This window comes from Sorex fumeus, unplaced genomic scaffold, assembly GCF_029834395.1.
Source record: "Sorex fumeus unplaced genomic scaffold, SorFum_2.1 ptg000043l, whole genome shotgun sequence".
Lineage (NCBI taxonomy): Eukaryota > Metazoa > Chordata > Mammalia > Eulipotyphla > Soricidae > Sorex > Sorex fumeus.
Genome location: NW_026606100.1, coordinates 4,467,855 through 4,523,131, shown reverse-complemented (window position 1 = coordinate 4,523,131; position 55,277 = coordinate 4,467,855). Strand labels below are relative to the sequence as shown.

At 53.3% G+C, this 55,277-nt stretch overlaps 4 protein-coding genes across 6 annotated transcripts; 2 read left to right on the top strand and 2 right to left on the bottom strand.

The window, feature by feature from the left end:
* Positions 1–636: 636 nt before the first annotated feature.
* Positions 637–25,446, bottom strand: LOC130029682 (tubulin alpha-3 chain). The gene is made up of 5 exons (XM_056120703.1): positions 25,329–25,446; positions 4,229–4,451; positions 3,513–3,661; positions 2,664–3,344; positions 637–956 (listed from the first exon to the last, which is right to left on the bottom strand). Exons 2-5 carry the CDS (start codon positions 4,347–4,349, stop codon positions 660–662), a joined length of 1,248 nt encoding a protein of 415 aa, XP_055976678.1. The 5' UTR covers positions 4,350–4,451; positions 25,329–25,446; the 3' UTR covers positions 637–659.
* Positions 25,447–25,525: 79 nt separating this feature from the next.
* SLC7A4 (solute carrier family 7 member 4) lies at positions 25,526–29,324 on the top strand. Its single transcript, XM_056120698.1, has 5 exons — positions 25,526–25,642; positions 26,363–27,382; positions 27,839–28,470; positions 28,674–28,782; positions 28,863–29,324. The coding sequence occupies exons 2-5, from the start codon at positions 26,401–26,403 to the stop codon at positions 29,051–29,053; spliced, it is 1,914 nt and encodes a 637-aa protein (XP_055976673.1). The 5' UTR covers positions 25,526–25,642; positions 26,363–26,400; the 3' UTR covers positions 29,054–29,324.
* A 2,341-nt stretch (positions 29,325–31,665) lies between these two features.
* Positions 31,666–39,527, bottom strand: P2RX6 (purinergic receptor P2X 6). Of its 3 annotated transcripts, XM_056120704.1 has the most exons (12): positions 39,201–39,527; positions 38,510–38,660; positions 37,208–37,279; positions 33,794–33,869; positions 33,413–33,509; positions 33,259–33,339; positions 33,038–33,179; positions 32,850–32,959; positions 32,369–32,462; positions 32,230–32,295; positions 32,015–32,092; positions 31,668–31,935 (listed from the first exon to the last, which is right to left on the bottom strand). In XM_056120704.1, exons 1-12 carry the CDS (start codon positions 39,332–39,334, stop codon positions 31,852–31,854), a joined length of 1,185 nt encoding a protein of 394 aa, XP_055976679.1. In that variant the 5' UTR covers positions 39,335–39,527; the 3' UTR covers positions 31,668–31,851. The 3 variants fall into 3 exon arrangements, with proteins under 3 accessions (XP_055976680.1, XP_055976681.1, XP_055976679.1); XM_056120705.1 differs by lacking the exon at positions 32,230–32,295 and having other exon boundaries at positions 31,666–31,935; XM_056120706.1 differs by lacking the exon at positions 37,208–37,279 and having other exon boundaries at positions 31,667–31,935.
* Positions 39,528–40,447: 920 nt separating this feature from the next.
* Positions 40,448–54,169, top strand: LRRC74B (leucine rich repeat containing 74B). The gene is made up of 9 exons (XM_056120809.1): positions 40,448–40,574; positions 41,360–41,502; positions 42,575–42,707; positions 43,560–43,766; positions 47,791–47,900; positions 49,116–49,231; positions 50,817–50,895; positions 52,660–52,755; positions 53,709–54,169. The coding sequence occupies exons 1-9, from the start codon at positions 40,448–40,450 to the stop codon at positions 53,862–53,864; spliced, it is 1,167 nt and encodes a 388-aa protein (XP_055976784.1). The 3' UTR covers positions 53,865–54,169.
* Positions 54,170–55,277: the final 1,108 nt, after the last annotated feature.

The following is a 55,277-nucleotide window of genomic DNA, read 5'->3' as shown; positions in this document are numbered from 1 at the left end:
GAGGTCAAAGATACGGCTCTGGGGCAAAACATTTGCCTTGCATGTGTGAGACCTGGTTTTGATCCCAGGCACTGTAAAAAGAAAGATGTACCATCATAACTTCTCCATCCAGTGTGCTGGGGTGAACCCAGTAAAAACTCCTGCCTGCAGCATGCCCTAACTGGATACATCTGATGAGAGTTTTCAGGACGTCCTGGCTCAGATTTTAAAACCCCAGTGCTGAGCTTTAAGATGGAGCTCTAAGTGGAGGGGCCTCGAAAACAGCCAACTTCATTTTCATTTTTTTGTTTTGTTTTGTTTTTGGGTCACACCCGGCAAGGCACAGGGGTTACTCCTGACTGTGCACTCAGGAATTACTCCTGGCAGTGCTCAGGGGACCATATGGGATGCTGGGAATTGAGCCTAGGTCAGCCGCGTGCAAGGCAAATGCCCTACCCGCTGTGCTACTGCTCTAGCCCCCAGCTTAATTTTCAAAATCAAAGGTGTTCCTGGAACTGGGCACACCTCTGCGACCTGGATCCTTTCTCTGGGGCTGGGTCACAGAAGCGGCCATGCCACTCACGCCCTCCTGGCAGCCCCACAAGAGCACACAGGAGCTTAAGACAGAAACTTTAATGACTGAGAGCAGAGGGAAGGGCCTGCCAGCCCCGTGCTCCCGTTCAGTACTCCTCCCCTTCTTCGGCCTCTGCTTCCACGGAATCCACGCCCACCTCTTCATAATCCTTCTCCAGAGCTGCCAAATCTTCCCGGGCCTCCGAGAACTCCCCTTCCTCCATGCCTTCGCCCACATACCAGTGCACAAAGGCGCGCTTGGCATACATGAGGTCGAACTTGTGGTCCAGGCGGGCCCAGGCCTCGGCGATGGCGGTGGTGTTGCTCAGCATGCACACGGCCCGCTGCACCTTGGCCAGGTCCCCCCCGGGAACAACGGTGGGGGGCTGGTAGTTGATGCCCACCTGGCAGAGAAAGAGAAGGAAACGCTAAGGTTGTCGGCCTTGGGGCTGCTTTCACAGAAATCAAGGCACAGAAGTGTGTGCTGGCGGCTGGCTGAGGCTCCCGTTCCCCTGCAAACAGTCCCTGGGCCACTGTGTGCTGGACAAGGAGGGCAGAGAGCTGGTTGCCAGACAGAGCAGAACCGGGGAGCCAGCCACCCTGGCTCAGATCCAAGTGGCCTGAGGGCAGTGACTGGTCTACACGCAACAGTATACCAGGCAAGAGGCCGATCCACAGTCTGAAAAGGGACACTGCTCACCACTCCAGGTTTTCTTCAAGGAGTCAATAAGCCGGCGCTCCTGTCTGTGCTGCAGCATCTCCCCGCCACCCCAGTACACTTAAGGCAGGCTGACCTGGTCAATCCCGGGCACCCTATATGGTCACCCAAATCCACCAGGAGTGATCCCTAAGCACAGAGCCAGGAATAAGTCCTGAGCACCACCTGCTATGGGTCCCCACCCCTGAGAAGAGGGACGTTTCTTAGGAAAACATAGGGCAGGGTACTCAGAGGAAAATAGACATGCTGCCATATTGTCATAAGAATATTTCTGACGGACTGGAGTGATAGCACAGCAGGTAGGGTGTTTGCCTTGCACGCAGCCGACCCGGGTTCGATTCTCAGCATCCCATATGGTCCCCTGAGCACTGCCAGGAGCAATTCCTGAGTGCATGAGCCAGGAGTAACCCCTGTGCATCGCCGGGTGTGACCCCAAAAAAAATATTTCTGACAGACTTTTTAAAATCAAACACTGCATACAAAATGTGAATTATATTAAATGATTACATACAGATAAAATGAGATGTATTTCAACACTTTATAGTAATGCCAGAACTTTTTGTTTTGTTTTGTTTTCCTATGACCTTTATTATTTGCTTTAGTTTTGGGGCCATACCTTGGGGTGCTTGGGGCTTACTCATAGCTCTGTACTCAGGGATCACTCCTGGAATATTTGGATTATATAGAGAGCCAGGGATTGAACCTGGAGAGACCACATGCGAAGCAAGTGCTCTGTCCACTGTACTATATCTTTGATGATGTAACCTTTTTTTTTAAACAATATTTTTGTTTTGGTGAGCAGATAAACAGTTATAAATTATAACTAATTATAAATAAATTTAAATTATATTAGTTGAAATATTTTTCATTTACTGTGATTTATTATAGTCACATGTTTACATGTTTATGTTTTTACTTCATTTCAAAAATCTACCTGAATTATGGACAGTCCTATATTTCTCTTCTTTTTGTTTTTGGGCCACAATTGGTGGTATTCAGGGCTTACTCCTGGATCAATGCTCAGGGATCATTCCTGGTGGGCTCAGAGGACCATATGGGGAATTGGGGATGGCTGTGTACAAAGCTCAAGCCTTACCTGCTGTGCTATCACTCTGGCTCTACAGTTTCACATTTCTAAGTGGAATCTACATTTCTCATATTAATTCTACAGCCCCCCCCACTCCCCCGCCCCCAAAAGAAATCCTTAACATGAGGCTATTCCTATTAGCCCCCCCAAAAAAAATCAGCAAGATAAAACTCAGGAACAAAGTCAGAAAACAGGGCAGAGTAAAATGATAGCTTGAGATCACTATTACGGCTCAGAGCCCAGCTCACTGAAACAAGCATGTTCTGCAAAGGGGCAGCACGGGGCAGGGGCTTTGGCCAGACCCACCTTAAAGCCCGTGGGGCACCAGTCCACAAACTGGATGGTGCGCTTGGTCTTGATGGTGGCGATGGCGGCGTTGACATCCTTGGGCACCACGTCCCCCCGGTACAGCATGCAGCAGGCCATGTACTTGCCGTGGCGAGGGTCGCACTTGACCATCTGGTTGGCCGGCTCGAAGCAGGCGTTGGTGATCTCGGCCACCGACAGCTGCTCGTGGTAGGCCTTCTCGGCCGAGATGACCGGCGCGTAGGTGGCCAGGGGGAAGTGGATGCGCGGGTAGGGCACCAGGTTGGTCTGGAACTCGGTCAGGTCCACGTTGAGGGCCCCGTCGAAGCGCAGCGAGGCCGTGATGGAGGACACGATCTGGCCGATGAGGCGGTTGAGGTTGGTGTAGGTGGGCCGCTCGATGTCCAGGTTGCGCCGGCAGATGTCGTAGATGGCCTCGTTGTCCACCATGAAGGCGCAGTCCGAGTGCTCCAGGGTGGTGTGCGTGGTCAGGATGGAGTTGTAGGGCTCCACCACGGCCGTGGACACCTGCGGGGCCGGGTAGATGGCAAACTCCAGCTTGGACTTCTTGCCGTAGTCCACCGACAGCCGCTCCATGAGCAGGGAGGCGAAGCCGGAGCCGGTGCCGCCGCCGAAGCTGTGGAAGATGAGGAAGCCCTGGAGGCCCGTGCACAGGTCAGCCTGGGGAGGGGAGCACGGCGGTGAGCAGCGCCCAGTGGGGCGGGCCCCAGGCCCCACACGCGCGCCCGCGGGCTCTCGAGTCACGGCCCAGTCACCCCTAGACTGGCCACTGGCCCGAGTCTCGCCCCGTGCCCCCCGCGCCCAGGACCAGCACGCGGCCCCTTTCACCAGTTTGCGGATCCGGTCCAGGACCAGGTCCACGATCTCCTTGCCAATGGTGTAGTGGCCTCTGGCGTAGTTGTTGGCCGCGTCCTCCTTCCCGGTGATGAGCTGCTCCGGGTGGAAGAGCTGCCGGTAGGTCCCCGTGCGCACCTCATCTGCCGAGAGGGAGCATGCGTGTGCTGGACGCTCCGGGCCCCCAGGAGTCCCCCGCACACAGATCTGGGGACCACCTACACCAAACACGCTCTTCCTCGAGAGTCCCACCTCCCAGGAAACGTGTCTGGCTGACTCGGTGGACACGGGTGCTCCTTGCCTCCAGGCAGGGCCCATGGGCTCTTGGTGCTGGTGCCAGCTCTGCGGGTCCCAGACCAGGGCCCCCTCCACCTGTGTAGGCACCAGGTCCCAGGGCCACGCTCCGAGACCAGGTCAGGCTGCAGGGGGACAGCCTCTCACTGAGTGGGCCAGTGGAGGCCACTCTGGCAGCTGTCCGTGCCCCCACCCACTTCTCACCTGGAGGACGCCAACCACTGTGCTCTCCTGCCTGGCCCTGCGGGCCTAGCACCCAGCACTGAGGGGTGCCCCATGCCAGGGTTCCATAGCAGCTTTCCCCCCTCCAGTTCCCTGAGGTGGGAACGTCAGTTCCACGCTCCTGCCAGCCCGGGCCTTGCTCACATCCCCGGCCGCGGTGTCCCACCCTCCCACGAGGTCGCCCAAGCGCCTACCGACCACAGTGGGCTCCAGGTCCACAAACACTGCCCTGGGCACATGCTTGCCAGCCCCCGTCTCGCTGAAGAACGTGTTGAATGAGTCGTCCCCACCACCGATGGTTTTGTCACTTGGCATCTGCCCGTCGGGCTGAATCCCATGCTCCAGGCAGTACAGCTCCCAGCACGCATTGCCGATCTGGACCCCCGCCTGTCCCACGTGGATAGAGATGCACTCGCGCTGGGGACAGGAACACACTCGTGAGACCCACTTTCACTCACCGCAGTTAATATTGTAGCATTGAAATACGAACTGCTGACCTAACTTAATTTTTTGGGGGGGATACCACCTGGAGCTCAGGGGTTACTCCTGGCTCTGCACTCAGCAATTACTCCTGGTGGTACTTGGGGGACCATATGGAATGCCTGGAATCGAATCCGAGTCGGCCACATGCAAGGCAAACACCCTACTCGCTGTATTATCACTCCAGCTCCCTCAGTATTTGTAAAACTTTTTGGGGGGGATGTTTTTCAAATCATTCTGGCCCCAACTTTTTCTTTTTTCTTTTTGTTGGGGGGCACACCCAGGGATGTTTAGATGTTTCTCCTGGCTTTTCCCTTAGGAATCACTCCTGGTGAGCACAGGGAATCAAACCTGACTGGCCATGTTCAACGCAAGTGCCCTACCCAGCATTTTGTTTCATGGTGTCTTCTAAGACAATCCATCTCATCAACCTTCAACAATCACTTTATATCAGAATACTGTTATCCAATATGGATCAAAACAGTATTGAACTAGAATAGACCTAGTCATAAACTTACATCCCAAGCAATTTGTAAAAACTGTTAACCTATAGGGGCTGGAGAGATAGCACAGTGGGTAGGGCATTTGCTTTGCAAGCAACTGACCCGGGTTCGATTCCCAGCATCCCATATGGTCCCCCGAGCACTGCCAGGAGTAACTCCTGAGTGCAGAGTCAGGAGTAACCCCTGTGCATCGCCAGGTTTGACCCAAAAAGAAAAAAAAAACCTGTTAACCTGTAACACATGCCATTAGGGGCCAGGGAGATCGCAAAGGCTGGCTGGCACAGGACCCCATGGCCAATGCCTGGCATCACATATCCCCACCAACCTCCATCACTGCTGGGTAAGACCCTCAGCATCAGTTAGCCTGAGGACTGTCAGACCTGCTCACTGGACCTGCATGGCTGGGAGCAGTCCTGGGGCACTGAGTACTGCGGGGGAGCTGTACTACACAAAAGCATACACAGTGCAGAGATATTCCTTCTACCGAGAGATGATCTTCCTGCCTGTCTGGCCAAGGCCTGAAGAATCCCAGAGCAGCTGTCAGCCACCAGATGAAGTCGTGATTCCTCACAGTCCTCCAATTGCCCCCAAAACTGTGTGGGAGTTTCCAGGCCATGGCAGCGGGAGGAAAGTCACCCCTGCCCCATGGCCCCAGCTCAGGGGGGCCTGTGCCAAGAGGAGGCTTCCACATCAGGGAAGCTGAGGAGGTGGAAGCTAGGAAGAGAGTGACCCAGGACGCGGGGGCAGCTATCAGCAGAGAATGCCACCAGTCCACTGCCAAGACAAGCCCCTGAGTGGTGCTGCCAGGAAAGATTGCCAACCCCCCCCCCCCCCACCACCAAATCTAGCACCCAATAACTTAGTATCAATGTCTGGTACGCAGTTTCAAAACACACAAACACATGTTTTTAAGGGCCCTGAAATAAGACCATGTTAAGAGAAAAATCAATCAGTCCACAGTGACACTACAGGAGTTAAGGTGCTTGGTTTGAATCCCCTGCACCACATATGGTCTCCCAAGCACCGCCGGGGCCACTCCTGAGCAGAGTAGTGCTGTGTGTACCTAATCTCCACCCCACAGCAAAGCAACTGGACTGGGAGAGTCCAGAGAGTTGGCTGGGAAGGCCGGAGGGCTGGGCTTACACGCAGAGACCCCAAGTCAACCCTCAGCACTGGGTCCCTGAGCACTGCTGGGTGTGGCCTCCAGCATCACTGGGCCTGAGTGCACATCACCAGGTCCCAGCCCTGAATATTTGGGTTGAGTGTCCCCAAGAGTGGCCCTTAGTCCTTATGAGCACTTCTTGGGAGGCACCCACACACAAAAACAGACTTCAGAAATGACAGATGCAGAATTATTAAACAAGAACATTAAAATATGTTCATATGGGTAAAAGGGGGAAAATAACAAGATCAGGAGGGACACTGTGCTGTGAAAAAGGTCTAAATCAAACTGTTAATATTTTTTTAAAAAATCTGTACCTGATATTTTAAAAACCACACAAAGTGGGACTAACAGCAGGTGATATATTACAGAGGAAGGAGTAGAGTGTGATTTTTAAAGGTTCTGGACATAGTGATGATGTATATAACAAGCGAATATACAGTCTACTGTATATATGAACAGACCACTTGAACTTGGACACTAAGCCATAGTCCAGAGGGTGCTTGCCTTGTATACAGTCAACCTCGGTTTGACCCACCCAGACTGACCCCTGAGCACATAGCTGGGTATAAGCACTGAGGACCGCAGGGTGTGACCCAAACACACACACACACACAAAAAAACAAGAAACACTACTTAAAAGTGGTTAAATGGGGGCTGGAGCAATACAATAGTACAGCGTGCAGGAGGCAGGGTGCTTAACTTGCACATGGGTGGTCGACCCTGGTTTAATCCCTGGCATCCCATATGGTCCCCAGAACCCTGCCAGGAATGATCCCTACACAGAGCCAGAAGTAAGGCCTGAGCATCTCCAGGTGTGGCTCAAGTACAAAAATCAAAACCAAAGAAGTGTTAAAAGTGAATTTTGGGTCATCTAAATTTTACTAAAGGGGAAAAGGTGATCTTCAATAAAAAAAGAAGTCATATTGACACACGCAAGAAAAGGAATAAATCTCAAAATAATTACAATGAAGAGGCAACAAAAACTCAATTCTGTCATGCATGTTCAACTCCAGAAAATGGAGAAAAGCAAACTAATGGCAGGGCAGGCAGGAGGCTTTACAAAGCGGTACAAGGAAACTGGGGGTGACTATAGGTACGTTCCTAACATGAGATGAACGGTTTTCTTGAATAAATCAATGTTAAATCTTGTCAAAGCATATACTTCAATTTTGTCAATAAAACTGGGAAAAAAGGGGCTGAAGCAATGGTACAGTGGGTAGGGCGTTTGCCTTGCATGCGCCGACCGTGGTTCAATTCCCAGCATCCCATATGGTCCCCTGAGCACTGCCAGGAGTAAAAAAAGAAAAACTGGGAAAAAAAGTAAAGGACTTTCAGACATTTGCAAACTGGATGAATTAGATCATATGACAAGAAATATTAAAGGAATTTCCTTTGGAGAGAAGAAAAACAATGCTAGAAAGAAAATTAGAACTATACAAAGCAAGGAAGAACCCCCAAAATTGCTAAATACATGGGAAAGCAAGACTTTTTAATCATATCTCAAGTTTTTTAATGAATGTTAAAGAAAAAATGATTTATTGCAGTCTTAGGATTCATATAAAAATCAAAAATGACAACAGCACAGAGACTGAAAAAGGGAAATGAAAATGTTATATATTATGAAGTAGGATACTATCACTTCATTGTAGCACTGTAGCACTGTCCTTCCATTGTTCATCGATTTGCTCGAGCAGGCACCACTAACGTCTCCATTGTGAGACTTGTTGTTACTGTTTTTGGCAAATCAAGTATGTCACAGGGAGCTTGCCAGGCTCTGCCATGTGGGCAGGATACATTTCAATGTAGACTGGTACAAATCGAAAGTTATAGCCCCAAAGAATCACAAAAAATAAATACAGATGATGAAGTGGTATAACTAAAAAGTGAATAAAGGAGATAAAAAGTAATCACGAGTGTTCTGGGGCCTGGGGATGGCTCAGTGGCTAAATGCCTGCTCGGAGACAAAAGGCGGCAGGTCTCACCCCACACAGCCAAGACCACACGTGAGCAGGGTCAGGCTCCAGAGCACTGCAAGCGAGTGCACACTCCATGACCTAGTGTGCAAGCCTGTGATCCCCATCAAGGAACTGCTGGACATCACAAGGCCTACTCCAACCAGGAAGAAAGGAACAATTCTAAGAAAGGATCAGATTTCCAAATTATGCAAAAGGAGAAAGAAAAAGAACAGAAATACATATGAAACAGGAGGAAAACAATTAAGCCTTAATTCAGCTGAACAAATTGGTGATTCTCCTGCCAATGGATGCAGTAAAAGAGAAAACACAAATGACTAATTTCAACCACAAGTGACTATGACTGCCAAGACAAAGGTACCATGAACAACCCATGGCAATACATTTTTTTAAAAGAAGAGGTGGTTTTATGTATTTTTTCCTCCTCCACTGAACAGATTTTTATTGTCTCACTTTGGTTCTTTCCTTTTTTTTTTTAATTTATTTTTACATCTGACCATGTTAAACAAACTACCATTAAACACACTACCGAAGCTCACTCAAAACAGTCAGAAAGGGCCAGAGTTAGGAACATATCTATAGTCACTCCTAGTTTTCTTGTACCCCTTTGTAAGGCCTCCTACCTGCCCTGCCCTTAATTTGCTTTTCTCTATTTTCTGGAGTTGCACATGTGTAACAGCATTGTTTTTCGTTGCCTCTTTCTCTCATAACAAGAGACCAGTCCACATAATTGAGATGGGAGGGGTGCTGGGTTCTTGGGGGAGGGAGGTGGGTACACCGGTGATGGGTGTGGTGCTGGAATTAAGTGGACGAGAAACCATCATTAACAATGTCAGAATCTCAATCAATTAAAATCAACCAAACCACAGAATCCCAATAAAGAAAAAAAAGGTCAGGGGCTGGAGCAATAGTACAATAGTTAGGGTACTAGTTTTGCACGCACCAGACTGGGATTTGATCCATGATACCCGCAAGGGCTCACCAGAGCGATTCTTAAGCACAGAGGCCTGAGCACTGCCAGGAGGGGCCCAGAAACAAATTTTAAAAGTGTATTTTATTTGAGAGCTTGTTTGGAGGTTCTAGCAGGGAGTGCAACTACTCATATACCCTCGACCAAAGATGGGTCTGTCTCTATTCGGGGAAGGCTCCTCTTCGACCGAGCACGCAGCTTCGGGAGGGACGCACATGGAGCCGTGAGAAAGGGGACACCCGCCTAGCCAGCGAGATCAGCTGAATCAACCCTGGTGATCGATGGGGCGACAGAGGTCGCAGCCAGATCGCCCTCACAGCACAGCGGTAGTGCATTTGCCTTGCGCGCAGCCAGCCCTGCCAAGCCGGGTTCGATTCCTCCACCCCTCTCGGAGAGCCTGGCAAGCTACCAAGAGTATTCAATATGCCAAACACAGTAACGAGAAGTCTCACAATGGAGACGTTACTGGGCTTGCTCGAGCAAATTGATGAACAACGGGAGGACAGTGTTTTTGTTTTATTTCAGCTGAACAAATTAATAATTCTCCTACCAATGGATGCAGAAAAAGAGAAGACACAAATTACTAATCTTAACATGCACAGCAGATGCCCCAGCACTGAGCCCAAGGCCAAGGCTGCAGTTCAGCTGTGGGGCCTCTGCTCTGCATGTCAGAGGCCCTAGGTTTGATCCTTGGCACAAAAAAACAAAACCTGCAATCAAGAGGACCACATCCTTACCCAGATTTTAAGCACACATGGGTTACTTTCCCATCATATAATTATGATTGCACTACAGTTTAGGGCTGGAGCGATAGCACAGCAGTAGGGCGTTTGCCCTGCACGCAGCCAACATGGCCGACCCGAGTTCGATTCCTCCGCCCCTCTCGGAGAGCCCGGCAAGCTACCAAGAGTATCTCGCCCGCACGGCAGAGCCTCCAAGCTCCCCGTGACGTGTTCGATATGCCAGACACAGTAACAACAAAGTCTCCAATGGAGACGTTACTGGGCCCGCTCGAGCAAATTGATGATCAACGGGAGGGCCTTTACCTTTATCTTACAGTTTAGAAATCTCAACTGACTTCAAGTAATCTAATTTCCTAATCACCACTGTGATCTCCTAGTCCTATGACCGACCATCTGGGAAGCCCAGTAATTCTTGTTTGGGACACATCCGGCAATGCTCAGGGGTTACTGCTGCCTCTGCACTCAGGAATTATTCCTGGCAGTGCTCGGGGGACCATATGGGATGCCAGAAATCGAACCCGGGTTGGCCATATGCAAGGCAAATGCCCTTCCCATTGTACTATTGCTGCGGCCCGAAGCCTAGTAATTCTGCTTCTGCCCTCATCCTTGGTATCATCATTTCATCATGTAATCCTATTTTTTTGTTTTGTTTTTCCAGTAATATCTGCATAATTTTTAAGTTTTTGTGCTACATGTGGCAGTGCACCAGGCTTACTTGCGGCTCTGTGTTTGGGGATCACTCCTGGCAGAGCTCAGAGTCCTTGTGTAGCATCAGGGATCAAATCCAGGTCCCCTGCACACAAGACAAGTGCCTTAACCTTATACAATTTTTTGGTTATTTTTGTTGCTTTTGTGCTTAGGGTAATTTCTGGCTCAGTGCTGGGCAGCCAGCACCGTTCTGTTTTGTTTTTCTTTTTGAATGGGGTGGACTGGGGCTCCACCCAGCACTGCTAAGGGGTTACTCCTGGCTCTGTGGTCAGGAGTGACTCCTGGTGTGGCTCTGGAGACCATACATGGTGTCCAGGATTTAAAATTGGGTCAACCAAATGCAAGGCAAATGCCCTACTCCCTGAAATATCTCTCTAGAACAACATCTTTTTTCCCCTAAAAAAGCTTCACATAAGGGGTTGGAGCCATAGCAGAGTGGGTAGGGTGTTTGCCTTGCTTGAAACTGACCCAGGTTCAGTCCCTGGCATCCCATCTGGTTCCCTGAGCACCAGCAGGAGAAATTCCTGAGTGTAGAGCCAGGAATAACCTCTGAGCATTGCTGGGTGTGACCCAAAAAGCCAGGAAAATAAAAAAAATTTTACATGATGGCCAACCCCACATTTTTGCAAATAAAGCACAATATCTGTGACAGTCATATGGTAAAGTGGTAAGCAAGAGACTAACAGCATAGTCATCATTCAATCTAGTTCTGATTTCAAAATACATATTGAGCTGGGGGGTGGAAATCTTTGTTTTTACCAGAGACTGAGCCCAGGGACAAATATCTGAGAAAGTAAAAAACTCTTAGATGCATATCATAGCACTGTAGCACTGTCTTCCCGCTGTTCATTGATTTGCTTGAGCAGGCACCAGTAACAACTCCATTGTGAGACTTCTTGTTACTGTTTTTGGCATATCAAATATGCCACAGGGAGCTTGCCAGGCTCTGCCATGTGGGCAGAATATTCTCGGTAGCTTGCTGGGCTCTCTGAGAGGGACAGAGGAATCGAACCCGGATCAGTCACATGCAAGACGAACACCCTACCCACTGTGCTATCGCTCCAGCCCAGATGCATATCATAGAATTAAAAATGAAACTTACTTCTGGAGTTTCCATTCAATTTATCTCAAGTCACAATCCCTTCTGAGATACAGGAAGGGGCTAGAGAGACAGAGATTAAGGCACTTGCCTTACACTTGACAGACTCTGGGTTGGATCCTCTGTATCACACACTGTATGTATGAGTAGGAAGGAAGAGCCCACCAACACCACAGAATGTGCCCCCCCCCCAGAAGAAATGCAGGAGAGGTGTTTGGGTGTTCACTGATAAACTGTACATGATATCAACCTTAACCTAGGTCACCTATGAGCTGAGGCTATAAAAGCAAACAATTTTATTCATTCTTGGGAGGACCATGCCTAGCAGTGCTCAGGGGTTGCTCCCTGCAACTGTGGGGGGAGGACATTTATTACTCCCTAAAGGCTCAGAGGACCATATGGGATGACAAGGATAGAACCCTGGTCGGCCACGTGCAAGGCAAGTATACTACCCGCTGAACTATTGCTCCAACCCTAAAACAATATAAAGGCAAAAGCCTACCCTGCTTTGGAGTATTGATGATAGAAGAAAATCTGGCACCATTTACAAAAACTGTTGTTTTTATTCCCACCAAGTTGCTCCTTACAGCGTTTTGTGCAATGCACTGGGAGCCATCCCCAGCACAGCAGAGGCTGCACTGCTGCCTCCATAGTGAAAACAGTATACTCTGAATAACAATGCGGATCCGGGGACCAGATGGGGATCAAACCTGGTTCGTCCACGTGCAAGGCAAGAGCACTGCCCGCTGCACTACCGCTTCCGGTCCTTATTCTGTTTACTTGGTTTTGCTTTTAATCTCATTGGAGAGGGGGCTGGGGCACACCTGGTGGGTCTGGGGGAGGGGATGCTCCCTGCGGTGCTGGGACAACCGTTTGGTGCCGGAAACCTGGCTCGGCGGCATGCAATGCAAGTACAATGCATTGTACTATCTCTCCAGGCCTGGTCTTGAATTTTTTTTTTTTAATTTTTTTTTGCTTTTTGGGTCACAGGGCTTACTCCTGGTTCACGCACTCAGGAATTACACCTGGCCGTGCTCTGGGGACCAGATGGGGTGCTAGGAATCGGCCACGTGCAAGGCAAACGCCCTACCGGCTGTGCTATCACTCCAGCCCCTGGTTTTGACTTTTTTAAGTAGAAACGAAGAACCAATAAACAAACAAAACCCCACGTTCTATGGAGGAAGTAGGATTCTCAGCATACACGTTTTTCTAGCATTCCTATTTCAAAACTCGTCAGTAATGTCTGCGCGAGATGCTCACAGGAACCAACAGAAGAGCTGGTACCACTTAGGGAAAAAAGAGTTTGCAGGGCAGGGACCCAGGCGGCTGCAGCAGCGGCGAGTGCCCGCATGCTACTGGCGTTGCCTGGCCAAGCATACGCCCTAATGCTACCATGGGCCCGTGCCCCACACCCCACCTCCCGCGACGGCCACCCTCACCCTGTCGCCCGAAGTACCATGGTGGTCGCTACTGGGTTGCACGCTGCACTCCACCTCCGCTCAGTCCAACGCCAAGAGCTCAACTGCCGGCCCCACCACGCCAAGCAGCACGTCCTGATTGGCTCCTCGCCCTCACAACTGTCATTGGCTCTGACCACCCGAGCGGGGGCGGAGCCAAGGCCTGAAGCCCAATCAGAATCGGCTGTTCTCACAGGTGACTGAAACAGCCCCGCGGATTGGTCATGTCTTTGAGCGGGAAGTGGCGCCTTTTCATTGCTTTCTCGTGCAGAGTTGGCGGGAATCGGCGTGATTGATGCCTGGGGAGGAGCTGCTGTTGAGACTAGGAAGCAATCGGTGGTCGGGGGTGGAGGCCGGGCCTCTTTGCTTCTCTTGCTAACACCCGTTGCACCCAACATTATAATCCTCCTAGAAACGTACTTCAGAGTGGTCTTTACAGGATGTCAGAAGTGACAGGGACTGCAGACTTCAACTCATGCAAATACATGAAGCAACTATAAGGCTAGCAACCTTTTTTTTTTATAAGGTTGTCTGAGATGGAACTCTGCAAGTATCTTATCACCGAGCTACATCTCCAGCCTCCTGTTAGCAACCTTTTACTGATGCTGATGTAAATATCCTAAGTCAATAAGAACTTTTAAGTCCCAAATCTGTCTGTCGGAGGCATGCATGTGACCTGACTTCTTAAGAACATGCGATTCAGGGGCTGGAGTAATAGCACAGCGGGTAGGGCATTTGCCTTGCACGCGGCAAACCCGGGTTCGATTCTCAGCATCCCATATGGTCCCCTGAGCAACGCCAGGGATAATTCCTGAGTGCAGAGCCAGGAGTAACCCCTGTGCATTGCCGGGTGTGACCCAAAAAGCCAAAAAAATTTAAAAAAGTAAGAACATGCGATTCAGATCATGTGATACTTTCTCAGAAGGAGGAGCCTAGGGCCTTGGCTTTATTTATTTTTTTTTTAGGAAGTTAACTTCATTTATTTATGCTTTGTGGGTCACACCCAGCGATGCACAGGGGTTACTTCTGGCTCTGCACTCAGGAGTTACTCCTGGCGGTGCTCAGGGGACCCTATGGGATGCTGGGAATCGAACCCAGGTCCGCCACGTGCAAGGCAAATGCCCTACCCGCTGTGCTATCTCTCCAGCCCCGCCTGGGGCCTTGGGTAGGACGCAAATGGGGATTGATGGTGGAGGTCATTGCCCACCCACACACTTTGTTTCAACAAGCACACCTCAAACCTCAAAGTCCTGGAAGCAACCCAAGTCCTTCCTTCACTCTTTGTCCCCAAGATTCTCCCCATGGGGAAGAATTCTCCACGCCAGCGGGAGAATCAGTGCTTATCCCCAAAGAAGAACCCCATCTCTTACCTCTAAACACACCCAGAGTGCATTGGAATTTTCATATGAAAGACTGGACTAACAGGAGTTAAATAGAATATTAAAAAATAGCTAAAGTAGGGGGGCAGAAAATAATATGGCTACTGCCCAGGCTATCTGAAGGTGCCCAGAAGCCTCCAGGGCCACCTTTGGTGATGCTTGGGGAATCATGCAGTATTTGGGGTGGACTAGAGTTAGCCTTATCCCCTATATCATCTTTGCCCTTCCCCCAGCCCATTTTTAAATTGGATTGCTTATCTCTTTATTGTTGAATTATAAGTGTTCTTTATTTTTATTTAAAGTTATTCATAATGATTTCACGGTCACAGTCCTCCCGTTATTCATCGATTTGCTCGAGCGGGCCCAGTAACATCTCCATCGTGAGACTTGTTGTTACTGTGTTTATCATATTGAATACGTAGCTTGCCAGGCTTTGCCGTGCGGGCAAGATACTCTTGGTAGCTTGCCAGGCTCTCTGAAAGGGGCGGAGGAATTGAACCCGGCTCGGCCCGGCCGGCTGCACGCAAGGTGAATGCCCTACTGCTGTGCTATCGCTCCTTATTCAATATTCCAACACCAATCCCACCACCATTACACCTTCCCACCAATATTATTTCCAATTTTCCCAACTACCCCTCAAGTTTGCCCTTATGGCAGTCCCTCAGAAATTTATTTTATATTGCTTGTTATAAATAATTTGCTAAAAATGTTTTCTTAGAAGAAAGTTAGTGAAGATTGTTGTATATCACCATGGAGCCATTAAGTCCCTGATAAGATTACTAACATGTTATTACAAGTTAAGTTTTGGGTGTTTATATTTTGTTAATTGAGGTTCATTGCCTTCCACTTTACATCCCATCCAAAGTGGTGTGCTACTCTTGGTTGATCAGTGATGTACAGTTTGAACTGTCATGTGACCATAAATGTGGCTATGCACTCCAGGAATTTCAAAAGATTGAGGTGATACAGCTAGAGTTAAATTTTTAACTGGATGGTGACTTTGGGTGCCCCTGAAGACTTAGTCTCTTGCGGGATCCAGGAGCATCTCGCAATCTGTTGATCTCTTTCGAGGTTTATTTTTGAGTCTCTGGATCATGGCTGGTTAATGAGATTACTTGGTCACAGAGGTGGTTCATGGGCGTGACTGCCAAGGCTTCAAGAAGTACAGGGAGTATGGGGGAGGTAGGCCATCCTCAGCTTAATAAAAGCCTGGAGATTTCAGTCACAAAACCAGCATTCCTGAGTTTTTCAACAGATTAATTTCTCCGATGAGGCTTGATGAGGCTCGTCCCCAGTAGTGGAGTCCGGCTGTGAGCATGGCAATGGCTGTGAAGTGTGAAGGTTTTTAGCTACTAGGGCTCTGATTGGGTGATGCTTGGGTGCTCCTGACAACTCAACCTCGAGCAGGGTCCAGAGTCATCTCTGCGTAAGTATTCTTTATATATTCCGGATATAATGCCTTTCACAGATCACAGATCATCCTGTTATTCGTCGATTGCCTCGAGCAGGCCCTAGTAACGTCTCCTTCCTGAGATTATATTCAAGGCTCTTTAGGAGAATGAGACCCATCATTGTTACTGGTATTTGGCATATTGGGTACGCCATGGGGAGTTTGCCAGACTCTGCCGTGTGGGCAGGCTACATTCGGTAGCCTGCCAGTTTGTCAAAGTAGGAATGAGATGTCATAATAAGATGTTCCGGGAGCTGGTTTTTATAGTCTCTGAGTCTTGGCCGCTGATGGGATTACACGGCGCCAGGGGGCCAGTTGGTGGGTGTGACCCCCGCCTACTGGAATTTGGAGGATCTGGGTGGAGGATGCTCGACTCTAATCCGAGTAGGCTTGGAGATCTCGGCCCCGGAACCCACGTGGCTTTATCAGATATAATTTACAAGTATTTTTTTCCCATTCTACAAGTTACCTTTCCACTTTGTTTGTGGGGATTATCTTCTCACTTTGTTTTTGTTTGTGGGCTAAATCTGGCGTTGTCCAGGGCTTATTTTTAGCTCTGTACCCAGGGATCATTTCTAGCAGGGCTAAGAGGACCATATGTGGTGCTATGGATCAAACTTATATTAGCCACAAAAAAAGCAAGTGCTCTACCAGCCATATTATCTCTCCTGACCCTCTTTTCACTTTCTTGATGGTGTCCTATGAAGCATAAAAACTGATAATTTGTGGCTGGAGCGATAGCACAGAGGGTAGGGCGTTTGCCTTGCACTCAGCCGACCTGGGTTCGATTCCCAGCATCCCATATGGTCCCCTGAGCACTGCCAGGAGTGATTCCTGAGTGTAGAGCCAGGAGTAACCCCTATGCATGGCCAAGTGTGATCCAAAAAGTAAAAACAAACAAACAAAAAAACTGATAATGTGGGGGGCAACAGTACAGTGGGTCAGGCATTTGCCTTGCACATGGATAACCCAGATTCTATCCCTGACATTCCATATGATCCCCTGAGCACCAGCAAGGTAATTTATTTTTTTCTTTTTTTTTCTTCTTTTGCTTTTTGGGTCATACCTGGCAATACTCAGGGATTACTCCTGTCTCTGCATTCAGGAATTACTCCTGGCAGTGCTTGGGGGACCATATGGGATGCTGGGGATTGAACCCGAGTCAGCCATATACAAGGCAAATGCCCTACCACTGTACTTTTGCTCCAGCCTCCAGCAAGGGTAATTTCTGAGTACAGAGCCAAGAGTAATCCCTGAGCATTTCCAAGTGTTACCAGAAGGAAAGGAAAAAAATGCTGATAATTCTGATGAATGATCTACAATTTTATTAGGCTGTTTCAAATTTTGGTATCTTATTTAAGAAATTGGCAGGAGCTGGAGCGATAGCACAGCGGTAGGGCGTTTGCCTTGCACGCAGCCAACATGGTCGACCCGAGTTCGATTCCTCCGCCCCTCTCGGAGAGCCTGGCAAGCTACCGAGAGTATCTCGCCCGCATGGCAGAACCTGGCAAGCTCCCCATGACGTATTCGATATGCCAGACACAGTAACAACAAAGTCTCCAATGGAGACGTTACTGGGCCTGCTCGAGCAAATCGATGATCAACGGGAGGGCCTTTACCTTTTTTACCTTTATTTAAGAAATTGTTACTTAGGGGCTGGAGCGATAGTACAGCAGGTAGGGCATTTGCCTTGCACACGGCTGACCCGGGTTTGATTCCCAGCATCTCATATGGTACCCCGAGCACCGCCAGGAGTAATTCCTGAGTTCAAAGCCAGGAGTAACTCCTAGACACCGCCAGGTGTGACCCAAAAAGAAAAAAATTGTTGCTTAGGAGTTGGGGAAAGAGCTCAAAGGCATAGCACATTGCTTGCATGTATGTGGTCCTGAGTATGATCTGGGCGCTACGTACCTTCCCCAGTACCACCAGGTAGAGCCCTGGTGACCCCCAAGCACCTAGCCAGGTGTGACCCCTGTTCAAGAAAGAAATGGGAGCTGGAAAGATAATGCAGGGTCACATTGCATGTAAATGATCTTCGTCCAATTGATCCCTGGCACCACATGGGCCACCACACATCCCCAGGTGCAGCCCTGGAGACCCCTGAGCCCCGCCAGGGTGGCGCATTCTTGGGTACTCACATTAAGCCATCAGCCAGGTTGGCCAAGAATCCCCAGGCGTGGCCCCAGGTATCCTGAGCACTATTTGTCCTCCCAGCAACAAGAAAGCATAACTTAATCCAAGGACATAAAGACTTTACTTCTATGTTTTCTTCTAAGAGTTCTTAAGAGTTTAAGCTGTTCTAGTATCTTGCTACCTCGGCAGGCATTTTGTGAAGTCTGTGGCCTATAAGGAACTTAAGCTGATAATAGTCCCTCTGGAGGGTGCATGCTCTAGATAACAGCCAGAAGAGTCACAAGTAAATGTGAGTTTCTGATAGGACTCCCCAAACAGCCCTTATGATAAGCATTCATTCCCCCCCACCAAACCCCCCATCCTGCCTATCAGGTCCTTTCCCCTGTGTGCCGTTAGATAAAACCCCCACGAGACTTATCAAACTCTGCTCCTTGTTTGTCTCCACCTATCCTGTCCTAGACCAGAGCACTCAGCCTGCAAGCCCTAATAAAGGCATGTGTCCTGGGTCCTGGCACACTGTCCCTGAACCCTGCCTTACCCTCTGGCATGGCCCTTAGAGTGCACTGTGTACCGCCTCCAGGACCCAGTAATTAACTTCTCTGTGCCCATTCCATTGTGTTTTTTGTTGTTGTTAACCCAAGGCATACCCTCTAACCACTCTGCAGTGAGTTTATGGTTTCAGCTTTAACATGAGGTCTTCTATCCGGTAATTATTTAATTTTTGTGATGTGGGACACAGTTTCCACATATTAATTCATATGTACATGTATATCCAGTCGCCCCAGCACAGTTCATTGAAAAGATTATTTAGTGAGGTGGGAACCCATACCCAGAGATGCTCGGGGTTACTCCGAGATCTGCACTCAGAAATTACTCCTGGTGATGCTTGGGAGACTATAAGGAATGTTGGGGATTGAACATAGGTCAGCTACATGCAAGGCAAATGCCCTACTCTCTGTCCTTACAGCCCCAAAAGACTACTCTTTTCCCTATTGAACTGTTTTGGCATTTTTGTTAAAAATCAACTGTGGTGATGGGGCTAAAAAGATGGTATAGTGGTTAGGGCATTTACTTTGCACACGGCTAACCTAGGTTCAATCCCTAGTATCCCATATGGTTCCCGAGCACCACCAGGAGTAATTCCTGAGAGCAGAGCCAGGAGTAACCCCTGTGCATTGCTGTGTGTGTGGCTCAAACCCACCCCACCCCCCAAAAAATTAATTAATGGTCCAGGGAGATGACTCAAAGGGCTAGAGCACATACTTCGCTTGTGAGGGGTCTGGGTTTGATCCCTAGCAGCACATAGCCCCTGCTCAATGCAGCCCTGCAGGCCCCCTAAGTACCATCAGTGCAGAGGTCTCTGAGCACCATTAAGCAATCCTTGTGATTCCCAGCATGCAGGCTCCATGCACCGGATGACTGGCCCTGTTGGTCCTGAATTGCTGGCGGGGAGAGGGGGAGTAAAAATGAATCTGAAAAGATCACATACTATGATTCCAACTCTGTGAGAAAGAAAATGTAAATGGTTGCTACGAGTTTATGGGGCTAGAAGGATGACTAGGAGGAGCACAGAGAAATTTTAGGACTGTGAAACAGTTCTCTGTGAATCTAGAATGATGGGTCTATGCCACTACACGTGTGGCAGACACCAAACCTGCGCCCTCACGGAAATCTGGGACTTTAGCTGGTGGTGGTATGTTCAGACAGTTTCCTTGATCATAACAAGTATACCCGACATGCGAGATGTGATAATGGGGGAGGCTGCAAGGGGCGGGGGCAGACAGAACTCTCAATACCTTCTCCTTAATTTTTCTGTGAACCTAAAACTACTCTTAAAAATAAAGTCAGGGGGGCTGGAGTGATAGCACAGCGGTAGGGCGTTTGCCTTATAAGCGGCCAACATGGCCAGCCCGAGTCGCCCGCATGGCAGAGCCTGGCAAGCTCCCCGTGATGTATTCGATATGTCAAACGCAGTAACAGCAAGTCTCATGATGGAGACGTTACTGGGACCTCTCGAATAAATCAATAAACAACGGGAGGACCGTGAGGACCGGCCTTGATTCCTGCCATCCGTGATTAGAACCCTGAACACCACTAGGGGCCATTCCTGAGCAGAGCTAGGAACAGTCCCTAAATACATTCAAGTGTGACCCACATTCCTCTCCAAATAAAATCCATTTTAAATGATTGACCATACATTTAAAGTGGCCATAGTTGAAAAATATGGGCATTATTTTTTGGGTCTTAATTGTATTCCACTGATCTATATGTCTATTCTTATTTCAATAAGGTGATGACTTGATTACTAGTTTTGTCGTGAGGTTGGAAATCATGAAGTATGAATCCTCTGACTTTCTTTTCCTTTCTTCTTTTTATCTTCTTGTTTTGTTTTGGGAGGAGGCACACTTGGCTGCGCTCAATGCTTCCTCCTGGCTCTGGTCTCAGGGATCACTCCGGCAGTGCTCAGGGGATCTTATGTGGTGCAGAGGATGGAACCTAGATCAGCTGCGTGTAAGGCAAAGGTTCTGCTTACTGTACGATTGCTCCAGGCCTGACAGTTCTTTTTTCAAAATGGTATTGACAACTCTGGGTTTCTTGTATTTCTATGTGACTATTACGATCAGGTTGACATTTCTGCAAAAAAGATTCTTCAGCTCAGGGGTTGCTCCCGGAGGTGCTCAGGGCAATATGTGATACTAGAGACCAATGTTGGGTCTCCTGTGTGCATAACCCCCTGACCTCGATAAATTGATCCTTTTTGGTGTTTTGTAAGCCAAATTTTTTCCTTTAATTTTATTCTGTATATTTTTTTCCTCACAAGTAGAAATGGGCTGGAGCGATAGCACAGCGGTAGGGGGCGTTTGCCTTACAAGCGGCCAACATGGCCGACGCGAGTTCGACTCCTCCACCCCTCTTGGAGAGCCCAGCAAGCTGCCGAGAGTATCTCGCTCACATGGCAAAGCCTGGCAAGCCCCCATGACGTATTCGATATGCCAGACACAGTAACAACAAAGTCTCATGATGGAGACGTTACTGGGCCCGCTCGAGCAAATCGATGAACAACGGAAGGACCGTGACCGTGACAAGTAGAAATATGTTAAATACATTCTTAACAGTTTCAGTAATGTATAATTGATAAATAAAATTATAAGATAATTGATAATTATGGAATAGGATGATAGCTCAGAAGACTGCGGCACATGTTTTAGTTTTTTTTAAATTTTTATTAGTGAAACACCATTAGGTACAGTTGTAGACTTACAAATTTTTGTGCTTGGGTTTCAGTTATACAATGATCGAATACCCATCCCTCCACCAGCACCCATTCTCCACCACCACTGATCCCAGTATCCCTCCCACCCCCCATTCCCCCATCCCACCCTACCTCTGTAGCAGGGCATTCCCTTTTGTTCTCTCTCTCCTTTTGAGCTGCAGCACGTTTTGCATGTGGGAAGCCCAAGTTCGATTCCTGGGACCGCATAGTTCCCTGAGCAAGCACAGCAGGAATGGCCCCTGAGCCCCTAGAGTAGCTCCCTAGCACCACCAGGTGTGTCCCCAAACAAATTACCTTATTTGTTGAATTTCACATGTTAATCAATCGATAGCACAGCGGTAGGGCGTTTGCCTTGCACACAGCCAGCATGGCCGATTCAAGTTCGATTCCTCCGCCCCTCTCGGAGAGCCCGGCAAGCTACCAAGAGTATCTCGCCCGCACGGCAGAGCCTGGCAAGCTCCCCGTGACGTATTCGATATGCCAGACACAGTAACAACAAAGTCTCCAATGGAGACGTTACCGGGCCCGCTCGAGCTCGAGCAATCAATCTTGCATTCCTGGGATAAATTCCACTTTCACCTTTTTCTGTTACTGGATTCAAACTGCTACTATTCTATTAAGAAAGTCTATTGATATTTAAAAGATATTTCTTTGGTTTTTGTGGGAAGAGGGTTACTAGCAATGCTCAGGGGTTACTCCTGGCTCTGCACCCAGGAATTACCGCTGGCAGTGGTCAGGGAACCATAGGTGATGCCAGGGATTGAACCTGGGTCAGCCGCATGCAAGACAAGCACCCTACAGCTTCCTACAAACAAACAAACACTGTCCTCCCATTGTTCATCGATTTGCTGGAGCGGGCCCAGTAACGTCTCCATTTTGAGACTTCTTGTTACTGTGTTTGGCATATTGAATATGTCACAGGTATCTTGCCAGGCTTTGCCGTGTGGTTGCTGGCCAAGCTCTCCAAGAGGAATGGAGGAATCGAACCCAGCTCGGCTGGGCTGGCTGCGCGCAAGGCAAACACCCTACCGCTATTCTATTGCTCCAGCCCCAGCTGGAGCTCCAGTTTCCTACATACTGTATAATTTCTTTGTCCTCTCTCCTCCCTCCCTCCCTCCCTCCCTCCCTCCCTCCCTCCCTCCCTCCCTCCCTCCTTCCTTCCTTTCTTCCTTCCTTCCTTCCTTCCATCTGGTCCAGGGAGAGAACCCAGAGTCTTTCCCCACAAGGCAAATACTCTATCACGGAGTGACTCTCAGCCTCATTGGTAGTTTCCTTTTCCTGTCACTTATTCATGAGGTTTGGTGTGCTGGCCTCCTAGAACAAGAAGAGTTTCTCCTGCTTTTGTGCTTTACCACCACTGCCTCTTCATGGAGCTGTGCTGTGTAATTGCCCTGCTCAGAGATGGCCAGTTCTCAACCAGTCACAGCCCCAGGCATTTACCACTCTCCTTCAGCTAGGCTTGGCCCAAAGTATCCATTGCCTGCTGGTGCCTGTGAAAAGAATAAATAAAAGTCTGGGCCCTAAGGGCTGGAGTGATAGCACAGCAGGTAGGGCATTTGCCTTGCACGCAGCCAACCCAGGTTTGATTCCCAGCATCCCATATGGTCCCCCACCCCCCAACACTGCCAAGAGTAATTCCTGAGTGTATGAGCCAAGAATAACCCCTGTACATTGCCGGGTGTGAACCAAAAAGCAAAATAAAAGTCTGGACCCTGAAACTCAGTACCAGTTCTCAGCTGGTGGTTGTTCAGACCCTGCAGTGCTCCTGTTACAAAATAGGTCCGAGTCTCTTGGTTTGAAATGCATTTTTCTAGACAATAGATTGTAGACAAGACCGTCACATGTCAGGACGGACTAAAGAGTTTGACAAAATCAGAATTCTTTTTTTTTCTTTTTGGGTCACACCCGGCGATGCACAGGGGTTACTCCTGGCTCTGCACTCAGGAATTACTCCTGGCAGTGCTCGGGGGACCATATGGAATGCTGGGAATCGAACCCGGATCAGCTGCCAGCAAGGCAAACGCCCTACCCGCTGTGCTATGGCTCCAGCCCCATAAATCAGGATTCTAAGAGGACCATCTTGTCTAGGCAGCCACCACCTTTTACCAGCACACTGAGCCAGCCAGGCTGCAGCAGGTGCCCCTAAAACCCATTCCACCAACCAAACCTGAAAACAGGGCCGGGGACTTGACTCAAAGGGCTAGTACTTATGCTTTGCATGTGGGAGGCCCAGGCTTGACACCACATGGTTCCTTGAGTTCCACTGGGAGTGATTCCCCTAGCACTGTATCAGGAATAGCCCCTGAGCACCACCAAGTGTGGTCCCTCCCCCAAAGCAGGGCTGGTAAGATAGCTAAAGTGGTAGAATTTAATCCTTGGCATTACCTGCCCCCACCCCCAGCACTGCCAAGTGTAGTCCCGATGCTCCCACCTACCCCCACCCAGAATCATCCTGGTGACCCCTGAGCCCTGCTGGACAGAGCAACAGTCACAGGGGGCAGGCAAGGAAAAAAATTACAAAGGTGTACTAAGTTCTGCAGGCAGTGAGCATCTATTTTGGCTTTGTCTCATTTCACTTACTGTCATTTTACTATGACTGTGTTACTGTGAATGGGATATACTGATATCCTGTCATCACAGCTTACTCACTTTAAAAGGGTCTGGGGCCTGGGGCATTGAATCTGGGACTCACTCATGGTGCTTATGGTTGCCCTCTACTACATTAAGAAAGATATGTTTATTCCTAGCATGCTAAGGAACTTTATAAATCTCCAATAATGACTCAACATCTATCTCATTTATAAAATTAAAAAGGGTGGGAGGGGGCGGCACAGAGACAGTATAGCATGTTGGGCGCTTGCCTTGCACGTGGTCAAATTCAGATATACAGATCCGGGGGCTGGAGCGATAGCACAGCGGGTAGGGCGTTTGCCTTGCACGCAACCGACCCGGATTCGATTCCCAGCATCCCAAATGGTCCCCTTAGCACTGCCAAGTGTAATTCCTGAGTGAAGAGCCAGGAGTAACCCCTGTGCATTGCCCAGTGTGACCCAAAAAAGGCAAAAAATATATATATACAGATCCCTGGCACTGCGTATGGTCCTTCAAGCACCACCATCCCTGAACACAGAGTCAGGAGTAAGCCCTAAAGACCTTTGGGTGTGGCACAAGACAAGAAAATATGTTTCTTTTCTTTTATTCTTTGGGGGGGGGGCAGCAGCCACACCCAACGATGCTCAGGAGTTACTCCTGGCTCTGCATTTAGGAATTACTCCTGCTGGTGCTCGGGGGATCAAACCTGGGTTGGCTGCATGCGAGGCAAACGCCCTACCTGCTGTACTATGGCTCCAGTCTAACAAAATCTGTTTCTTTTAGTTTTTTGCCACACTCAGTGATGCTGAGGGGCTACTTCTGTCTGCGTGCTCTGGTGAGCCTAGGGAACTATATGGGGTGCTGGAGATAGAACCCGAGTCGGCCGTGTGCAAGGCAAGCACCCTACCCACTATGCTATCACTCTAGCCCCAACGAAACTGGGGCTGTTATAGAAATGAGGGATGTTATAGAAGGACAAATACCCCAGTCAAGAGTGAACAATCTTTTTCTTTTGTTTCTGAACCACACCCAGTGGATCTCAGGGGTTACTCCTGACTCTGCATTCAGGAATCACTCCTGGCACAACTCTCGGGACCATATGGGATGCTGGGGATTCCCCCGGGGTCTGCAGTGTGCAATGCAAGTGCCCAACACTGTACTGTCCCCCAGCCCAGGAGTGAATAACCTTGATGGGGAGTTTGATAGCATGGACGTGGGCATGACTGGACACTCAGAGCCATGAACAGGAGGTGCTGGGGTCCCCCAGGGTCTTTAGGCCTGACATGTGCACCTCACTTAGAAAGGGGTGTCACTGGGGTTCAAGAGGCCTCCTAGCAAGGGGGCTATGGAGCCCAGGAAACTGCTTACCTCCTTAAGACCTTTCGCACTGTCTGCAGCACCAGGCTCAGAGGAAGCAGCTTAGACCTGGGAAGGCTGGCCCTGAAGGAGGGTGGCACGCTGCCACCCATTGTCCAGGACAGGACGGCCCCAGGCCCTCCCAGGGCTTGTCGGCAGCTCCCGCACGCCGGCACTCAGGCAGCGAGTCGGGCGCTGGAAGCAGCAGCGGCAGCAGCTGCAGCAGCAGCAGCTACCTGGACGCAGTTTTCTCCACCTCGGGCAAGTTCCCTGAGACCCAGCGGGTGTCCGGCCGGTGCCCTTCCTGGCCCCCTCCCTCGAAGCAGGTGAGCCCCGGCGCCCCCGCGGGAGCGGCGGCCCTGGGTGGGGCTCCCCGGGACGCAGTGAGCCCCGCAGTCTGGCCCCGGGTGGGGCGGGCGCTGCGCCGGCGGCGGGCGGGGCGGGCGCGACGCTGCGCGGCGCCGAGCGGCGGCGGCGGCAGCGGCGGCGGTGACAGCAGGTGGGTCGCACGCAGCAAGTCCCGCGGTGTGGACCTGCCCCGAGAACCGGCCGAGGCGCGGTCCCCGGGGAAGGGGACGGGGACGGGGGGCGGGGAGGGGTCCGGGGCGTGCGGTCTGGGCTGGGCTGGGGAAGCAGTGGGTGTTTGGTTTGTTGCTCAGGGTCTGGGACAACAGCCCCCCCCCCCCCCCCCCCCGCCCCGCGCGTCGCCGCCCCCTTCCCCCTCACCCCCCTTCTCCGGGCGACCGGGGCGGGGAGGAGGCAGGTGTCCGCCTGGACCACGCCCAGGGCTGCAGAACCGCCCCAGTTCCGGCTCCTGGAGGCCCAGCCTGCCGGCGGCAGGGAATCCCACTCCGGATCCCGCAGCTCAGGGCGCCTCCCAGACGCTCCCTGGGACTGCTGATCCTCCCCGCCTTGTGCCGGGAGTAGGGGTTCAAAGCAAAACACCAAACCATCTCTAGCTCTCTGGTCTCCAGCGCATGGACAGGGGCCACCCAGGCTGGCCAGAACCCCCTGACGCCCCCTGTCACTCCCCTCTGGCTCTGTAGGTGCTACCCGTGGCCTGGTGCTCTCCCAGCTGCCCACCATGGCCAGCTGGCTGCCCAGCACCGCCGGGCTGGCCCGGCTCTGCCACAGGCTGAACCGGCTGAAGCCCCTGGAGGAGTCCACCATGGAGACATCCTTGAGGCGCTGCCTGTCCACTCTGGACCTCACCCTGCTGGGCGTGGGCGGCATGGTGGGCTCTGGCCTCTACGTGCTCACGGGCACCGTGGCCAAGGAGATGGCAGGTCCTGCCGTCCTGGTGTCCTTTGGGGTGGCCGCAGTGGCCTCCTTGCTGGCCGCCCTGTGCTATGCCGAGTTCGGGGCGCGTGTGCCCCGCACAGGCTCTGCCTACCTGTTCACCTACGTTTCCATGGGTGAGCTGTGGGCCTTCCTCATTGGCTGGAATGTGCTCCTGGAGTATCTCATCGGTGGTGCTGCGGTGGCCCGGGCATGGAGTGGCTACCTGGATGCCATCTTTAGCCACCGCCTGCGCAACTTCACCGAGGTCCACGTGGGCGTGTGGCAGGTGCCCTTCCTGGCCCGCTACCCAGACTTCCTGGCCGCTGGCATTCTGCTCGTAGCCTCTGCCTTTGTCTCCTGCGGAGCCCGTGTCTCTTCCTGGCTCAACCACACCTTCTCAGCCATCAGCCTGGTTGTCATCCTCTTCATCATCATCCTGGGATTCATCCTGGCCCGCCCACACAACTGGAGCACTGCGGAAGGTGGCTTTGCACCCTTCGGCTTTTCGGGCATCATGGCGGGCACCGCCACCTGCTTCTACGCCTTCGTGGGCTTTGATGTCATTGCCGCCTCCAGTGAGGAAGCTCGGAACCCTCAGCGGGCTGTGCCTCTGGCCATTGCCATCTCCCTGGGCCTGGCAGCAGGGGCCTACATCCTCGTGTCCACTGTGCTGACCCTCATGGTGCCCTGGCACAGCCTGGACCCTGATTCTGCGCTCGCCGATGCCTTCTACCGGCGGGGCTACAGCTGGGCTGGCTTCATAGTGGCAGCGGGCTCCATCTGCGGTAAGAGGCTTGTCTGGGCAGGGTGGAAGGCCATGGGCAGGGAGGTCCTGCTCACATTCCCATCTGGACGTCAGTTTTGCCAGTTGCAAACAGGCCCGGGAAGGTACTAGTCCTTAGGTTGCCCACTCAGACCTGTTGCGGAGGCTCTGCTCACCCACTGCCGCCGCCCCCTTCCCAGCGGTGTGCACCACTGTTGATTCAGCCCACGCTCCTAGGCCCTTTCCCCTGCAGAGCAGCTCCTGGGAAGCAAACCCTCCCCAGCTTCTCCAGTGTCTGCCGCCTATTGCAGGAGGCCCTGTTCTGGGGTGGGAGGGTAACAACCAGCACCCCACAGCTCTCACCCTGAGAGCTCCTCCTGCGGGTGTTCCTACGGGACCACCCACTGGTCCCCAGCACCGGCTTTTGGAAGGGGGTTGTCCACCACCACACTGACCTTCTGTTCACCCTCTGCCCCAGCCATGAACACCGTCCTGCTCAGCAACCTCTTCTCCCTGCCACGCATCGTCTATGCCATGGCTGCCGATGGGCTCTTCTTCCAGGTGTTTGCCCAGGTGCACCCCCGGACACAGGTGCCCGTGGTGGGCATCCTGGTGTTTGGGGTTCTCATGGCCCTGCTGGCGCTGCTGCTGGACCTAGAGGCACTGGTGCAGTTCCTGTCCATCGGCACACTCCTGGCCTACACTTTTGTGGCCTCCAGCATTATTGTGCTCCGCTTCCAGAAGGCGCCTCCATCCAGTTCTCCGGGCCTGGCCAGCCCCGGCCCCATGGCCAAGGAGTACAACTCTTTCTCCGACCACATCCAGCTGGTAGATTCGGAGGTGCCTGAGCCCGGGCAGCTCCGGCCAGCTCTGAGGCCCTACCTGAGCTTCCTAGGCGCGTGTGGGCCTGGTGTGGTTGTGGCCTGGGCACTTGGCATCCTGGTGGCCTCTGCCATCACCCTGGGCTGTGTCCTGGTCTTCGGCAAGTCCGCTCTGCACCTCCCGTACTGGGCCTACACCCTGCTGCTCCTGCTCAGCGTGGTCGTGTTTGTGTTCAGTCTCCTTGTCCTCGGGGCCCACCAGCAACAGCGTCAAGAGGACACCTTTCAGGTACCCCTCCTCCTAGCCAACACCCCCTGGCTGTCAGCGCAGTCAACCCCTTGCTTGCATGAGAGCTAGGGAGGCGAGTCCCACTGCTCCCCACTTTCTGCATGACCTGGTTGAGTGGGCAGTGATCTCTAGAACCTCTGGGAAGCCAGGCCAGGCGGACAGTTGGTCCTGCCACCCAGCCCTTCCTGCCCCGGCCCCCTCAGATCCCCTTTGTGCCGCTGCTTCCGGCCCTCAGTATCCTCCTCAACATCTGCCTCATGCTGAAGTTGAGCTACCTGACCTGGCTGCGCTTCTCCATCTGGCTGCTGATTGGTGAGTGAGGGGCGGGGGCGGGGCTGGGAGTGGAGGCAGGCGGCGCTGGGCCCTGGTTCTGACTCCTGTCGCCCCTGCAGGACTCGTGGTCTATTTTGGCTATGGCATCAGGCACAGCAAGGAGAACCAGAGGGAGTGGCCGGGGCTCACTGACTCCCGCTATGTGGTTTTCCCCGACGGAAGCCTGGACGAGAGCGTGCAAGCCGTGCAGCCGCCCAGTCAGGCGGCAGCCCAGGAGCCCGACATCGTGGAGCAGCCTCCCTGTCCGTGAGGATGTCCAGGAGCCCCTCATCCCTGGCGGCTCAGGTCTGCTCCCCTTTCCCGGTGCGGGAGTCTCAGCACCTTATGACCTTAGTGCTGGGGCTGGAGCAGTCCCCCCCACACCCCCCAGTGCTGGTGGCATGGTCTCACTGCTCAGCACCTGGCAATGGATGACCAATTCCAGAAACTTGGACGGGTGGAAAGGGCATGAGGGGAGAGCCCCCAGTCCCGGAGTTCCACAATAATAACCACTTGGCTGGCCCTGCGGTCCGCCTGCTGTGTCCACTGTGGTGTTCTTGGTGGCATTGAGTCCTCACTTGCCTCCTTCCTCCCGAAACAAATGATGGCCCCTAGCAAAGACTCTGCAAGGGGGCAGAGCAGTGCTGAGTGCAGGACCCCGCCCAGCCCACAGTCTGGTGCCCCCTGCCCAACTCCAGGGTCCTGCAGGCACAGCAGATAAAGAAGGGGGCACAGAGGGGTGGGGCCAGGCTCCTCCCCACAGGCTCCCTACCCATGTCTCCTGCGAGTGGATCCCCCCCAAAGCAGAGTCTTGACCCCACACCCTGCCCCCGCTAGGAGGCTGTCTAGACAGGGAAGTGGAGTTTCAGGGTCCCCTTTGGTTTTTTAGGGGCTGTGCCAGTGGCTGACGCCTGCCCTGGGATGTGCAGATGCTCCCACAGGGCGCTTCCACCATCAGGCCCAAGCCAGGGAGAGTGGGGGTATTCACCTGGATACCCCAGAAAGTGCACAAAATGTGGGGCTCCCTCCCTGCGCCCATCCAGATTTAGAGCAGGAACTTTGTTGTCTAAGCTCCTGGGTCCGTTCCACTTACCTACAAATACCCCCTGCATAAAGAAGGGGAAGCGGGCAGAGGACGGGGGTGAAGGGGCCTGCCTGGTATGTGGCTAGCCCTGGTTCCTCCCAGCGCCATAGGGTCCCCCGAGCATCTCCAGGTGCATCCCTAGAGGCCCTCAGAGCCCCTCCAGGGTGTCCCAGCACTGCAGGACCTGAGCTGCACGGCTTCCTCGGGCCCTTACCTTGAGGCACTAGCAAGGTGCCCCGACCCCCCTAAAATATAAGACACAACTGGCAGTTGACCTCCCAAAAAATAAAACCCCCAAAACAAAAAAAAAAACAGAAGCAGAGGAATGGGCGAATTCTTATATCACCCTGAGCTGTGTAGCCCAGTTCTTGACTTCCAGCCTCAGGTCCACCCTATACACCTCATAACCTTCCCGAGACCAGAGTCCTTTCACCATCGACACCACCCCTGCATCCTGCCTGTAAGAACAATGCGAAAAGTTGCTGGCTCGGGCAGATTTTACTCTGGCATTTTCAACACTGGTGACATGGGACCCCCTTTGGGGGTGTCGAGGACCACCAGGTACTTGTAAGCCCACTAACTAGGCCTCAGGACCAGACACACCCCTGAAGACCTTCTGAACCCACCTCACCTCCCAATGGATGCTGCTCTGAGGGCAACAGGGACCCCTCCTCCCAAGTCTTAGCTGAGGCTTCGGGTGCCAGATGAAGCCAAATGCAGGCTCAGATGATGCCAGCTGTGGGCCCAGATGATGCCAGATGCAGGCCCAACCTGAGCCCCAGCCTGGCCCGTGTTGATCCCGCTGCCAACATCCTGGCCACCAGGCACCCTGGAGACAGCAGTCCTTGCTCCCTGCGTAAGGTGGGGGCTCCCATCCCTGCCCCCCATCTAAGAATCCAGAGGCTTGTGGCTCCTGTAACGCCGTCCCTCTGCGCCTGTCAGCCTGGCTGGAGAAACTCCCAGCCGGGGTGTGCAGGCTTCTGCAGAGAGTCTCCCAGGGGAGCTGGGCCGGCCTGAGGACCTTCCTGTGCTTTGCTGAGGACGTTCCTGCCAGTCTGGGCTCTCCCCTCGGTCGTGATTAAGATCTCCCATTGCCTTAGGCTGGCACAAGCAGATGCCCAGATGGGTTCTCAGGGACGTTGACGTGTATACCCTCCCACCACAACAGTGCCCAGGAGTGGCTCCTAGGGGTCAAGCTGGGGTCACCAAGAAGGCCCCCAAGTCAAGCCCTCCTCTCACTCCCCCCTACTTCAACCCTCCCTGAGCCCAAGTGCAGCCACAGGAAGTGGAGGATGCGCCTGAGCTGAGAAGCTCTGAGCCAGGTTGGTGCTTGTCCCTTCTGGGACTCAGTCGTCTGCTCAGGGGCATCTGTCCAGGCACCCAGCACCAGAGCAGCTGAGACACCCTCCGGGGTGTCAGGTCTGACTCTCCCTGCCTGGGCTTCTGGGGTACAGGCCTCAGTGCCAGAGCTCCTCATGACAGGTGCTGGCGGAGGAGGAGGCTGGAACCAGGCAGAGTGGGCGGAAGCCGGTGCAGACAGCTGGTGAGAGGGCGCCCCCGGGAACACTGCAGCCTTGGAGGTGCTTCTCCAGACACAGAGGCTGTGGCACCCGCCTGGATCAGCACCTGCAATGTGGTGGGCTCCGACTCCCCCTTGTTCAAGGCACCTGCTGCACTACGGGTCCCTACACAAAGCTGGCTCTGTCACTACCCGGGCAGCACCCCAGAAAAGTCAGCAGCCGCCAGGGACTGGACAGAGCATATCTGGGAGTTAAGGTGGACCCCGCAGCACGCTCCCCCTATTGGGGCTTTGTCTGTCAGATCCCAAAAGGTGGGGTTCCCTCACCTCATCCTTCCCAGGACTGTCCCCCAACAGTGGCCACAGAGGAGCCCCAGAGCCCGGGCAGGCCCATCTACACTCGTGCATCAGTGCTCAACTACCAGCAGCAGCAGCAGCAGCAATGGGGGCCAGTTCTAGGCCCCCTCTAAGGCACCTGGGCATCTGGAGATGGGGGTGCAGACTCCAGATCCGTCTGCTCACTGGGGATGCTCATCTCCGGGGCCTTTGCCTGCAGATGGGGTCGGTAGGTCAGAGCTCAGATCGCTGCTGTCCCCCATGCAGCAGAGCCCAGGCCGGCTGCCGCGTACCTCCTCATACTTGGCGTTCCGGTAGACGGGGGCTTCTGTGTCCACATACAACAGCACCACGTCACAGAAGACATTGATCTGGACGGGCAGGGAAGACTCACATTGCAGCCCCCTCCCGGCCTTCCTCCCACTTCCCCACCCCTCGTCCCCAAAACTCAACAGCTGTGCCAGGCCCCATCTGCTCCCACTGAGGGCGCCCCATGGGTCAGACTCACCAGGCCCAGCCACGCCATTCCCGTGCCCAGCGTGATGGTCGTCGGGATGAGCCCAAACTTCCCTGCCTGAGAGAGCCCCAGACTGAGCCTCCAGGCCATGCTATGGCCCCCTCCTCACTCCCCCCGAGGCCCCTCCTACCTGCCCAGAGACGAGGATGGTGAAGCGGATCCCATAGAGCTTGAAGAGGCTCCGGACCTCCACACCAGAAGCTGCCCACCAGTGAGTGGCTGTCCTGGAGGCAGGAGGGGTGCTCTGGGGCCTGCTCTGCCCACTCTGCGTCCTCCACTGAGTCCGTCCCCCCAGCCCCAGACATAGCTCAGCGGGGAAGGCTTTTGCCTTGCAGGATCCCCTGATCTCCACCAGCCCCAACAGGAGTGATCCCAGTGTGATCCCAAGGCACAGAGCCAGGAGCACTACGGGGTGTGGCCCCCTATTAAAATAAAAATGTTTTAAAATATACAAGCCCCTGAGTGGCGGAAGGGGCTGGGTGAGGCTGGTGGTGGGAGGACTCGAGAGAGGATGGGGAGTGTGTGCTGGGGGCTCCTGCTGCTCGCCCCCTTGCACACGGTGGGGCAGGGCAGGGCGGGTGTTGCGGCCGTCCCAGGACCCGGGGCCACACCTGAAGTTGTAGCTTCTCTCCAGCAGCTGGAAGGAGTAGTGAGGCCGGCAGTCAGGGTCCCAAGCATCCAGGTGACAGTCCCAGGAGATGTAGACATTTACGGCGCCACCCTGCACACAGTATGTCTCTGCTCCCCAGCCCGGGCCTGCTCCCCGACCCTCCCAGAACCCTGATGCCCAGACACCCACCCGCAGTGCCAGGTCCTCAAAATTCCCTCCAGCCTGGGTCACGAGGTCCCGGATCGCAAAGACGGGACAGTAGGGACTGTGGTGCGGGTCGTAGCGGCAGCGCTTGAAATAGTTGCTGTCCCAGGTCTTTAAGACATTGGACCTGGGGGTAGGGATGAGGCCAGAGATGATGCCAGGCTGGGAACAGCGTCGTCGGGCCCTCTGGGACCTACCCTGCTTACTTGAAGAAGTTGAACCTGCTGAAGGTGACCGTGTTTTTGATGAAAAGTGTGAAGTTCTGGGCCTCGGTCAGCAAAGGTCTCCTGAGAGGGGGAGGGAAGTAAGGGGGTTGCTCGGGCCACCCCGGCCCCTGCCCTGGGCTGCGGAGGGACTCACATGGGCATGGGCCTTCTGTTCTCCACGGGGCACCAGCCCCAGATCTCGCAGGTCCTATAGGTTCCGTTGAACTGCACACACCGTCCAGTTTTCATGCCTGGGAAACACAAGACAAGCCCGAGGCCCACAGAGCTGCACAGGGCAGAGTCAGATGGAAGGAGAGCCGGGTGAGGCCAAGGAGAAGGCTCAGAGGCACGGAGCACGGCTGTGGGTGCAAGAGGCCCAGCGTCCATTGTGACACTACACAGTCCCACCAGCACCACCTGGTGTGACCCCAAACAAACTAGCAAGGAGGGACAGAGCTGGGGGCCATGCGGGATCTCAGCACACACCCAGAACCCTTTCCGGAAGGAGGCCCCAGAAGACAGAGCCCACAGTTACCGTGGCTGTAAGTGCCCATCTCCCCTTCAGAACAATCGGCATCAGTCCAGCAGTGAGCCAGGGGGACAGAGGGGTGCTGAGGGGGCAGAGAGCAGAGTGACCCCAAGGCGCCTCCTGCCCACCACCCTGCTCTGCAGTGTATAGCAACACGCCCTCCCCAGCCTTCGCCTCATACACTGCCCTGAGATTGGGGGTTCATGGGAAATCTGGAAGAGGCAAATGGGAGAGAGGGTCAGGACCCAGGATTTGACTCATGGGGTGGAGGAAAGGTCTGGCATGTTCAAGGCCCAATCCCTGCCACCACCTGCCCTTTGAGCACTGCCAGCTATGGCCCTAGTGGCCCCCAGCACCACTGGGCACCAAGCACTGAATTGCCAGACCCATGATCCAGGCTTAGTATTACGGAAAGTGACCCCTGGGGGAAAAAATGGGGCCGGAGCAAGAGCACAGCAGGTAGGGCACTTGCCTGGGTTCAATCCCCAACATACTATATGGTTCCCTGAGCCCTACCAAGAGTGATCCCTGAGCACAGAGCCAGGGGGAACCCTGAGCATCACCAGGTATGGTCTCAAAACAAAAACAAGCAAACAAAACCTCATCAGGGACAAGGAGATGGTACAGGGATAGCATAGTGACCTGGATTTGATTCCCAGGGTCACATAGTCCCCTAAGCTTTGCTGAGTGCGGTTGTGGAAGCCCCTACCTCATAACTGGGGTGGCCTGGGTATCCCCAGCACCACAGGGTCTGAGCAGCATAACATCCTTAGACCTTTGCACTCAACCACAAGCCCAGCTGGCCAAGAATCACAGGTGAGTGCCTCCCTCAAAAGAAAATAAAATCTAAATAAAAGGTGTTCAGAGGTGGGAGCAGCCCCCAAGTCTGTTGGGGGGCTATGGATGCTTTTTTTCCCAGGCAGAGACTCTCCTCCTGATGCCCTTCCTTGGTGGGGCAGATGATTCACAGAGACCCAACTCCACCGGCCTGATGCAGCACTCGGAAGTGCACTCCAGGAAGAAACGTGCATGAGAGACAGATGTGCTGGTGCACAGGCTCAGGGGGGCCTAGTCAAAGGAGCCTATGCAGGAGAGGCTCCCCAACTTGCTTAGAGAACCACAGTGTCTTCTCGCCCCTGTTTATTCTCCTGCAGCATGGGGACATCATGCCAGTACATGGCCCCAGAGGGCAAGAATCAGCTAGGAGGGGCCAGAAAGATAGTACAGTGGATAGGGTGCTTGCCTTGCAGGCGGTTGACCCAGATTTGATCCTTGGAACCCCATATGGTCTCCTGAGCCTGCCAGGATTGCTCCTTAAGCACAGAACCAGGAGTAAGCTCTGGGCATCGCTGGGTGTGGCCCAAAAACAAAACACGATAATAAGTTAGGAGGCAAGCAGCAAACTTCCTGGAGGAAGGTGGTTTCACAGACATCTGCCTGGGTGAGTGGACACTGCTGCCCAGGGTCACCCAACATGGGGGCAGGCAGGTGCCACAGGACTCAGATTCCGAATGCGATAGGGGTGTCTGTGATTCCTGGGCAGAGGAGAGCGAGGCCCCACCTGTTCTTCTTGACTGTGTCATGAGTATGCCCTTCCACTCTGCCTCCTCTGAAGGGACCCTCCTCATCCAGCAACTAGCATGGAACCCCCCACATTACACCTCCAGCAGCCTGAGTACTTTATCCTAATGCAAAGAGATACAAGCGTCCCTCCACTGAGCCATCAGTGAACCCCAGCCAATGAGCAGTCAAATCCAGCTCCTTAGCAGGGTGCCAGGGCCCAATAGCTTAGGTGAGTCTCATCCCTCCTCTGTCCCAGTAGAGGCTGATGTCCACCCAGTCTCAGTTTACACATTGCGGGCCTCAGCTCAGGCAGTCTCTGTTGCTTGCTCTCCTTAACTCCCCACTTAAGAGTGGGTTTCCTGGGAGCTTTCCTGGGGCCCTGAGCTGGCCCTAGCTCTCCCACAGACGTCACCTCCTGGCCAACCTGGCTTAATCTGTATGTATAGGCAGTCCCTGGGCTGGAGTGAAAGCATTCAGGTCAGGCGCTTGCTTGCAAGTGGCTGACCCAGGTTTGATCCTCGGTGGACTGTTGTCCACCGAGCCTTCAGGAGTGATTCCTGAGTACTGAGTGCAGAGTGAGTAAGCACTGAGCACTGATGGGTGTGGCCCCCAAACCAAAAATAAATAAGAATGATGTCATTGTAGAGGTCAGTCTCCAGGGCCATGCCCCGATTGTCCAAACAAAACCTACAGCTGGAGAACTGTACACTTACAAATGGTTAATAATAAATGCCACACTATATATTTCTATATATAAATGTGCACATATATTTTGGTTTGGAAGCCACACACTGCTGCGTTCAGGGCTTATTCCTGGCGCTGTAGTCACTCTTGTAATGCTCCAGAGACCATATGCAGTGGCAGGAATTAAACGGAATCAGTCACATACAAGGCAAATGCCTTAAGCTTTGTACTATCTCTCCAGCCCCATTATGTATATTTTATCACACTAAAAAAGCCAAGGGGGAAAAAATCCTCAACTCTGGAGGAAAACCAGAGTGTTTAGATTCCGAATCTCTGGTCTATATTATCTGCCACCAAGGAGGAAAGGAAAATTAAAATTTCCTTTACTCCTCAAAAGATTTCAGCGGAAATCTCTTTTGTTTCCGGATGAGAAATGGGGAAAAATAGGGTGAGGAACTATGGCTTGACCCCAGTTGTGGTGAAACCCAATTGTGGTGAAAAATACCCAGCGATCAATGAGCTTGCACTCAGCATAAGCAGGAAGTGTTGTATTTGCTCTCCAGTATGGAAGGACCCTTTCACAGAGCCGGGCTTAGAGAATGGTAGATGTTCTAGCCGGATATAGCTCTGAGAGCCCACCTGAGCATGTGTCTAGCCAAAGATTACTCTGATAACCTGAAGAGATTCAGAAGTAGGGCCAGGATGGGGAGGCTCCGGATACTTCTCAGGGATTACGGGTATAACGGAGAGCATTTGTCACCTGTGGGCTGGGGTAATTTAGCAGGTGACTTGTTCTCTCTACACCTCTGTCCTTGGGGGTGGGGGTGTCACACCCCACAGTGCTCAGTGACTATTCCCAGCCTGTACTCCTGGGATCATATGAAGTACCAGGGATCAAACCAGGGTTGGCCACCAGCAAGGCAAGTGCCTTAAACCCTGTACTCTGTCTGTCCCACGAGCCTTTTAAATGGGAAGCACAGAAATTTCTAGCAGGCAGAAATTTAAGGCGAAAATTAAAGGAAATGAATCACAGAAAAGTTTTAGCCCAGGGACTGGAATACAGAGATATATGCTGAACCCTCTGTCTCCTGGGAAGGAAAAGGTAAGACACAGTGACCCAGTGCCAGCGGCAGAAGAATTAGGGGGTGCTGGGAGGCTCCCTGGTGGCCTTACCTCTGGGCATCTGCCCTGGACTTGATGTGGTGTCACAAGGAAATTGGTCACCAAGAAGAACACATTCGCTCCCTAGAAGGCAAGTACCAGGGTCGGCCCCACTATCCCTCCTTCAAGGGGTGAGGCTGCAGTTTGCTAGTGGGAAGGGGTGGGTTTGACCCCACTAGTCATCAGCACTCTGTCCCGAAGAATCACCTCCAGCAAGGCCAACTGGGGCTGGACTGGGAGGTTGCCTGGGTTTCGCCCTTTCCGGAGCCCCTGTCTGTTCTTTTTTCCATTTCTCATGTTCTCATTTACCCACCAGAGTTTTCCCAGGACCACAGAAGAGCCAGGGCTGAGCTGAGCTGGATGGTGACCTGGGCTTTTAGGAAGGTGAACCCACATATAGCTGGGCCGGGGAGCAGGGGCTGGGTGTTGCACATCAGGAAGGGGTGCTGGAGCGGGGCCATGGCACAGCAGTTAGGATATGAAGAAATGTGGTGGCCACAACCTGGACTTCCAAGAGTGGGATGCAAGATGGCCCACCTCAAGATTGCCCCTGGGGTTTTCTGAGAAATCCCAACCTGGCCACGTAGAGGACCCACTGAAACCTCGGCCTCATCCAAGGGGCAGAAAGGAGATAGGCTGGACCTGAGGGAGGGACAGGGCACTGGGGACTGGGCCGTTGTTGCCTGCCCAAAGACTGCAGTGGGAGGCAGAGCTGTTTCCTGTGTGGTTGCAGTGCGCCTGCATGCAACTGCAGCAGGGCTCAGGGCCAGTAGCTGCGGTGGCTGCAGTTTGGACATCAGTCGCACAGGGATGAAAACTACAAGTATGGACCATGCGGATAAAGGGGGAAGGGGTCTGGGTGGCCGCAGAAGGGGCTCAGCAGCAGAGCACCCGCTTTGCCTGTGCGAGGTCCCGGGTTTGATCCCCAGTACTGCAAAAACACAACAAAGGAGAAGGGGCCAGGACAGGAGTATTTGACTAGGGAGGGGAAGAGCGTTCCAAGAGCTTCAGGCCAGGCACCTCAAGACCCTCTACCCCACCCTCAACTTCAAGTTTGAGGCCCCAGACATGGCAGTCTTTCCTGGGGGGGGGTGCCTTTGTAGTTGCAGCACCTCTGGCCCAGCTTCCTGAACTGTCCCCAGGCCACGCCAAAACCTCTTCATAGCTCCCCCAAGCCATTTCTCCTAGGACGCTCTTCCCAGTGACAATGCTTGCCCACCCTCCTCCCCCGCCATCCATAGGCCTCTGGGGCCACCTCTATGTGAAAGCAGGTCTGGGGGTGTTTGTGTCCTGCAGCAACATAGGGCCACCCACCTGTGATGGCTTCACAAAGTCAGCCACGTCCCACAGTCGGTTCCCCAAATCCTCCAGCTGGATCACAGAAACCCCCTTGAGTTTGGTGATGACAGAAACCTGGGGGTCCAGGTCCTGCTCCTCGTAGCCTTTCTTGGCTATGAGTGCCCACCTGGGGAAGTGGGCAGTGAGTGCGGGCAGAGCTGAACCTTCCCCAAGCACCCTACAAGCTCCCAGACATCATCTCCTGCCCCAAATGCCCAGCCCAGGCCAGAATTCAGCTGAGTATCAGGGCCCCGATACTCTCAAACCAAGATGCTACCTTCTTCAGCCTGTCCCCGGCTCTACCTGCCTGTCTCCTGAAAAAGTCCTTTGACTCCCAACTCCAAGGGGTGTCCCCCACCATCACCAGCTGCCACGATTGTTAGGTACCACCCCCTGCTCTACCCAGAAGAAGCTCAGAGCCTGACAAGGAGCCAGGGATAAGGATAGGGACCAGCAGAGGAATCGTGTGGGTCCCGGGGGGCGGGGAGGAACCAGCATGCAGCCTGCCCTCTGTGCCCATGGTGTTCCTTCCTTCTTCCTACCCCCACCCCCTGCCTGGCCCTACTCTGTCCCTCCACTCCCTTGAACCCAAAAAGTCAGGCACTTTCCCCTCAGCCCAGCAGGTTCAGCCTGAAGCCCCAGCCAGCGTGGCCAGGACCACTCTTACCCCACCACGTAGATCAGGAGCCCCAGTTGCAGCAGCCTCTGCAGGGCACCCACCCGCCAGTTCTTGGTCATCACATACTTCTCAGTTTTGTATTCCAGGAACCCCCAGCAGGCCTCGGCCCCGGGAGAGCCCATGCCCTCAGCTCCTGCTCCTGCCCCTGCTCTTGCTGGCGTGTGGCGTATGAGTCAGCACACAGCCAGAGCCGCTGCCACAGTTGAACTGGACACAGTGAGCCAGGGCCAAGGCAGCAGCTATTAAAGGGACACTTCCATTTACGGCAGGGACCAGCCTCCTCCCCGCCCCCTCTTGGGGCTCCACTGGCCTGGGCCTTCCATCCTTTCCTGCACCCTCTTCCCAGCTCGAAGCAAGTGGAGGGGAGCAGCCCCTGCCCCCCAACCTGATGGTAGGGTGGATGACAGTTATAGATTACTATGATAGGCTGACTTGGGGACAGCAGGAACCCAGAAGAGGAGTCAAGAGAGGAAATCAGTTGGTGAGACAGTACAGTGTGTAGGATGCTGGCCTTGTGTGCAGACCGCCCCGTGCTCCATCCCTGAGACTCCACATGGTCCTCTGAGGCCCTCCTCCTCCAGTGATCCCTGGCTCTTACTCAGAGCCAGGAGTAAGCCCTGAGTACAGCCATGTGTGGCCCCCCAAATCAAACCAAAAGAAAGGAACTAATTTCTAAGTGGGTGCTTGCAGATCCTGACGTTCAAGAGCCAAGAGGGGAGAATGTTCTGGTGGAGGCAGAGGGCTGAGATCCAAAGAGCCGCAGTGTGACTCCAGAGGGGAAGACTGCAAGGCTCTCAACTTCCCCAGGCCCTCCTGAGGGACGCCCTGCAGAGCCGCCTCTCCGCAGGCGCAAAGCTCAAGTACAGCTCTGGAGGCGGGCAGGGTGATGCTGCAACCTCTGGGGGCGGCAGGGAGAACGAATGCTTTCCGGGCATCCATCCCTACGCTCAGCCCTGGCAAGTGCTCTTACTGCACAGCCTGGGACGCTTGCTGAAGGTCAGCATGCACCAGCGATGTTTTCTGCAGCAAGCAACAACACAGGGTTGCCCGGGCAACGGTGGGGGTGTTTGAGAGCCTATTGGCTGAGCGGGGTGCCTGTTTGCAAAAACCCATGTGCCATTGGTCCCTGCAGCCAGGGTATCCGCCCCCCACCCTGGGGCTGCGCTCTAGGCTCGGCTCGGCACTGAGGCTCCAGCTTATGTGGCAGACTGCGACACGACACAGGCAGTGTCATCATGAAGCCACGGTCCCGGGAGGACGAGGAGGCCGCGCCACGTCCTGCGGGCTTCCCAGGGGCGGAGGAAGCGGAGAAAGCCCAGGAGTCTTTCGATGCGGATTCGGACTCCGACCTGGAGACCGAAGGTGCCCCTGGGTGGAGTGGCAGCTGGAGCATCGTGGGTGCTACTCCCGCAGTGGTAGGAGGGGCAAGCTGGGACAGAGTGGGCGCGGGACCAGAAGTCCTGTGCAGCCAGGAACGCACTGTGGAACCCCACGGGACCTACGTGGAACCCCACAGGACCCCAGCCCCCCTGCTAGCCACCTGACTCCTCAAGGCATCTGGAATTTTTCCTTCACAGTCCCTTTCCAGAGCCATGTTAATGTACAAAAAGATCCCATCAATGGGGCCCGAGATAGAACAGAGGGTGAAGTGCTTGCTTTGCACCCAGCCAACGTGGGGTTCAATCCTCCCCTGAGCACTGTCAGGAGTGACTCCTGAGCACCCTTGGCTGTGACCCCAAAAACAGACAGACAAAAAAGAGATTCCACTCAGCAGCTTAGGAAGGTGAATCTGGTCCTGATAGATTTGGGGCTATTTTCCCAAAGGGTAGGATCCTCTAAACTTACAGATAAATAGACGGCATAGACCTTCCAAGGGGTTCTGGTGTTTTCCCCTCAAAGCTCACACAGTTGATATGAGATGTGAGAGAAATGTCACAGCCGGCACTTTGGTACCAGCAGATTGGCAGGACCCCGTCTGGCCTTGGATTAGCTACTGTAAGATGTGGGAGTTGGTTGGGGGGACGAATTTGCTTTCTCTGGACCTCTATCCCTGACAAGGAAGGAAAGACCTTTGGAGGGGTCACACAGGCCGGGTGGAATTGGTGGGTACTTGGGGAGGACCCACATTCACTTCCATCTCCTCTCAGGCACCCACGGTATTGGAGAACTGGTGAAGGACACCCTCTACTTGAGCTCTTGCAGGGCTCGTGGAGTTGTGCCCGCTTCCCGCTTTTTGCGCCAAGGGAAGTCCCCAGAGCTGAATCTGCGGCACCGTGGCCTGGGGCCTCAGGTACCCCTGGAAGGGATCCTGGGGCCAGGTTTGGAGAGAAAGGACCCTGGAGGCAGCATCCTTCCCACACCCGGCTTCTTCTGTCCCTGGCATGGCTCATTCCCCACACCTGTGCCCCAGATGGGCTCCTATCTATGACAGAGCAATACAAGGACTGGGGAAGACCAGAGAGAGAGTACAGATGCTTTCTTGGCATGTTTGCTATCCTGGTTCAACCCCTGGCATCGTGTATGGTCCCCCAAGCATGGCCAGGAGTCACCCTCAAGCACCTCAATAGCCCCCAAGTACAGCTGGGTGACCCAAACCTCCTCAATAAAAACAGGTTGTGCTCACTTTAGCAGCACATGTATTAAAACTGGAACAATACAATATTGAAAATACCAGCCTGACCCCTGCATAGGAATGATATACAAGTTTTTTTTGTTGTTGTTGTTGGAGGGGGCACACCTGGCAGTGCTCAGGGCTTACTCCTGGCTCTGTGCTCAAGGATCACTCCTGATGGGCTCAGGGGATCATAAGTGGTGCCAGGGATAGAACCCGCAGTCGACCATGTGCAAGACAAGTGCCCTATCCATTGTACTATCCCATTAGCCCAAAATGCAAATTTGTGAAGTGATTCGTATTTAAAAAACAATCTTGGGGCTGGAGCAATAGCACAGCGGGTAGGGCTTGCACGCGGCCGACCCGGGTTCAATTCCCAGCATCCCATATGGTCCACCAGCACCGCCAGGAGTAATTCCTCAGTGAAGAGCCAGGAGTAACCCCTGTGCATCGCCGGGTGTGACCCAAAAAGAAAAAAAAACAACTTAAACCCTTTTAAAAAAAATGGGGACTAAGAAGCCTGGTGGGGGCCCCGGTCTCTGGGAGAGCTCCTGGGAAGGGTGTCAGGGAAGATCCCTGGAGGGGAGGGCAGGGAGAAGCCTAGAAAAGTTCGGGTCCTCTGGGCATGTGGGGTACCTCCCTCTGGGGAGCACTGAGCTGGGGGAGCCTGGGACACCAGCCAGGCCAGCGGCTGGCAACATCAGGCACTCCAGCCCGGGAAGCACCGCTCAGGCCTTTTTCCATGACCCAGGGGGCCCAGGCTCTGGCTTCTGCCTTGGCCGTTGATGTTTATATCCAGCGGCTGGATCTTCGGGACAACGAACTCCGCGAGGCTGGTGCCCGGGCGCTGGCCGCAGTCCTGAGCGGGAGCAGCACGCTCTGTGGTATGTGTTCAGCAGGTCTGAGTCCTCTGGCTGTTCTGGAGGAAGCTGCACTGCTGGGGACCGAACCTGAGGCTGCACATAGAACTCAGATGCTCTAAATCTTGGAGCCCTCTGCCCAGCCCCTAAATCCTCCCTGTCCTTAGATATTCAAGCCCCCGATGGCTGGGTCTCCTCATCCTGGTGTTTGGGGGTGCATTTTGGGTGCCTCTCTTTTCCTGGTTGGCTCCACCCCAGTCCCTCCTTTTCTCCGCAGGCCAGCATCTTCCAGCTTAGGGTGACCTCAACAGCTGAAGGCAGGCTGTGAGTGTCCTTAATCCAACAGGGTAGGGTCTCAGCACTCCGAGAGGAGGGAGGATCAGCTGAGGGTGTGGACCTGGGGACAAATACTGTCTCTGCCACCTAAGGGCTGAGTGTTCCTGAACCAGACGCTCACCCTCACTCGGCCTCAGTTTCCAATTTTAACACTCCCCTCCCCACCCATCCCACTAGCCCCTGGGTTGTGGTATCCAATAGAGTCTTTGGGCCCTGCCAGTCTCTGAAAGTGAGGCTTCGAGGGCACTGTGGGTGGATCCTGGGTGGACACCTAAATCTACAGCAGGGTGACTGCACTGTCCCCTCGGTGCCTTCACACATGGAGTAGGTAGTTTTAGCCCTTGACAGAGAAACTTGTGGACACACAGGGTCGGGCTGAATGGAGGATGATCAGAGAAGCAAAGGGGAGCTGTGTGGCCACTCAGCCGCAGGACGGTCCCATTAGGAGCTCCATCTTCCACTTTAGGCCTGGCAGCAGTAGGGGGGTGGGGAGACAGGAAGTGGAGGGTCGCTCTGCCTGAGGGGGGTGCTGGCCCCCAGATGTGGACCTGTCAGAGAACCAGCTGGGAGCAGCAGGAGCCCATGCCATCTGTGCCGCGCTGGCAGCCAGCCCCAGCATCTGGAAGGCACAGCTGGCAGGGAACGGGCTGGAGGAGCAAGCTGCCAGGTCCCTCGCTGACCTCCTGCTCACCCACACCCGCCTGAAGTGCCTGGACCTGAGCTATAACCAGCTGAACGACCGAGCAGGTAACACCCAGCCGGCAAGATGTGGAGCCTATCAGCCTGGGCAGGGCTGGGGGAGGGGGCGGGAGTACTCTGAGCACCCTTGCTTTGGTCGCTCCCGCCTCTCCCTTGGGCCTGTTTTTACTTACAGGCAAAATCCTTGAGCCGCCTCCTGTTGGCTGCTTCCCAGCCTCAGAATTAGCCCCTGGAGCACTGGTGCTGAACAAAAGATAGACTCTGACTTAAGGAATAAGAGAGGTCTCTGTAATTCCTTATGCTACGAAAGAAACCCGAGGTGTGACTCCAGAGAAGAATGGGTGCTCCTTATTTAGAGGGGTGTTGGAGAGGCTCCCATGAGGAGGTGACACTTAAGCTGAAGTGTGCAGAATGGGAAAGGACCAGCCATGCAAGACAGAGGGCGAGCACTTCCAGCCAAACAGTGAGCAGGCAGATGTATTCCCAGCCCGACAGACTGTGTGATGAGCCAGGGATCCAGCGGGGAACAGCCAGGCTGAGCAGTGGAGAGGCAGCAGGGCCTTCGGGGCTGCAGGTCTCAACAAAAGGCATGAAGATTTTACTCCAAGAACCGTGGAAGACATCAGAGGGATTCCTGGATCTTCCACCCTGTCTCTCACCCCAGGACCTTTGCATGAGATCTAGTTTAACTAGACGCATGATCAGTGACTGTGGTTTAAAAATTTCACAGGTGGTGCCGAGTGATAGTACAACATGTAGGGCATTTACTTTGCACACAGCCAACCCAGGTTCAATCCCTGGTACCCTATATAGTCCCCCGAACTCTGCCAGGAGTGATTCCTGAGTGCAGAGCCAGGAGTAAACTTTGAGCATCGCTGAGTGTGGGGGAAAAAAAAATCTAAAACCAATTTTAATTAATTATTTTTAAGAAAATCTCACAGGTTCCTGGGACTGGTCTGTCTGAACCAGACTCAGAGGAGGTGCCCCTGTGCCCATACTTTAACAGGTGCCCCAGGACATGTGTCTGATTTAGAATGTTTAAGAGTCACAACTTTGTGGTTTAGAGTAAGCAAGGTGGGAGCCCTGGATAATCAACCCTAGAATTTAATGGCCAGAGACATATTTTTGCCCTCTAAGAAAATTATTGCAAGAACACGGAAAAGTTTAGGGCTGGATAGCACAGCAGGTAGGGCGTTTGCCTTGCATGCAGCCGACCCAGTTTGATTCCCAGCATCCCATATGGTCCCCCGAGCACTGCCAGGAGTAATTCCTGAGTGCATGAGCCAGGAGTGATCCCTGTGCAATGCCGGGTGTGACCCAAAAAGCCCCTCCCGTTGATCGTCGATTTGCTCGAGCGGGCCCAGTAACGTCTCCATTGGAGACTTTGTTGTTACTGTGTCTGGCATATCGAATACTCTCGGTAGCTTGCCGGGCTCTCCGAGAGGGGCGGAGGAATCGAACTCGGGTCGGCCATGTTGGCCGCTTGTAAGGCGAACGCCCTACCTGCTGTGCTATCGCTCCAGCCCCGACCCAAAAAGCAAAAAATAAAAAAAAAAATATTAAAAGAACACGGAAAAGTTTAAAGAGGAGCTCCTTCCAGACTTTCATCAATCTGTGTATAGTTGTGCTTGTGATGCTGCATGCCAGAGAGACAGCCAGCCTGGGAGGGGCAGAAAGCTACACACGTTTCTGTTGGGAAGGATACTAAAAGGACAGGCTTGGGGCTGGAGCCATAGCACAGCGGGTAGGGTGTTTGCCTTCCACGCAGCCAACCTGGCTTCGATTCCCAGAATCCCATATGGCCCCCTGAGCACCGCCAGGAGTAATTTCTGAGTGCAGAGCCAGGAGTAATCCAAAAAGAAAAAAAAAACAGACAAGCTTTTGTTTCCCCGAGAGTCTGTAAGTGGGACCAGTTCCCACAAGGGACTGAAGAAACTTGGATCTGGTCCCACCTGGCCCAAGGGTAATGGTAGCACCCAGCTCAGGCCGTGGGTCAAGAAGGCCAAGTGGAGGCCGGAGAGATAGTACAGTAGGTAGGGTACTTGCCTTCATGTAGCCGACCTGGATTTGAATCCCAGCATCCTATATGGCTCCCTGAGCAACACCAGGAGTGATTCCTGCGCGCAGAGCCAGGAGTCAACCCTGAGCATCTCTGGATGTGACCTAAATCCTCTCCCCCCAGAAAAATAAAAAATCAAGCACTGACATTATGGGAGGTGGATATGTGTTGTAGAAGAACCTTTTTGCCAGATAGCTGTTTAGAAGAGAAGGGGCTTCCCTCCACCTTGGGGGACACTTTCCTCTTCCTTCCCAACCCAGCAAATACTTGATCCTCTCCAGAGCTGGCTGGTTTACAGCACTTGAGTTCTCAGGTGTCCCCCCCCCCCCACGTACACATACTCGGGTGGCTCTCTATGGTGCTAAGTGAGGCTGGCTACTCAGTTTATTTCGGCCATTCCCTCTGCCGGGCACAGCAGGGTGGTGCTAGGTGCTGTGGAGAGGTGTCAAATTCAGGTCCTGGAGGGGCAGCCAGGCTGGTGGGAGAGAGCAGTGGAGTGCAGGGCCTGGAAGGGCGGAATCACAGTGCTCTGCAGCGAGCCTGGCTGATGGCAGAAACCTAGTTTCGAAGGAGGAGGAGCTATTAGCCAGGTGAAGAAGGGGGTCAGAGTTCCCACAGAGCAGCCCCTGGGCATGTTTGTGCTGGTGCTTTTGAGAACTAAGCAGGTGACACTGCTTAGGGCTAACAGGGGTGGTGTGGGGGGCTCTGTCCATTTCATAAATGAAATACTGCGACCTTCCTTCCTTCCCTTCTTTCTTTACTTCCTTTCTTCTCTTCTTTCCAACCTTTCCTCCCTCCCTCCCTCCCTTTCTCCTTCCCTCCCTCTCTCTCTCCGTCCATTCCTTCTCCCAAAGAACTATATGGGTTCCCAGTGATAGAGCCTAGATCTGTGCAAGACAAGTGCCCTATCCATTGTACTATCTCTCCGCTTCCCCCATCCCCACCCCCCAGGTTTTACACCCAGAGATACTCCTGGCTCTGCACCCTGGAATTGCTCCTGCCAGTGTTTAGGGAACCATATGGGTAGCCAGGAATTGAACCCAGACTGGCTATGCTCAAGGCAAGCACCTTATCCGCTGTACTACCTCTCCGGTCCCTCTGCTCTCTTATCCCACACTCCACCCTCCCTTTCCTTGCTCTGCCACCACTTCCTGATTCTCCTCACTGCAGTAGCTTGTCCCCTCCTGCCTATTATGTCCTTACCGTTCCCTAGTCTCTTACGGCCACTACTGCTTACCCAGTCCATCCCCTCTACCATGAAGGAATCCCACCTTTCTTAAAGCCCCCTATCCACTGGGCAGGACCTAGGCTTTAGGCCCAGGTACCTGAGCCCTCCAAGCATGTCTGGTGCCCATCACCGCCCTTCCCCAGTCCTGTGTCTGCAGGCTGTCCCACCTTTCCTTCACCTGCTCCCTCGGGGGATACCTCCTTGCTCCTGCTCACCATGGTGTGTAGTGTTTGTGTGTGTGTGTGGCGGGGGTGTGCGTGTGGGTGTGTGTGTGTGTGCACGCGCATGTGTTTACGCGTGCATGTGTTTGCATGAATGTGTGTGTGTGTGCGTTTGTGTGTGCATGTAGGCGTGTGCACAAGCGGCTCCTTTGTCTCCAGCATTTGGTCTGTTTTCTCACTCCTCCCCCGCACCCCGCCTGCTCCCGGGCCTTTTTGTCTGTAGTCTCTCATCACTTATGCTCCGTAGATTTATTTATTGCTTTTGAGGTCACACCCGGCAATGCACAGGGGTTACTCCTGGCTCTGCACTCAGGAATGACTCCTGGCGGTGCTCAGGGGACCATATGGGATGCTGGGAATCAAACCCGGGTCGGCCGTGTACAGGGCAAATTGCCCTACCACTGTGCTATCGCTCCAGCCCCATGCTCCATAGATTTAGGGTCATAGCCCCTCCGTGCCATGTGAAGTCCCTGCACAGGCTCCTGTTGGGCTCTGCTCTGTGATCTTCAATCCCAGCAGAGTGCCCCGCATCCTACGAAGCTCTCTCTCTTGCCGTTTCTGAAGGGGAGACGCTTGGACCAGCCCTAGCAGAAAACACAGGACTCACAGAGCTTAACATAAGCTGGAATCATCTTCGAGGCCCAGGAGCTGTGGCTTTCGCCAGGGGACTGGAGGTATAGACTCCCCACACTGTAGGACTGTTCCTGGGGGCCTCGATCTCTATCTTTGCCACTCTTTGGACATGAACCCTGAAACAAAGAATTTCTTTGGAGGGGGTGATGGTTGGTGGGGCCACACTAGGCAGTGCTCAAGGGGCTGTTCCTGGCTCTGTGCTCAGAACTAACCCCTGGAGATGCTCGAGGGATTGAACCCGGGTGGGCCATAGTAGCTGCAGGCAAGGCCACCTCCAGCCCCAGGAGTGGTTTTCTTAGGTGACTTCCAGCCCCACTTCATGACAACAGCGCCCTGTTCCCAGTCTCACAAGGATCCGCTGCTGCATGTCACATGCCCTCCTGACATCACAGTTGGCTGGTGGTGGGGGGGCTTTCCACAGATAGGTCATAGACTGGCACCCTCTGCAGCTGCTCCTCTGAGAAGACCCTTTATGCCTTTGGGAGTCAGCACACATGGTCTAGGATGCCAGCTCCCTGAGTATCAGTGCTGCGGGGGGCCTCCAGTCTTGCCAGGGGAGCAGTGAAGGGGCCTGCAATGATCCCTGTGCCAGCTACTTTTTGTCTTTTTTGGGGGGGTCATCTTCAAGGAGCAGATTCTATTGCCTTGCTCATCAGGAGTGACCCAAGGTCCTGGAAAGGCCAGGTTATCTTCCCCATCACAGCTCCATGAAAAGTTCCAGCCCTCAGCCTTCCCTGCAGTCTCCTGAGTCCCCAAGCCACTCTGTGTCAGGGGTCCCTGCCTTAAGGGGCCCCTAAGTGCATATGGACTCTGAGTCCTAGGTAGGTGGGACCTGCTGACACCCTTGGCAGATCCCACCTAGGCCCATTCAGACTCCCACCCTCCTTCAACACACACGAAGCTGATGGGCCTCGACCTCAAAGGTCACTATCACCAAGTCACAAGGCTGCCCACAGCCTGCCTACTCTGCCCCACTTGGGCCCTGCACTTTGTTTTAGTTCCTGGATCACACCACACCAGGTAGTGCTTAGAGTTTACTTTTGTCACTGTGCTCAAGGATCGTGTTTTGCAGGACTTGGAAGACCATGTGTGGTGCTAGGCACCAAACCCGGGTCATCCGTATGCAAAGCAAGCACACTGGGCTCTCCAGCCCATCGGGCTGTGTTCTTTGTACTTTCAGCCTTCAGGTCCCTGAAGCTGTGTCCCAGGCCTTTCCTATGTGACCTGCCCCATGCTGTTGCTATTCTGTGTTCTAGGCCAACATCTTCCTGAAAGTTCTGGACATCTCCTACAATGGCTTTGGGGACCCTGGAGCTGCTGCAGTGGGTGAAGCCCTTAAGACCAACAATGTGTTAGAGGAGCTCTACATGAGGTGAAGAGCATGGGGTGTCCCCAGCTCCCAGGCCGCACCCACCCTGGGGACCACCCTTTATGATCCTACTTCTTCTTCACCTTTTCAGTTGTGGGGGGGTGCAGTCAGTGGTGCTCAGAGATCACTCCCAGTGAGGTTTGGGAGACCATATGCAGTGGCAGGGATTGAACTGGGTTAGTTAAGTGCAAGGCAAGCTCCCTGCCCACTGTATTACCTCTCTGGTCCCTCCCTCACTATTTTAATTCCTAAAATTCCTGCCATAGACTCAGGACAGTCTGAAAAGTCCAGCACTGTCCTACTTAACTTCATTTGTGCTCTGGGCCTTGTAGCTCCTGCTGCATGGGGAGGGGCCTGGGCCTCACAGCTGAGTGTGTGAAGCATGTTCAGCAGAGCCCAGGGTTTGGGGGGGGGGGGGGAGATATGAGAGTGTGTGTAGGTGTGTGTGTGTGTGTGTGTGTGTGTGTGGATATGAGAATATGGGGAGTGACTGTGTGTAGGTATGTGAGTGTGTGTGTAGGTGTGAGAATGTGTGTGGGTGAGTGTGTGTAGGTGTGTGTGAAGATTTAGAGATTTGTGAGTGGTATGCGGGTATCTGGGTGTGTGAGTGTAGGTGTGAGGGTTTACTGGGAGTGTGTGAGAGTGTGGTGTGTGTGTGTAAGTATGTGTAGGGGGTGTGTGTGTGAGAGTTTGCATGTGCGTGGGTGTGAGGGTATAGATGTGTGTGCTTGTGTAGTATATATGTGTCTGCATGTGTGTGTGTCTATATGGGCTTATGTGTGGTTGTGTGTGGAAGGGATATGGGATATGTGGGGGTGTCTGTGTATGTGGGGGTGTGCCCTGAGAGAACTTTCCTTCTTTAGATGCTGAGTCTGAATAATGGGGTTGAACCTTGAGTCATAGGTCTATATTCTTGCTCTGCTTGGCATGTGTGGTAGAGGCAATGGGGATTGGTGTGTGGGAACTGTTCCTCCATTCCAGGTGTGGTACCAGCCTAGGACACAACCAGAGGCCTCAAGGCCTGGTCAGGAACCAGGCAGAGGCCCTCTTAGTCACACTGTGGCTGTGGCTGTGGCTGAGCCCTCCTAGGGCTCTTGAAGGGCAGAGTCAGCCTGTGGCCATCCCACTGCCCTCAGCCTGCGGCCATCCTGCTGGAAAGGGCAAAGGTCAAAGATGGCACCAAGAGAAGCTGGTTTGGAGGCCAGAGCTGGGATCTGCATAGTCGGAGAGATGGGGGGCCACTGGAGACAGAGACTAGAGGAGAATGGAGACTGGGAGTTTGGGCTCAGCAGCGGGAGGTGAGAAGGGGCTTAGCGAGAACAGGTGGTGGGAACTGGAGACAGCAGGAGGCCTGCCACGGGCCTCAGCAGGGGCCATGCAGGAGACCGGGTTGCGGGAAGCCTGAAGCCACGCAGCTCTCCTTGTCAGCAGCCACGGCCACGCAGGGTCAGTAAGTCTCAACCTGCCTGGGGTCCCGGGAGTGGGGAATACTGGGATGTGCGGTAGGACCTACTGGGCTCTTCAGCAGTCCTGCTGGGACCCCCTGGTCCTTTGAGGACTGTCCTGAGCACGTGTATTTCTGTTACAGCAACAACCGCATCTCGGCGGAGGGAGCTGTGAACCTGGGCCTGGGCCTCAGGGTCAATCAGACACTCAGGAAACTCTCAGTGAGTGCGGCTTTGGGAGGCCTTGGGCACACACACTCTCCCCCCCACCTCCCTGCTCCCGGGGCAGCGGCTGGAGCCCAATGGGAGTCTCAGAGAGAGGACTCCTGGCTCCTCCTATGACCACTCCTGGCTGCCCAGGCCCTGGCGGGTGTCACCCTCCCCCACAGAATCCTACCCCTTCGCTCCCAGCAGAGTCAGTACCTGCTCTGTGCTCCCTCCCACTCAGCCCCTTGGGCTCGGTTCTGCTGATGCCCCCTGCCCTGCCCCCAGCACCCTTGCTTCTCCTCCTCATCTCCTGCACTCTTCCTGGCCTTCCTGGCACCCAGGGTCAGCTGCATCCTGTTGGCCTCCACTCAGACCTTCCTGAGACTTTGCATACACAGCCCGGTGCCCTGTATCCAGGGTTGCTAATGGGGACCCTTGAGCAGGACTGAGAGCAGGACTCGGTGGGGAGGAGGGGTGGCGGAGGTGATCTATGACTCTATCCATAGATGGTGGAGCAGATCCATCACCTGCAAGAGCTCGGGGACACAGTTTCCAGCTCGAGGGGCACATCCAACCAGCTGGGTCCTCAGCTCTTTAAGAGACCCAAGATCCCCACGTGACATCGCTGTCCCCAGCCTGAGGTCCACTTCCCTCTCCATCCCCCTAACTGCTGAAACCCAGACCTCTCTTAAGCTCTGGAACCCTTTTCCCACCTACTGGACAGTCCCCCCATGAGTTCTGAGGGTGGAACCTGAACATCATCTTAAAGCGGGGGGCTGGGCGGGAATGCATGCGAAAGAAGAGGTTCTCTCTCATGGGGTTGGACCCTCTTCCTATCACCTCTTCCTCACTTCCATCTCTCAGTCCTTGCAGGAAGCACCAGCTGCCTGCCACCCTCAACCCCCCATTTCCTCCATGTGAGTTCTATTTAGTTTATAATAAATAAAACATAAATGTTTATTTATGTATTTATTTTTTGATTACTCCTGGCTGGGCTCAGGGGACCGTGTACTACCCAGAGGATGTAACCTGGGTCAACTACACTTGAGGCAAATGCCCTGCCCACTGTACTATCGCTCCAGCCCCACAACCATTAATTCCCTGGTTTCTGAGCCTTCCCCCCTGCTAGCAGGTCATCTTTCGCAACCAGAGCCTTGTCTCTGTCTCTCCGTCAATGCACAGGAGCCTGTGACTCTCCTCCAGGATCTGAGCTAGGCCTGATCCCCTCTGCGCTCCCTCCCTGAAGCTCCTAGCTCTCACCCTTGCTGCTCCACATTCTCTGCACACAAATCTCTGCTTGGCTCCTGTTGCTTTTCTTGCTAAAATGCCCAGCTCTGTCGCAAACCCCTGCCCTGCCACCCCCCACTGGACTCTGACCCGAGAACCCTACCACCCTGCTTGGCACTTCTACCCTGTTCCTGTGGTGTCTCCCTTCCCTCTCCTGCCCCTCAGCAGGGGAAGCGCAGGGATGCGTCTGCGTCTAGGCACCATGCACAGAGTCAGGCAGGGGTGGATTCCCCAGGTACACTCAGTCTCTTCCCTTCCCTGGCCCCAAAGCCTCACCCGTCATTCTGTGTGACGGAGACACCCTTTGAGCTGAGAGTGCGGGGGTCTGAGCCGTAACAGAGACCCTCTTTCACGTGGCCCTCTGGCCTCTACTTCTCTGGCGGCCTCTCCCTCTCCCAGTTTCTGCCTTTCTCATGCCCCCCGCTTCTCTGGGCTCTCTCTCTCTCTCTTTCCCTCTCTCATATTCTGTGTGTGGATGTGTGTGTTTCTTAGGTGTCCAGGAATCCCATGCAAAGTAAAGGATGCTTGGGCATCCTCAAGTCTGTGCAGAATAATCCGGTGTCTGCGCTGGAGCTGCTGGACTTCTCTGTAAGCTTTTCACGAACTGTCTCTTGGTTCCTCCCAGAGGCCTTGGTGGTGTCCTTCTCTCCAGGTGAAAGGACGATAGCGGGGATCAGCAAAGCGGAGTGCCCTGCACTGTGCGTGGTGTGGCTGAGTTCCATCAGGCCTGAGTTTAAGTGGCAATGGCATTCTGGCTCCCTCCAGCTCGCAAAACGATGCGCGTACAGGGTCTCACCTTCGACCCCTGCCTGGGCTCTTCCTGGGCTGAAGGAGAGCAGGTGGCCTGGCAGCACCATGCCCTCTGCTCCAGGAGGTTTGGATTTGCACATTCTGTTCCTGCCAGGCGGAACCAACTGCCCGCAGGCGGATCATGATGCTGACTCAGTTGTGTGGGTGGGAGGGAGTTCAGGACACCGAGCCTTCCCAGTGCATCCCCCCTTTAGTGTAGGGGGGAAAAACAAAGCAGCACTTTTTAAAGACAGGTAAAGAATTCGGTTTGTGGGGGGTGGGGGCGGGAAGCGATGCTCAGGGCTTACTCCTGGCTCTGCACTCAGGGATCACTGCTGGCAGTGCTCAGGGGGTCATATGGGATGCCAGGGATAGACTCCGGTGCATGGCAAGCACTTTATCTCCTGTACTCCCTCTCTGGCCCTTTGTTTCTTTCATTTTTAAAATATCTTTATTGCTCGAGGCACTGCACTGTGATATGTAGTACTGTTAATGATGGTTTCAGGTGCCTGAAGATGAAGCTGGAGCTCGGTGAATTTTCGCAAACAGCAGCTATCCAACAACTAGAATGTAGACCAAGAAATAGAGCCAGTCCCCTAAAGCCCCACCTTGGGCCCCTTATCTTTCTTTCTTTGAATGATTTGGGGGGATACTGAGACTGTTGTGCCGAGGAGAGAAAAGCTTCCCGGGGGTTTTCTTTGAGACCTCGTGGTCTAGAAGTACCAGAAGGTGACCATGTGCTCTTTTGTCAGTATATTCAAGTAAACCGAGAGTTCGATGACCTCGCTAACTCTGTGAAGACCATTCTTCCTGGGCTCCGCATAAACACAGCTGCTTCAAGAGTGGAGTACAAAAGAGAGCTGCTGCCTGCCGCCAGCCCCACCCTGCTGCCATCTGCCTCTGAGTGACCGTCGAGTTTGTTTCCTCCTTTCCTATCAGACACTTTGACTTCCACATGGAGGTTTCTGGGCTGTGAGATGCCTGAGTGTCATCTTGTCATCCAGGTGGAAAAATCTATGGTATTTTTTTCCCATCCACAAATGGATGGAACTAGAGGGTATCATGAGTGAACTGTTAGAAGAAAAGGAACAGATACAGAATGATCTCTCTCATATGCGGGACTTAAAGATACACGGTGAGGTAGCAACAAAGGACCAAAGGCAACATAATGGGAGAACTGATTCACACTACTGAGCTGGCGGGGTTGAGGGGAGGGAGGTTGTGGTCCTTGGGAGAGGGAGCTAAATATACAGGTGATGGGTGTGGTACTGGAAATGATGTGCATGAGAAGCCAATATTAATAGTATTGTAAACAAATCAATAAATTTTTTAAAAGAAAAAGAAAAATTCTAGGGATTGGAACACTAGTACGATGAGTAAGAAATTTGCCTTGTACACAGACAACCCAGCTTCAATCCCTGGCATCCCATCTGGTTTCCTGAGCACGACCAGGAATGGTTCCCCAGTGCTGAGTAAGGAGTAAACTCTGAGCATCACAAGTTTTTCTTTAATTAATCAATTTATTTATTGAATTACTGTGGGAAAAGTTACAAAGCTTTCAGGTTTAAGTCTCGGTCATGCAAATATCAAACACATTTCCCTTTACCAATATTTATTTTTCACCATGAAGAACCCCAATAAACCCCCTCCTCCCAACTCTCCCCAATGCCTGTGAGGCAGATGAATTCTAGTTAACACTTTATCTACTTTGATTAGATTCATTGTTTCGACAAAAGATGCACCATTATTATTTAGAGTTTACACCCCCAAATCAGACATGCTGAAAAGGCATTGTGAAATAATTTGTTTTCTACAGCTGGTCGCAAGAATCAAATGATGTCCCACGGTCGCTATTGCGGCCTTGCGATTTTGGATTTCTGGTATTTTACTTATTAAGCCTGGAAGTATTTCTGCTGAGAGTCAGATAATTATGAGATTGGTTTCTGTGCTCTGGAGCCATGGCTGTGCCGGAGAGCCACTCATGGGGACAACTCGTGACCTCGGTAGGGCGTGAAGGACGAGCCGGGAACGCCTCCCTTCCCATGGGGTTTCAGTCGCCCCATCACGACCGGCTCATACCTGGCTTTCCACAAAGCTCCGAAGCGGCTGCCATCTTTCTTTCCAGAGTGAGCATCACAAGTTTATGGCCCCCAAGCAACAACAACAAAAATCTCTCCTTGGGAGAAGAGCCAGGGAGGGTCTCTTCACATCTCCTTGACTCTCTCCTTGGCCTCCCCCTTACATGCTGCCAAAGCCTTTTTGAGGGAAGATCTGCAGCAAAGTTCCAGCTCTTGCTTCTAGTGCGTGCCATTGCCAGACTA

What these genes read in the sequence shown, in the direction of transcription:
- SLC7A4 (XM_056120698.1), top strand. Translation starts at nt 26,401, where the DNA reads ATGGCCAGCTGGCTGCCCAGCACCGCCGGGCTGGCCCGGCTCTGCCAC. An exon ending in GGCAGCGGGCTCCATCTGCG is followed by an intron (nt 27,383 to 27,838) that starts GTAAGAGGCTTG and finishes CCTCTGCCCCAG; the next exon opens with CCATGAACACCGTCCTGCTC. An exon ending in CTCCATCTGGCTGCTGATTG is followed by an intron (nt 28,783 to 28,862) that starts GTGAGTGAGGGG and finishes TCGCCCCTGCAG; the next exon opens with GACTCGTGGTCTATTTTGGC.
- P2RX6 (XM_056120704.1), bottom strand. Translation starts at nt 39,334, where the DNA reads ATGGGCTCTCCCGGGGCCGAGGCCTGCTGGGGGTTCCTGGAATACAAA. An exon ending in ACTTTGTGAAGCCATCACAG is followed by an intron (nt 37,280 to 38,509) that starts GTGGGTGGCCCT and finishes CTTGCCTTCTAG; the next exon opens with GGAGCGAATGTGTTCTTCTT. An exon ending in GAATGGCGTGGCTGGGCCTG is followed by an intron (nt 32,093 to 32,229) that starts GTGAGTCTGACC and finishes CTGCCCGTCCAG; the next exon opens with ATCAATGTCTTCTGTGACGT.
- LRRC74B (XM_056120809.1), top strand. Translation starts at nt 40,448, where the DNA reads ATGAAGCCACGGTCCCGGGAGGACGAGGAGGCCGCGCCACGTCCTGCG. An exon ending in ACCGTGGCCTGGGGCCTCAG is followed by an intron (nt 41,503 to 42,574) that starts GTACCCCTGGAA and finishes TCCATGACCCAG; the next exon opens with GGGGCCCAGGCTCTGGCTTC. An exon ending in TGGAGCTGCTGGACTTCTCT is followed by an intron (nt 52,756 to 53,708) that starts GTAAGCTTTTCA and finishes CTCTTTTGTCAG; the next exon opens with TATATTCAAGTAAACCGAGA.
- LOC130029682 (XM_056120703.1), bottom strand. Translation starts at nt 4,349, where the DNA reads ATGCCAAGTGACAAAACCATCGGTGGTGGGGACGACTCATTCAACACG. An exon ending in CCTGGAGCCCACTGTGGTCG is followed by an intron (nt 3,662 to 4,228) that starts GTAGGCGCTTGG and finishes CCCTCTCGGCAG; the next exon opens with ATGAGGTGCGCACGGGGACC. An exon ending in TGGACCGGATCCGCAAACTG is followed by an intron (nt 3,345 to 3,512) that starts GTGAAAGGGGCC and finishes TCCCCTCCCCAG; the next exon opens with GCTGACCTGTGCACGGGCCT.